The following is a 72089-nucleotide window of genomic DNA, read 5'->3' as shown; positions in this document are numbered from 1 at the left end:
AAAAAAAAATTGCTTGGTAAACATTTACATTACATGCATAAAACAAATTCTGTTGAACACAAATTGTTCAGTCAGACTGTTGTCAGTTCTGTCTAACATAAATCACTTTTTTAGTAATTGAACGGTAAAACACATATATGATTTTAGGGATATTTTACCTTTCCCATGTTGTTGGTTTAAATGAGTTCTAGTGAACTGTGTATTCAGGGCATGAGGAAAGGGAGCTTTATATACACAATTTATCTTCTGTAAGCAGAAGTATACTGACTTGTCGTTCTATGTGACTATTGTTCTTTTATGCTCACTGGCATTATTCCAAAGCATTGCTTAGAAGGCTAAAAAGCATTTTAACTAAACCTTTCACAACCACATGAATGGTCCCGATTAATGTGTTTCATGATCACTGCATTTTCCTTTAGATAATTTTAAAACCAAAACACATAGTCCTGACCTTGTCGCTTCTACCATTTTCCAGTACACACTGGTCACAATCCACTATAATCTAATTTCACATATAGAATACATGAAAATCTTGTTCATTTCTATTATCTGAGTAACAATATTTTGTCCTAAATTCCTAATATATGGGAGATGAGAAAATTATTTATTTACTTCTCACGGTACATTTGCATAATGTAATACTATTAATCATTGTCTGCATCATAATAATCATCAGTCAAAGTTTTATATTTCACTTTCAAATATTTTGCATTTCAGGGACATAGATATAGAACTTCTGCAATATAGGAGTGATGGAAATACCCTGTGGATTGTCTCTACATGTATTAATAATCTTGCTCCACCATTATATAAAATGTTTTGTATTAAGGATGTATATGTATATATATATATATATATATATATATATATACAATGTCATCTCTGGCATGGGTAGATTGCGTCTTCTTCATAGTAGCTTGTCACCTGATTAGATGCCCAATGGTTTTCAAATACTTAAGGTTTTTGTGATCTGTATAAATGGTTATTAGAATATGTGATCTCTCGAGTAAATGTCACCATTCAAAGAAAACCCCCTTCACGGCCAATAGATCTTTGGTTCCATTATAGTGGCATTTGCTGGTAGGAAGCATTTGGAGAAAAAGGCACAATTTCAGAGGATAATTTTGTCCCCTCTCTACCGGGATAGCTTGAAGAGGATTTTATAGGGGAAGGGAAGCCAGTGTAGGGAGAGGCAGAGAGGGGAGGCAGAAGAGGAGCGGCGTGAGAGGAAGATGAGTCTTGCAGCCGTGTTGAGTATAGAGCGGAGGGGGGAGAGATGAAAGTGGGGGAGGCCAGAGAGGAGAAGGTTGCAATAATCCAGGCGGGAGATGATGAGTGTGTGGATGATAGTTTTGGTGCCATCCTGAGAGAGGAAGGAACGGATGCGGGCCATGTTGCGGAGTTGGAAGTGACAGGACTGGGCAAGGGAATGAATGTGGGGGGCAAAAGAGAGAGAGGAGTCAAGGGTGACACCTAATAGAAACACATGCAAGCAAGGGAAGTTAATAGAAATAGATGGACATATAAGATGTAGGCAGAGATACAGACAGATAATGTATAAGCTTGCTGTGGAGTGTGTCCTGTATGCTCCAGGTAGACGAGATGTCATTACTTCTAGGTGTGTATGTGGTGTGGTCAAAAGAGGACTGTATTGCCTGCTTCAGCTGCTTCAGTGGCTTATACATCTTTACCCAGAATGCATTGCTTCAGGTGGGGGTTGTGACCTTTACTACACCCAAACAACTGGACATTGCCTGCAATGATGATTCACTGCTCTGTGTTTCTTAGCTGTAACTTCCTGTCTTGTCAGCACATGTTTTTCATTTGTTTGAAGCTAATTTACTGTGGAGCCACATATGAGAGACAATTTCTTTGTTTGAAACGCTCTGACTTTCAGCCAGTTCATATCTTAATCTGCTCATAAGTTTGGTGCAAGTAAACAGCAGTGGGATGCTAGTGGCCATTATCTGTGGCTCAAGCTCCGCCCACCGAGACTGCGTCATCAGCGACGATATAGAAGCTCCTTCACAATACCATTTATATGCATTTTTTGTTTTGTCTTCATTCATTGTCAGTATAATAACATAATTTTAACTTTCGACTGTGCTGATTCCATTAGGATAATTCCTATGGTGGGGTAATGGCTTCCTTAGCCAGGTACTTGAAGAACAATTAGGAGGTATTTTCCACTATTTATTTCTTTATATGCTGCACGACCCAGTTAGTGGTGTATGCATCATACTGTATGTGGGTAGAGAAGAGGGAGAATGAGGTTGTTAGTGGGAGGCTCTACCTATGCCTCTGATTAAGCTGATCACTGCCATTTCGTTGGCGTTGTACTGCTCACCATAGGTCTTTCCTAATATTCAGCACATGTTACCCTTATTCTGGCCCATGGGAATAAGTAAAGAAGTTAGCTCAGTTTTTTATATGATTTAATATGCAAATTTTTAAAAATACTTTTTTAAGTTTACTTGAAGAATACAATTCAGTAAGAAGAGGATAAAACTTTGCCATATCTAACCTTTGTAAAAAGATATGTTTGAATTACGGCATTGAATTACCAATGTCAGAAACACAAAATTATGACCCTCGGCACTAATGAAATGTAGCATTAAAATTTTAATCTGTACATTAATCATGAATGATACTTCTTATAGGGTGCTCTCTCTGCAGTATAAAAACATATACACAAACAGAATAAAAGGGAGAAATACTACTTGTGAGAGGCACACCTATCATTCTGAAATAAATTCAAAAACTGGAGATGGGAACATGGAAAATGATTTTGTCATATGTCACCCAAACAGCAGATCGAAGACACATATTAAAAATTTAATTTTATTTAACTTAATTAAAACTGAACTTAAAAGTGAAATATAAAGAGTAAAGTGTGTGAGATCAGTAGGGGAAGCAGAGCCAAAGATGTCTAAAGTCAATCGGTAGTTAAATCTCTTACATGTGTATCTCTAAATTAGAGATAACACTGATACATGCTGTTTTGCACATTACTGTGTTAAATATGTATGTATATATATATATATTTATATATATATATATATATATATATATATATATATATATATATAATGTGTGTGTTATTTGGAATGCATGATGTAAGCATACAGTAATCCATATATAAATAGATCATATCATGTTCTATTATAGAACAGTCTCTGATAGCTCTAACCATGTAAATTACAGCTAGGAATATTGTAGCTGTTCTAGAATATGAGCAATATTATCATCAATTAGCTCACTGTATCTTAGATCGCTTTTAGTTTCAGTTCTAGTTAGAGATGGGTGGACTCGGTTCCCTGAGATCCGAATTCATCCGAATTTACCCTATCTGAGTACCGAGCCGAGCAGGCTCAGTACTCTCCCACCCATTCAGACTCAAAATCAAGGCAAAACGTCATTGTGACGTATTCGTATTTCTGAGCTCGGTTCTCGTGAGATTTGAAAAGCATAAATACCAGCCTCCACAGCAATCCATCACCATTTGACAGAGGGACAGAGCAGGGTTAAGTCACAGGCTATATTAGCGCAGGGACAGAGCAATTAGTGTACACAAAACTGTTTCTATCCTAATCTCTACAATTACAATATTAATACCATTTGCAGTTATTAGAGGAGAATAGAGGAGGTTTTTATTTATTTTTTGGGCACACCAAGTGCTTTTGGGGTGTCTCATATTCCCCAGTGTTTTACACTAAATTTTTCTGGCTGTCAAAAAAAGTCATCTTTGTCAGGAATATCTATTTAATACAATATTTTTCAATACAAGTGATTTGGGATGTGCAATATCCCCCAGTGTTTTACACAAATTTTTCTGGCTGTCAAAAAAAGTAATATTTGTAAGCAATATCTATCTAATACAATATTTTTCACTACAATTGATTTGGTGTCATTAAAATGGATTCAAAGCAGTCCACATATGAGCAGAATCAGCAACCAGGTTCTGTCCCCACTCCAGATGGTAGTGTTCCCAGTACGTCATCTGGTAAAGGCGATGTAAAAGTACATAGTCTTTTTAAATCTGGGAAAAAAACACACACCCAAAAAAAATTGCCAACATGCCATTCTACACACACAGTGGCAAAGAAAGAATGAGGCCTTCGCCTTTCTCTATTAGTGGCAGATCCAAAAATGTTAACGAGCCTTCTTCTTGTACGGTCACTCGTGATCAAGCAAAACCAAGTAATTTTGAGTCTGAAAGTGGTGCACAACTACTGTTACGCGTCAAAGCCGAGCTGAAAGAAAATAGTAAGGCATTAGAGGATAATGTATGCTCTGAATCAGAAATGACAACAATCCCTGTGGAGAGTCCATCCAACAGTGGTAAGTCTAATCGTGAGCATTCTGTTAGTGTACCCATAAAGAAGGACCCTTTCAGCAGTTCTGCTGATGTGTGCCTGAACAGTCCGAGTGTAGCCGGTGATACACCAATTGAGGATGCCACTTTGGAATTAGAAGAGGATGAGGGGCAGATTTGTGTAGGCGATGAGGACGCTAATGAGGATGTTGATGAGGATGAGATTGTTTGTGTAAGTCCTGCACCAGTGGCAGCAGTTCTGGCAAGTGACAAGAAAAAGACCATTGTCATGCCTGGCCATAAAACAAAAAAATCCACTTCTTATGTGTGGAATTATTTCTACCCAAATCCAGACAACAATTGTATAGCCATTTGTAGTGTATGTCAAGCCACAATCAGTCGAGGGAAGGACCTTAACCATCTTGGAACCTCGTCTGTGTTATGCCATTTAACGAGAGTTCATGGCAAAGTGTTGGGAAAAGCTTAAAGTTCTTCCAAAAAAATTACAAGCACTCCATCATCAGCTAGGACCCTCCGGTCACCGACATCCCGATGGCTACAAAATACACCCACCACACCACCCATATCAATATCCTCAGTAGCGCTCGGAGTTAGCCCTGCATCCCACTTATTAAGGCTGAATGACTCATGCACTATAATTGATTCCTCTGAAGAAAGCGTTAGTCCCACTGCTGCTGCTGCTGTTTCTGCTGCTGGGGGTGAATCGTCGGCCCAGAGGAAGGCCAAGAAAAAGAGCAGAAATACATTTCAAGAATTAACTGTGAAACAATCATTTGCTAGGGGAAGCAAATATGACAGCAGTCACCCAGTCGCCAAGCGAATCACAGACACCATGGCTGCCATGTTAGTGTTAGATCTGCGTCCAATATCCACAATAAACACAGCTAGTTTTTCACAGTTAATTGAGGTTTTGTGTCTGCATTACAGAATTCCATCATGACACCATTTTTCCCGTAAAGCTATTCCACAACTGTACCAAAAAGTATGTACAAATGTAGAGATTGCGCTGAAAAATGCCATTCTGCCCACTGTCCACTTAACCACAGATATGTGGACAAGTGGAAGTGGGCAAACCAAAGACTATATGACTGTGACAGCCCACTGGGTTGGTCATTCACCTTCACCAGCAGGAACAGCACCAGCATGTACACCACTACGTAACATTTGTCAAAGGCAGGCAACTCTTTTGTATCACCGGCTTCACTAACAGGCATACAGCTGACAATTTGTTATGCAAACTAAGAGATGTGATTGATACATGGCTTATACCACTTGGACTCTCCCCAGGATATGTAATTTCTGATAATGCCAACAATATAGTGCGAGCATTACAGCTGAGTGATTTCCAGCACATTCCCTGTTTTGCTCACACCATCAACTTGGTGGTGCAGAGCTTCCTACGAAATAACCGCGAGGTGCAGGAGATGCTTTCGGTGGCCCGTAAAATTCAAGCGGCGATGAATTGATAGTCTGTGATGATGATGTTTACATTTATAAGGGTGAGGATGAAGCTCAAGATGATGATGATAACATGTATTTAAAACTTTCTATTTAAGTGTAGGGTGCAATCTACCCTCAAAGAGGAAAGGGATTTGGGGCATTTTCATATCATATACCGTCTTGAAAGGCTGCTGTTTTGGCAATTTCTCATTATGGGTAGGGTGTCATACACACACTGAGACCAAACTGGCTTTGTTTATTTCAATTAATATTGTAGAGTCTATAATGGATGATTTTTTTTTTATTTTCTACAAGTGGAGGGGGGCCTATAGAGACAGATACCAAACTGCCTTTGTCCATTTCTTTACATATTTAACTATAAGTGTAGGGTGTAATATACACCCAAAGATGATGGCTGCATTGCCAATATGCATAGATGGAGAGGAAGACAATCTGGTTTGTGTGTAGAATTAATGAAGGCCTACCTACCAGGAATTAAACTGTTTTTTTGATAATTTATTAGCTTTACAATTACATTACTTATCCAAGAAACAGGTGGAGCACTAAATTTGGTTATTTTATGCCAAAAACCTTGATTTTTCAACAAAATAGCAAAACTAAAAAAAAAAAAACACGCAATGGCGATTTTGCAAAACCAAAACCAAAACCAAAACACGGGGGTCAATGAGCATCTCTAGTTTTAGTTAAGTTATATAAAAGTACAATTTTAATATGTGTCTTTGATCTGCTGTTTGGGTGATATATGACAAAATCATTTTCAACTTTCCCGTCTCTTCGAGTTTATGACATTACTTGTTCGATGTATTTCAGAATAATAGGTGTGCCTCCCACAAGTGACTATGTCAAATAAACACAAAGCAAATTGAGCTAATGAATGTGCCACCTTCCTTACCCTGTCTTAATGGAACGTCTAGATGACAGACATGAGTTGGAATACACACACACACATATACTTTAGTAATATACAAATACATACTTAAACTAAAACTCTAGATTTCTTTCTTCAGCAAGACAAGGGTTAGTTGGAGAATTAGGCCAATGCAAGGACTAAAATAAATGGAGGCATAAATAAATAAAATCTAACAAGCAATGAATTCAAAATGTTTATTAAATGAAAAAACAGACTGAATTTCAGCTGTTTTAAAACATATGATGGACACGTCTGAAGGAACCAATTCTGGGGCCTGTGGCTCCCCAATCAGTGTATCTTTTGTATTCTCCAGGTCTCAGGTAAAACTGACGTCCCCTGTAGTTGGGCTCTTCATAGAACATCCAGTACCCATCTTGTATCTGAGCAGAGTGGATATCATTGTAACGGAATCTCTCATTTACATTTTGACAATCTTCACTGAATTCCATCATCTGACCCATGAAGTCATCTTTCTCATAGATCCTGACTCTGAATGAACCTTGGTGCTGCCATAATAATATTAAAAATGACAATTATATTAATTTATTAAATTTAATCCATTTCAGAATGTAATACACAGTAAAAGTATAATATAATTATAATGGATTTTTATTTTCCCACTTTATTCTAATTTCATGGCATTCATTAGGTGAGTTTTGTTCAAAAATTTACTAAATGTTAAACATTTTTGTTTTAAGAAACCTTACTAAATAAAAATGTCTGCTAGTTACCTGTGGGCTTAGGCGACAAGACCGAATGGAGTCATTGTAACCCATCCATTGCTGGAATTCAGGGTACTCTCCTTTATGGAGGAAGTACTGGTGTCCTCTGTAGTTGGGGTGTTCATACAGGATCCAGTTTCCACTGTCCACACGAATAGAGTTACAACGTCTAAAATATGAGGACATATCTGGACATTCAGAGTTGCACTCATAGGAGCGACCCTGGAAGTTCCTGTCCTCATAGAAAATTATCTGTGAAATCAAAATTAATTAAAAAAAAAAAAAATGGAAACATTTACATTACATGCATAAAAAAAATTCTGTAGAACACAAATTATGGAATCAGACTGTTGTTAGTTCTAAGATAAATCACTTTTTAGTAACTAAATGGGAAAACATGTATATGACATTAGGGATAATTTACCTTTCCCATGTTGTTGGTTTAAATGTGTTCTAGTGAACTGTGTATTCAGGGCATAAAGGAAGGGAGGTTTATATACACAATTTTTCTTCTGTAAGCAGAAGTATACTGACTTGTCGTTCTATGTGACTATTGTTCTTTTATGCTCACTGGCGTAATTCCAAAACATTGCTTAGAAGGCTAAAAAGCATTTTAACTAAACCCTTCACAACCACATGAATGGTCCCGATTATTGTTTTTCATGAACACTGCATTTTCCTTTAGGTAATTTTAAAACCAAAACACATACTCCTGACCTTGTTGCTTTGTCACAATCCACAAAAGCTTTTTTCACATATAAGATATATGAAACTCTGAATAATTTCTATAATTCGAGTAACAATTTTTTTTTACTAAATACCTAATATACAAGTACTGAGAAAATTACTTATTTCCATCTCATGGTGCATTTACATAATTTTATAATATTAATCATCATCTGCATCAAAATCATCTTCAGTCTAAGTTTTATATTTCACTTTCAGATATTTTGCATTTCAGTGACATAGACATAGAACTTCTGCAATGTAATATACTGTGGATTGTCTCTGCATGTATTAATATTATTGCTCCACCATTATATAACATGTTTTGTATTAAGGAAGTGTACATTTATCATGGGAACATTGCTACTCTTGTCTGAAACTTTGTGGAATCAATTGGTGCGAGGAATATCTGTGCTGGTAAAATGGGATCTTTAGAGATTGTGATGTTGATGTAGCTTCAAATTGTCTTGAAGCTTAAGCTAACTATGCAGAGAGACTAACTTGTTCTATCAGTGGCAATTTACTATCAACTAGCACTTTCATATACAGTATATGTGGCTTAAAATTCACCTGAGAAAATTGCATTAAAAGACAAATCACAGCTTGATAAATTTTGTCCTAGATGTTACTGGGTTTGACTAATATCCAGGGATCCAGGGATTGTTGTATTAATCACAGAAAAAATTATGTTGAAATAAGAAATAGATAAAATGCATATAGTAAATAATGTGATTGTGAGTCATATAGTTGTTTGAAATATTAATTATTTTAAAAGATTTGCGCTCTAAATTTGAGTACATTGTTGAAATTAAAGATATGTATCTTATCTGTCTTCAAAATAATGTAGAATTAAGAAAAATATCTATTTGGCAACATTTTATATATTGGTTTATTTTTATAAGCAATAAAGTTTAACCACATATTAGTTGCTGTGTAAATACGTGATCTTTTAAAAATGATTGAATATTATTATGATACTTATTCATAGGGTTATATACTGTGGGGGATTTATTTGGCATACAGCAGAGACTTTATAAGTCCTACTGTTTTAAAACTGCCGGAATGGTAGGGTACATAAATTAAATTTTTAATAACAGAAAGATACAAATGATACCGGAAAATTGTAAACTTATTAAGAGAGTTCATTTGTCATTGATACTGTCTATAGGCAATAGTATATTGTTAGTATAGCAAGTGGGAAACAAAAGAGAATTTAGTTAAATAAAAAACCCTGTATATATTGATTGAAACTTGTTTTGTGTGATGAAAATTGATGCTGTCATTTCTACTTACAGCATGGGTTATAAAATCACTCTGGTAGAGTGTTTCTACAAAGCATGTAGCCCTGGTTATGCTGGAAACTTTAGACAACATATTTCTCATGTACATGATATTCATCTAAACAAAAATGGACTGAGCAAAATTTTGAATTTGGAGCATCAGCTGAAGATGTGACAACTAGATGACCAGTGAGATGTATAAGGGACTGGAAATTCTTAGGAGACTTATGAGGTTCCAAAAATGATGACAGGGGACAGATGCCAGATATGTAGGGATACTGAAGCTTTGGTATATAGCAATGTTGATGTTATTAGTGTATTTTTAATTTATTCCCACTTGCATGATAAATGGTTTGAAATTGATTGGATAAAAATGGCTAAACAATACTGATCGTTTAACTAATGCTACAATGTGTCCATGTTGCTGTTTCGACAGACGGTACCTGCATCACCTAGTGGCCAGATTATAGATTCAATTCTGTGTTTTGCTTCCACTCTCAGTACTGAACTGTGGTCCTCTCCCTGAGTTTCTCCCTGTAACTGCACAGGGATCTTCAGTGTCCATACAATAGTACCACCAGGTCCCAGAACAGAGTGCAGAGGCAAGGTCCAAAGACAGAGACAGCTGTATAGACAGGGACAGGTGTACAGACATACTATAATTTCTGGTGTAAAGTGTTGAGGCAAGGTCCAAGTCAGATGCAGTCCCCGCAGTTCGCTTCCTGCTTGGGGACCGCCGCCTGTCTCTTTCTGCCGGAAGTGTCTTATTGCTTTCCAATGAGACGCAGCTCCTCTAGCCAACTTGTCTTCCAGGGCGCATGCGCCCTACGGTCCCCCTAGCGTCTCTGTTGCTAGGCTGTCAGTCGAGGGGGAATCCAATCAGTTTCTTCCTGCCTGCGACTATTTTTAACCATTAGGGTACCAGAGTATCAGGTCTCTTCTACTCCAGCACTTCCTCTATTTTCCTGTTCCTTTTGGTTCTGACCTGACTTGCTGTACTGCTCCTCCTGGATTGCTCCTGTTCCTGCTGATTCCTGATTTTGATCCTGCATTGTCTGACTTTGCTATTGGATTACGATTTGGCTCTATTCTGCTCTTTGGTTCGACCCTGTCCTGTCTCACTATCTGCCAGTTCTGATTTGGTTCTGCCCTCTTCGGCTGGTACTGACAGTGGTTCGTCTGACCATTCACCTACGCTTCACTGACGACTGTCTTGGAGAACCACGACCTACACGCCCCTAGCATCTAAGACCAAACATATTTGCGGGGGTCCCTGGCGAACACCAAGGGCACATTAGACTCTGCGACTCCAAGTTCAGTAGTGCTAACTCCGGCAAGTGTTACCATTTACATCCGGTCATGACAGTCCAAAGACAGGGATAACAAGCTGAGGACAGAGGCTGTCAGTAAACTGACATTTAGCCATAGTACTGGCTATGGTCAGGACTGGCAGAGATAAAACCAAGTTTGTGGAACAGTGTGAGGTCAAGGCTGAGACTAAGAACAATCCATAAAACATGCTAAATTTAGCTTAAATCGAAATCTGCTATTTTATGACTGCATGACTTTTGCAATGGGTTCAGAGTCTTTCTAGCAAACACAACTGATACTACATGCAAAACAGTATAGCTAAGTTAGACAGCTAATTTATAGTATTGCAATGTAAAAGTGTTAATTAATAATAGCATGATTTGTTAATGTGGTAATCAGTCGGATGTCATGTTAATGCTTGCTACATCTGTACCATTATTTAAAAACACTGTATGCTTCACACATTTTTATATTATGGGGATGAGATATATAATGAAGAACACTTGTAAATAATGTTTTAAGAAAATAAATTCAACATCTGACTGCAACGATAAATGGACTTTTCTGAGTGTATGCTAAATCATTAATGACAAATGAACATACTGAATAAATGTAATCTGATGAGTTAACAGCTGCTGGGGTGGATAAAATAACTAAGTACAAACCCTTTTATCACATCCTTGTGTATGAATTTGGTTAAAGCTTCCAACACTGGAAGTCTATCACTGAGACATGAACTTATTCTGCTACCATAAGATTAGTAGAAAGGTAGAGCTGACACTTCTTAACTGCATTAGACATGTCAGCTATGTGCAAGGTGATGGGACCAGGATTAGATTAATAATGGGCTACAGCTCCAGGCTACCTCTCACGTATAGTCCCAGGGGTGCATCAGGACCCCAATAAGGTCCGCATCCTGGTAGCTGCCCCTTCCCAGGGACCAGTTACTTTTTATGTGCCACACAGGGCTGATCTGCCCATCTTCCTTCCATCCTGCTGAATCCTTGGCTTATCTGCACCAACTGATCTATTGTGTACCGACCCGGCTTGTCAGTTAACCCTTCTCCTGCTGAATCCCTGGCTTATCTACATCAACTGATCTACTGTGTACCGACCCGGCTTATCAATTAACCCTTCTCCTGCTGAGTCCCTGGCTTATCTGTATCAACTGATCTACTGTGTACCGACCTGGCTTGTCAATTAACCCTTCTCCTGCTGAATCCCTGGCTTATCTGCACCAACTGATCTACTGTATACCGACCCGGCTTGTCAGTTAACCCTTCTCCTGCTGAATCCCTGGTTTATCTGCACCAACTGATCTACTGTGTACCGACCCGGCTTGTCAGTTAACCCTTCTCCTGCTGAATCCCTGGTTTATCTGCATCAACTGACCTACTGTGTACCGACTCGGCTTGTCAGTTAACCCTTCTCCTGCTGAATCCCTGGTTTATCTGCATCAACTGATCTACTGTGTACCGACCCGGCTTTTCAGTTAACCCTTCTCCTGCTGAATCCCTGGCTTATCTACATCAACTGACCTACTGTGTACCTACCCGGCTTGTCAATTAACCCTTCTCCTGCTGAGTCCCTGGCTTACCTGTATCAACTGATCTACTGTGTACCGACCCGGCTTGTCAATTAACCCTTCTCCTGCTGAATCCCTGGCTTATCTGCACCAACTGATCTATTGTGTACCGACCCGGCTTGTCAGTTAACCCTTCTCCTGCTGAATCCCTGGCTTATCTACATCAACTGATCTACTGTGTACCGACCCGGCTTGTCAATTAACCCTTCTCCTGCTGAGTCCCTGGCTTATCTGTATCAACTGATCTACTGTGTACCGACCCGGCTTGTCAATTAACCCTTCTCCTGCTGAATCCCTGGCTTATCTGCACCAACTGATCTACTGTGTACCGACCCGGCTTCTCAATTAACCCTTCTCCTGGTGAATCCCTGGCTTATCTGCATCAACTGATCTACTGTGTACCGACCCGGCTTGTCAGTTAACCCTTCTTCTGCTGAATCCCTGGCTTATCTGCACCAACTGATCTACTGTGTACCGACCCGGCTTGTCAATTAACCCTTCTCCTGCTGAATCCCTGGCTTATCTGCATCAACTGATCTACTGTGTACCGACCCGGCTTGTCAATTAACCCTTCTCCTGCTGAATCCCTGGCTTATCTGCACCAACTGATCTACTGTGTACCGACCCGGCTTGTCAATTAACCCTTCTCCTGCTGAATCCCTGGCTTATCTGCAGCAACTGATCAACTGTGTACCGACCCGGCTTGTCAGTTAACCCTTCTCCTGCTGAATCCCTGGCTTAACTGCATCAACTGCATATAAAACATTATTTTATATGCCATTATTTTGTTTTTCCTGATTGTACATTTACAAGTTTCTACTTTTTACCTGTTATTATTCTACTATTTATATGCCTTTATCTTGTTTTTCCTGATTTTATATTTACCAGCAACTAGTTTTACCTGTTATTATTCTTGCCTATTTCCATTGTCCTTATTACCTCTCCTTCTATTATTCTTTGCCTTCCATGCCCTAATTGGTTATTGTCCTCCATCTTGCTATTGTCTCCCTGCTTATTCTTACCTGTTATCCGCTGTCCTTATTATCTTACTGTTCTGCTATCATTCTTACCTGTCTTCATTGTCCTTATTATCTCACTGTACTGTTGTTCCATGCCCTCCACGCCCTAATTCGTTATTATCTTCCACCTTTTCATTGTCTTCCTGCCTTTGTTCTTACCTGTTTTTCACTGTCCCCACTATCTCACTGTTCTGTTACTCTCTCTCCCTACTATGCCTCCCCGCTCTTACTCCATACCCATACTCTCCCCCCGCCCTACCTCTCCCGTTCCTCCCCGCCATCCCCCGCGCGCTGCTCATCTTGCTAACCTCATCCCCATTTCCCCCCTCTCCTCTCCCCCTTTCTTCTGTGCCCTCTGGAATGCCAGATCCGTCCGCAACAAGCTGACTGCTATCCACGACCTCTTTCTATCCAACTCCTTTAACCTTCTTGCCGTTACTGAAACCTGGCTCTCCGATTCTGATACTACTTCCCCCGCTGCCCTCTCCTATGGTGGCCTCTCCTTCACCCACTCCGCCAGGCCTGGTGCCCGCCCTGGCGGTGGAGTTGGCCTCCTCCTCTCCTCCACCTGTACTTTTCGTGTCATTCCCCCTGAACCCTCCCTCTCCTTCTCCTCTTTTGAAGCTCACTCCATCCGCCTCTTCTACCCCATCCATCTCCGCGTCACTGTCATCTACCGCCCCCCTGGCCCCACCTCCCTCTTCCTTGACAACTTTGCTAGCTGGCTTCCTCACTACCTCTCCTCCGATCTCCCCTCGATCATTCTCGGTGACTTTAATATCCCCATCGACAACCCCACCTACCCTGCTTCCAGCAAACTGCTCACCCTCTCTTCCTCCCTTGGTCTCACCCAATGGACCTCCTCCTCTACCCACTGCCTTGGTCACTCCCTTGATCTTGTCTTCTCCTACCTATGTAATCTCTCCGACTTCTCCATCTCTCCCTTTCCTCTATCCGACCACCATCTCCTCTCCTTCTCTCTCTCCTCTTCTCCTGCTCCCCTCCCCCTGCCCAAACCTACTCTGTCCATACGCAACCTCGATGCTCTTGACCCTGCCTCTCTGTCCTCCTCTCTCGATACCCTCCTTTCTCCCCTTTCCTCCCAGGCCTGCCCCAACCAGGCGGTCTCCCTCTACAATCACACCCTCACCTCCGCTCTGGACGCGGTTGCCCCTGCCCACTCCGTCCACCCCCGCTGCTCCAAACCCCAACCCTGGCACTCCAAATTTACCCGCTTCCTCCAAAAATGCTCCCGTTCTGCCGAACGTCACTGGAGAAAATCCCGCTCCCTGGCTGACTTCCTCCACTTTAAATTCATCCTTTCATCCTACAGCTCTGCCCTCTCACTCGCTAAACAATCTTTCTTTAAATCCCTCATCTCTTCCCAGTCCTCTAACCCCCGCCGCCTCTTTGCCACCTTTAGCACTCTCCTGGCCCCCTCCCCTCCCCCCACCCCCTCCTCCCTGACTGCCTTTGATTTCGCCTCCTTCTTCTCCTCTAAAATCGAGGCCATCCGACTTGAAATCTCCTCCTCCACTCTCTCTTCCACCCCTCCCACTCTTCTGTCCTCCCCCCCCAACCACCTTCCCCTCCACTCCTTCCGTCCCACCACCGGCGAGGAAGTCCACTCTCTCATTTTATCATCCCCCCCCACTACCTGCCCCCTGGATCCCATCCCCTCCCACCTTCTTCGCTCCCTTTCCCCCACCACCTGCTCCCACCTCGCTCACCTCTTTAATCTCTCCCTCTCCACTGGCATCTTCCCCTCCTCCTTCAAACATGCTCTCGTATCCCCCATTCTTAAGAAACCTAATCTCGACTCCACTTCTCTCTCGAACTATCGCCCCATATCTCTTCTCCCATTTGCCTCCAAAATTCTTGAGAGGCTCGTCTGCAGCCGTCTCACCTCCTACCTTTCTGAATACTCCCTCCTTGATCCTCTCCAGTCTGGTTTCCGCCCCCTCCACTCCACTGAAACTGCCCTGGCTAAAGTCACCAATGACCTCCTCTCTGCAAAAGCCAGGGGCCACTTCTCCCTTCTCATCCTCCTTGACCTCTCTGCAGCCTTTGACACCGTTGACCACCCCCTCCTCCTTCACACCCTCCAGTCTTTCGGCCTCTCCGGCCCAGTCCTGTCCTGGTTCACCTCTTACCTTACTCACCGTTCCTTCTCTGTCACCACCTCTGGGTCTCTCTCCCCCCCATCCACCCTTCCAGTCGGGGTCCCTCAGGGCTCTGTTCTGGGACCCTTACTCTTCTCTCTATACACCTCCTCCCTGGGTGAACTCATCAGCTCCTTCGGCTTCAGCTACCACCTTTACGCTGACGACACTCAACTATACCTCTCCTCTCCTGATCTCTCTCCCTCCCTCCTCTCTAGGGTGTCCGCCTGCCTCTCTGCCATCTCCTCCTGGATGTCCTCTCGATTCCTCAAACTTAACCTTGCCAAAACTGAGCTCATAGTTTTTCCTCCCTCTCATACCCCATCCCCTTCTGACCTCTCCATCACTGTCGACAACACCTCTATCTCCCCTGTCCCCCAACTTCGCTGCCTTGGTGTCATCCTCGACTCCTCTCTCTCCTTTGGCCCCCACATCCTCTCTCTTGCTAAATCCTGCCGCTTCCAGCTGCGCAACATCGCTCGCATCCGGCCCTTCCTCTCCCAAGATGCCACCAAATGCCTTATCCACTCTCTGATCATCTCCCGCCTGGACTACTGCAACCTCCTCCTCACTGGCCTCCCCCACTCTCATCTCGATCCCCTTCGATCCGTCCTTAACGCTGCAGCTAGGCTTATTTTCCTCTCTCGCCGCTCCTCTTTTGTCTCCCCCCTCTACCTAGCCCTTCACTGGCTCCCATTCCCCTTCAGAATCCTCTTTAAGCTCCTCACACTCACCTACAAGGCCCTCGCCAACTCCACTGCACCCTACATCTCCACCCTCCTCTCTATTCATGCTCCATCCCGCCCTCTCCGTTCTGCCTCTGACCGTCGCCTCTCTTCCCCCCTTATAACCTCCTCCCACGCGCGTATCCAAGACTTCGCCCGCGCTGCCCCCCTCCACTGGAACAAGCTCCCTCCCTCCATCAGAACTTCCCCTAATCTATCCAGCTTCAAACGGGCCCTAAAAACCCACCTTTTTCTTAAAGCCTTTCTGTCTCCCACTTAACTTCCTACCTTATCTTCTGCCTCTGTCCCCCTACTCTCCCTCTCTCCCCTGCGTCTCTCTGTCTGTCCACCCCTCCCCTTAGATTGTACGCTCCTCTGAGCAGGGCCATCTCTCCTCCTGTTTCCACCACTTCTAACTCTGCTCTCCAGCTACTTAGCCCTCCTCCTCAAAGGTCCTCCACCCCACATCCACTTTCGCTCCCTCCTCCCCCCTGGGGGTCTCCCTGTCTTCCACGCCCCCCTTCTTGGGCCCCGTCATTTTCGGATCCTCCCTCCCCCTTCCCCGCCCTCTCTAGCTGTGCATTGAGCGTACTGAGTTGCTGTGTTTACTGTACTGTGCTGTCTCCCATTGTATTGTGATTTTGTTTGTCTCTGTACGGCGCTGCGGATGCCTTGTAGCGCCTTATAAATAAATATTAATAATAATAATAATAAATCCTGGCTCCCTGGACCAGCAGCTGATAATAAGCATCATACTTGGTTGTTTCTCAGAGACCGGTGCTCACTGTGCCTTTTGCTGTAAGCAGAAAATTAGCATGAGAATCGTGCCCTGGGGACAGTGTGGTCAGTGCATGTCTTTTGAGTGCAAACAGCATTTTATGTATAATATTTTGGTTTATCAGATCTGTGCCCATCGATCTTATGTTCTGTTTTGTGGGATTGCTTCTTTTGAGACTTACAAGCAACCTCTGTGGAAAAGTGTCAGTAAGCAGTGTAAGTACATTAGGAAGCCTAATTAAATGGGTAGGGTAAGTTAATCCGTCACTGTGAACCCCGACAAGATTTAAAACAACAGAGGAATCACGATTTCTATAATTCCTACACTACTGAAATGATTACTTACCAAATGTCAGACCTGCATTTTCTTCGGCTTTTCAAATCGCCATCCAGTGTGTAATCCGATTGGCCTAAACAGGTACACTATCAAATGGCGTGTTTTACTGTGGAGAAACTGAAAATGACGGTTTTAAAGTGGAAATACCCGGACCCCACACCTTTATAATGTAATACAGGCGTAGGATAAAAAATTTAATATGTTAATTCGAGTACCATCTTGTCACGAGCCGCGGCGGTGCTCACAGCCGCCGCGGCTCGCTTCCTACCTGCTCCAGTGTCCCGGCCGTCACCATGACGACCGGGACGTCACTTCCCCTTCCTACCCTAAGGCAACGGCCGGACGCCTGTTACATAGCGCTGCGTCCCGGCGCTGTTGGAAGCCGGGCGCATGCGCAAAAGTGGACACAGCCTGTGGGCTAATTAGGGGACTAGTTACAGGCATTAGCCTGCATCTGGGTGCACCTATCAGGGATTAGTCCTGATTGGTCTGGTGCTATGTTCTCATTAGTCTGCAGGGGTGCATGTAAGTTTTGATTGGGCCAACTATGTATTTAAGGCAATGAGGTCTGCTGCCTCATTGCCGGTTATAGCGTTCTGTCCTCAGTCCTGCTGCCTGCTTGTGCTATCCATTTAGGTTCCTGTTACCTTAGATTTGACCACCCGTGTTTGACCCCTGCTTGTTATTGGACCTTTGACCCTTCTCTTCTGACCTTGACCTTTTGCCTGGAATTCGGATTTCGCTTCTCTGCCTGTGAGTTTGACCCTTTTGCTTGCCCTTGGATATTGCTTCTGTGCCTGTGACCTTTGGACCTTGGATTTCTCTTATACTACAGTCCACCAATCACTCCACTTCTGGGAAACTCCTTTAAGTCAGTATACGCTACTCGACCCTCAGTCGGCCCGCAGCCCAGTCTGTCCCCACCACTAGGGGCTCCAGCGAACACCTGGCCTTCTGAGTAGTTCCCGAGTTTCACTGTACTGACTTGGGAGTTCCTAACACATCTTTTGTTCTTAAAGACATTCAGTCTAATATCTCCCAATTTATTTGGTCGAAAAGATATCCGAGAGTCTGGCAAAATGTCCTATATCGTCACTCTATGGATGGCTGTTTGGGCCTCCCCTGTTTACATAAATATTACTTATCAGCCCATCTCACTCAAGCTGTTCTAGCTCATGCTAACCCTCAAACTAGAATTTGGATAGATATAGAAGCTGATCTCCTTCAGATGTTTTTGCCTTGCTCATTATTTTGGTTAGACTCCAAACACCAGACCCCCTTCATAGCCTCATGCATAGCATAGCAATATGCTTCTCCCTGTCATTGTGGAAATACTGCACTCAAATTTTCAAACTTATCTATAATCCAAAGAGGGTGTTCCCCCTCTGTAACAAAATCTCTCATTCCCCCTTGAACTCAACCTTAAGACTTTTTGCACACTGGGCAAAACATAATTTTAAATTCCTCCCTGACACTGTACCGATGGGCCTTTTCCCCGACTTCCCTGAGCTTCGTGATCGTCTCAATTTGCCTCCCTCAGCTTTCCTCAATTTCTTCAAATTCGTCAACGCGTTCCCTGCTGCCCTTCCCCACTAGAAACTTTCTGCTTACTTAGGTCTTCCTCCAAGGGCCTCGTTTCCACCTTCTATTCCATTTTAATGCACCATAACTTACATGATAAAGATTCACACGAGCTACACAATGCGCGGAGAACATGGATGAGACTCTCGAACTCGATGAATGGAAAGCTATCAGAGAATCAGTAACTAAGTTTTCAATATGCTCCGGAATAAAAAAAAAAAATTGTACAAATTACTATTCCATTGGTATTTAGTCCCCTCCTTGACTGAAGACTGTTTTATCCGAACTCATCTGACTTTTACTGGCGAGGTTGCGGTCAAAGTGTCACTCTGTCCCGCGTTTGGTGGAACTGCCCCAAAATTATCCCCTTTTGGCGTGCAATAGCTGACCTAATTTGTAAAATTACGCAACTCCAAATCCCATTTCATATATCCTATTTTCTCCTCCCGTGTCTGCCTCCTGGAGTCCAGAGAGTTATATGGAAACTCCACCCCACATCCTCACAGCTGCTAGATGTTTAATTGCCCGGAATTGGAAACAAACAACAAACAGAAATCCCTACTATCTCAACTTTGATCAACAATATTTGACAGATCAACAAATTGGAACATATTACCAGTATAATTAATGATCGTTCCAATCAATTTGTATCAACTTGGTGTTCCCTTGGTAACTATTTTGCTTCTTGTTTTCTATGTCTCTCAATCTTATTGTTTTTTGAATGCTTTGAGAGTTTGTATTCCTCTACAATACTAAGCTTTTTCTACTTCCCCATCTTCTCTTATCTGCCCCTTACTAACACACCCTACTTTCCATCTCTTTTCCAGCTGTCCCCCCTCTTGTCTTTTCCCTGAAACATTTTGCTTCACAGACATCGATCTCGAATAAATTTTAATTTTTATCCACATGGTTCTGTTATTCATTGATATTATGTCATATTATAAGATAAAAAAAAATGTATTTCACGTTATTTACTTGTTTTTGTTTTTTTTTGCAAAATTCTTACAAGGTTAGTTTGCCATCTTTTGCAAATATTATCTGCCTTTGTTTTCTCAAGTGTCATTTTAGAAGAGACAGCATGTAGGGTGGAGGTTAGCTGCGGTACTCTGTTGATAAAATAGCATTCAGGGTGAACCAAGAACATAGAAAAGCAATAGAATTATTTTATTATGGTAGATCAGTCCTGTAGAGAATAGTCAGCTTCAAATGGTTGCACACCTCAAAAATAGCTATATATTCTAATATTATCTAATTTTCAATACTTTATATTTTGGAGGGGTCATTCAGTGAAATCTATATTTAAAGAAGACTGTTAGTGAGGGTCAGCAAGCAGCACCACACCCCCAAAAAAAGCTATTTATTCTAATCTTTTATATTTTTCAATACTTGTATATTTTGGAAGGGTCATTCAGTGAAATCTATATTTACAGAAGGCAGTTAGTGAGGGTCAGCACGCAGCTAGACCCCCCAAAAAAGGCTATATATTCTAATATTTTCTATTTTTGAATACTTGTCCATTTTTAAAGGGTCATTCAGTGAAATCTATATTTACATAAAGGGAATTTGTAAGGGTCAGCACGCAGCAGCACACCCCAAAAAAAGCTATATATTCTAATCTATTTTATATTTTAATACTTCTATATTTTGAAAAACTCATTCAGCTAAATCTATATTGAAAAAAGGCTGTTTGTGTGTGAGGGGCAGCATCAGATGCACACACCAAAAAAGTAAACAGGGTCTTCCTGTTTTTGACTCAACGTACAACGCCGCACAACGCCGATTAAATATAAAACTTGCTTGTTAAAAGCATATTGTGGAACAGTGTTCTAAGAATTATAAGATATAATTCATTCTTTTCCCTATCTCATTGGGCGTTCCTCTGGTGTGGTGGCAGGCATATACAAGTAGCTACAATCTATTCAAGTAGCATTACTCCTCTTGGTAACCATGGATCACTGTACAGATAAGGAGCAGCCCACTACCAGTACTTGCGGTAGTAATAATGTTATGACCTCTACTAGTATAAAAGGTAATGTGAGAAGAAAGTTGACGAAAGCATCCTCAAAATCCATGCACTATTTGTCAAATTCAATCTCTTAGAACCCAACAGCTCTTGATGTAAGGATGAGAATTAAGAGGGAATTATCTGATGAAGGCGGTGATTTATTAAAAAAAAGGAAAGTAACTAACATTCCATATAACACTTTTTGCTAGTAGGAGTCCTGCTACTGCTGGTACTGGTATACACACTAAATTGGCAATACCAAAGAAAGTGCACACTGCAGTCGTGAATTTTCCTTAACTTCACATTCACCACTTTGTCGCTCAGAGTGTACGTCTGATACTGACACCTCCAAAACAGGCAAGTCAGTGCCTGAGGATAACACAGAGGCTGAAGAATAACTTGAGCATTTACAGAATCCTGAGTAGAGTCTAAACAGGGTAACCATGAATGCTACATGTGAGTCTGAGGTTTCAGATTCAGACACTGTAATAACAGAGCAGCCTCAACTATTTGAAAATATGAGGATGGGTATTAGTATTAGTAGTATAAGTCTTGATGACGATTTACCCATAGAAAGTGCAAATGTGCAAGAGGTTGAGGGGGATATTTTTGGATCTGAAAGTGAATGTGTTTTACATGGCTGATATAATGAGGAGGAGGATGATGATTGTGTTGAAGTAAGGCAGCCACCAGCGTTATCACAGCAGTTGCCCATGATAAGTGCATTATCATGCCAGAGCATAAGACTAAAAAAAAACATCTTGTGTTTGGAAATAATTTTATCCAAACCCAGAAAACATTTGTCAAGGCATCTTTAGCCTTTGTCAGACCAAAATAAGTAGAGGTGGGGACATTGAACATCTAGGCACCTCCTCCCTGTTACATCATTTTCAGCGAGTTCATCCAAGTGGACAATAATCCTTTTGCCTAGGCTTGAACAAAGGACTAGTCTGCAAGATAAGGAAACCATGCTGGCAGACATTTTAACTACTTGCAAATAGAATATATACAAGTTTAAATATGACTGACAAATATGGGGAACCAGAAGGCTAGAAAAAGTACATGTTTTTATAGTCCACATGTGAGAAACGAGGTGCAGACTGGTTGAGGTGATATTAATACCTCGTTTCACCACAATGGGTACTAGTGAACAATAGTTGGGCAGAGTGGATAACAATTAGTGAACAGCAGTATTGCATTGTGGATGGATATAAGTGAGCAGTAGTCATGCATTATTGACTTATATTGGTAATGATAAACATGAATTGTCCAGGGTTTCTAACACTCCATCATAGCATGCTGGGAAAGAATAAACTTGCCATGCGGAAAATAAAATGCTTACTGTGCACAATATGGTAAAATGTAAACATTTTGCAGACCCAATTATACATTATATTACACAGCCCTATTCTCACTACATACATTTTCAAAATGCCCAGTATATACATGTCTATGATCAGTGTACACTTCCCCACTGTTCAGTACATGCATATTCATAATCACCATAAATATTCCCAAAAACCTGTTCTGTTATTGATTATTGATTATAATGGTACAATTGTCTCACAAAGTGAAACAATTAGCCGACATTAGATATAAAAAATACTACCTGTAACTAATGACACCTCAGGTTGCATCCTGGTAATATCTGGCAATGAATCCCGAATTTTGAGCAAATATATATATATATATATAATATCTTTGAAAAAACATAATCACTAAGTGATTCTATATCGAATCTCAATGTGTGTGTCTCATAGTGGCACCACTGTGCGAATTAGCGTGTCTGGTATTGGTTGTGTTAGGGATATAAGCTATGGATTGGCATTGCCCTTTAGACTTAATGAAACCTCAGTTTCGACAAATGATGCTTCACAACTGCACATTTCTTGAGCTACTTTTCTATTGAAAAGAGTAGAGTACATTTGATCTTACAACTGACTAAGGATAAGAGTGTAATTGCTGTTTTCAGATACTTGTGACATTACTCCCACTACTTGGGTGGGGTGGAAATACAGACATGATTTTTCCTATATGGGGCATTGTGTTGTACATGATGCTTTCTGTATTGTATGGTGGTCACTAGGATGTTCTCTGTATTGTATATCACCAGTATGCTCTCTGTATTGTTTAACAGTTACAACGATGCTCTCTGCATTGTATATCTTTTATAAATTTAACCTCATTTATCAAACTCCCATTGTCCCATAGATTGTAAGCTTGCGAGCAGGGCCTTCTCACCTCTTTGTCTGTTTTGCCCAGTTTGTTTAATAGTTTACTATGTTTGTCCCTAACTCTAAAGCGCTACGGAATATGTTGGCGTTATATAAATAAATGATGATGATGATGATATATCACTAGGATGTTCTTTGTATTGTATATCTATCCATAGTACTGGGCAAATTATTATAAATAGATGTATAATATCTGTTTTGTTTTACTTACAATACATCCATGTTGTTACCCCTTGAGAAGTCAATGTTCTGTCTCCTGTAAAAATTGACATCATTTACTTCTCACTAATTTGACTGATACAATTTTTACATACAGTCTATATTAATTGATATAATTTATATGCATATTCTCTTTTGTCATCATTCATTGTCAGTAAAATAATATCATTTTGACTTTCAACTGTGCTGATTCCATCATAATAGTTGCAAAAAAGTTGTACACCGCACCAATCAAGGTCAACCGCCCCCCAAAAACAATTTGTAACAATACTCCACCTCAAATAGGTGATGGGAGGGGGGTGCATCCTGACATAAATATGTCTCACTGAGAGTGAGAGGAGAAAAAAAATGTGTAAATATAGGCCACCCCATGACTGATACTTCTCAATTATATAAAATATTATTGCTTTATTGCTTTGTGATATGCATAAAAAATTCCTGCAACTAATGTGTGGAAATCTAAATGGACACATTAACTCCTTGTAATATGTCATGCTAGTAAACTTTTGCTACTGTTTATTAGGATACAGCAATCGCAATACAGGGTAAATCAAATCATTAATTCACATGTGACCAAATCAGTGAATAACATTAGTGCCCATAAGGGTTATACTACAATGCTTGGCCGCTGTCTGGATATAACAACATGGAGATTATGTAATCATTGCCAAATAACTGCAACTTAAATGCAAAAATTCAAGTGGGAGGTCATAATCTCCTATAAGATATAATATTCTTGACAATCTTTGCTAATATTCACTAGGACATAGCAATATTTATCTAGGCTAAACTAAGTAATACGACTTTACCCATACTAATGAAACGCTGCAAATTTCTATTATGTTTAGAATAAATATATACAACACACATGGGTGACAATAATTTTTTATTGAATAATTAAGCATTGTGGCACAACCTATGTAAAAAAGTAGGAGGAGCTTCAACCAAACTAAGAACATCATTGAGGTAGCAAAGTGGCTGGCAGCCAATAACTGCTATTTTAACAGGTATTATAGTTTAAATCATGGACAATTAATTCTTTAATTTCTATTTTTATATTTCGCTAGTAAACATCCCATTAGTAGAAATTTTAAAAGGAATTTATAAATGTATATCAATAAAGCAATTATGCATATTTTATATAATTGAGAATTTTCAGTCATGAAGTATCCTATATATTCACATTTTATTTCCATCAGGATAGTCCCAATTGTGAGGGACTGGAATCCTCAGTCAGGAGCTTAAACAACAATTGGGAGGTATTTTCCACTATTTAATTCTTTACATGCTGCGCGACCCAGTTAGTGGTTTATGCCTCATACAGTATGTGGGTAGAGGAGAGATATACTGAGGTTGTTGGAGGGAAACTCTACCTATGCCTCAGATGATGCTGGTCACCCCCGATTATTGGCATACTGCTGCTCACCATAGGTCTTTAATAATATCCTGCACATGTTGCTTCTCTTCTGGTCCTGGGGTAGAAATGTGGAAGATAGCTCAGTTTTTTATATGATTTAATATGTGAATTTTCAAAAGGGCTTTTTTAAGACTATTTGAAGAACAAAAATTCAGAATGAAGAGGATACAACTTTCTAACCTTTGTGTTAGATATGTGTTTGAATTAGTGCATTAAATCACCAATGCCATGTACATACAAAGTATATTCAACTAATGAATATGCCACCTTCCATACCCTGTCCTAATGGAAAGTCTAGATGACAGACATGAGATTATATCACAGACACATATACAATACTATTATATAAATACATACTTATACTAACTTTGTACATTTCTATCTTCAGCAAAACGATGGTTAGTTGGAGAAATAGGCCAATGCAAGGGCTAAAATAAATAAAGACATAAATAAATAAAATATAACAAACAGGGAATTCAAAATGTTTTATTGAATGAAAAAAACAAGAATTTTTTTCTGCTGTTTTAATACATATGATGGACACGTCTGAAGGAACCAATTCTGGGGCTTGTGGCTCCCCAATCAGTGTATCTTCTGTATTCTCCAGGTCTCAGATAAAACTGACGTCCCCTGTAGTTGGGCTCTTCATAGAACATCCAGTACCCATCTTGTATATGAGCAGAGTGGATATCATTGTAACGGAATCTCTCATTGACATTATGACAATCTTCATTGAATTCCATCATCTGACCTCTGAAGTCATCTTTCTCATAGATCCTGACTCTGAATGAACCTTGGTGCTGCCATAATAATATTAAAAATGACAATTATATTATGTTTTAAATGTAATCCATTTCAGAAGATAATACACAGTAAATATATAACACAATTGTAAGTTTCCTTAATTTTCACACTTTGGGGTATATTAACTAAACTGCGGGTTTGAAAAAGTGGAGATGTTGCCTATGGCAACCAATCAGATTCTAGCTGTCATTTTGTAGAATGCAGCAAATAAATGAAAGCTAGAATCTGATTGGTTGCCATAGGCAACATATCCACTTTTTCAAACCCGCCGTTTAGTAAATCTAGCCTTTTGTCTTTTTAAGCACCAAGTCAATTAGTTTTGTTCAACAATTTATTAAATGTTAACATGTCGTATTTTAAGAGACCTTACTAAATAAAAATGATTACCAGTTACCTGTGGGCTTAGGCGGCAAGACCGAATGGAGTCATTGTAACCCATCCATTGCTGGAATTCAGGGTACTCTCCTCTATGGAGGAAGTACTGGTGTCCTCTGTAGTTGGGGTGTTCATACAGGATCCAGTTTCCACTGTCCACACGAATGGAGTTACAGCGTCTAAAATATGAGGACATGTCTGGACACTCAGAGTTGCACTCATAGGAGCGACCCTGGAAGTTCCTGTCCTCGTAGAAAATGATCTGTAAAAAAAACAAATAGTAATATTCTTTTTAAAAATTGGAAATATTTACATTGCATTAATAAAACAATCCTGTAGAACACAAATTCTAAAATCAGACTGTTGTCAGTTCTGTCTAAGATAAATCACTTTTAGTAATTGAATGGAAAACATGTATATGACATTAGGGATATTTTACCTTTCCCATGTTGTTGGTTTAAATGTGTTCTAGTGAACTGTGTATTCAGGGCATGAGGAATGGGAGCTTTATATACACAATTTTTCTTCTGTAAGCAGAAGTATACTGACTTGTCGTTCTATGTGACTATTGTTCTTTTATGTTCGCTGGCATTATTCCAAAGCATTGCTTAGAATGCTAAAAACATTTAAGTTAAACCTTTCACAACCACATGAATGATCCTGATTGTTGTATTTCATGAACACTGCATTTTCATTTAGGTCATTTTAAAACCAAGACACATACTCCTAATCTTGTAGCTTCTACCATTTTCCAGTACACACTGGTCACAATCCACAATAAGCCATTTTCACATATAGGATATATGAAAATGTGGATCATTTCTATAATTCGAGTGACAATATTTATAACTAAAATATTTTATATACGGGAGCTTAGAAATGTACTCATTTCCATCACATGGTACATTTACATAGCTTAATAATATTAATCATCGTCTGCATCACATTCATCATTAAAGTTTTATATTTCACTTCCAGATATTTTTCATTTCAGTGACATAGACATAGAACTTTTGCAATGTAGGAATGATGTTAATATCCTGTGGTTTAACTCTTTATGTATTAGTAATATAGCTCCACCATTATATAAAATGTATTGTATTTAGAATGTGGAGTTGAGTCATGCGGGGTATGGGGACATTGCCACTCTGGTGCGAAATATTGTGGAATCAATTGGGGCGAAGAATGTCTGTGCTGGTAAAATGGGATCTTGAGAGGATTGTGATGTTGAAGTAGCTCCAAATTGTCTTGAATCCTTTCCATTTTTAGAGCCAGGTCGGTAGGTAACATGGAAGTTGAAGCGAGCAAAGAACAATGCCCATTAAGCTTGTCACCGTAATAAACGCCACGTGGTCTGTATATATGGTCATCAGAATGTGTGATTCTTGAGTAAATGGCGCCATTTGCAGAAAATCATCTTGATGGCTAATAGTTCTCTGGCTCCAATACTATAGTGGTATTTATTGGTAGGAAGCAATTTGAAAAAAAAGGCACAATTTCGGAAGATAATTTTGTACCCCCTCTGCTGCTATAGGACAGCTCCCATAGTCGCATCAGATGCATCAACCTTCAAGATCCAGTTGTAGGAGGATTACATGGTGTTTAAAGTTTTGATACCAGGTTCTAAACGCAGTTTTCCATTCATCACCCACTTTAACTTACTTGACCAGATTAAATGCCGCTCTGTGGTTGAGTTTAGTAAATATGGTGGCTGTGAGTACTCTTTCTAGTGAACCGTGGGATTGGAGAAACACAATATTAGTTGTGTATATTTATTTTATTTAGTGCTATATAGTCAACACAAAGCTGAAGATCTTTTTTCTTAACAAAGAATATAGGAGCTCCTGCCGGAGAGATGGAATACCGAATAAAACCTTTTTTAAGATTTTCATTCAGATATTGTTTTAGGACTTTCAATTATGGTTCTCATAGAGTGAAGATTTGTCATACAGATATTTATGTGCCAGGTAACAAAAAATGTATATACTTAAGACGGTGCTTGTATGCATTTCCCTTATGGAAACCATTGGACTAAAGTGATTGGCACTTCCACAAAACAAGCTTAATTTATTTACATGCTGTCAGCACCTCTCTTTTTTGTCTATAAGACCCGAACTGCCAATATTTTATAGGTTCTTGCACTTTTGCCCATGTGCATGCTGCCACTTATAGTGCTACAAATTTGTGCTGTAAATGGTATCCCTATCTGGAAATATTAAGTGTTAAAACTTTAGAGAACAATTCTTATTGCCCCATTGGTAATGGAATAGTAGGCAACTATAATATAATAAAATAAAATAAAAAAATGCTTACATATAATCATAAATTAAGTTTCGGCCACTAATTTATTCATAAAATAACATGGCCCCTGTATGAAATTAATGATATTTTTTGCCTACCTAATCAAAAATTCATGTTTACCCTCAAAATTAAAACTTGTATTGTGCCTTTTGTTATGTTATTATTAGCCAGCAGTGGAAAGCTGTTTGCTAATCATGCCTATCAAAAGCAGTGTGTTGATTCTGGTAATTGTCACAGCAATCTTGGGCGAGTTTGCAAAATCTCACCTTCATACATATGACAAATGTATTGTTAGAATAACCAAAAGTAGGGATTTGTAGAGTGTCGATTTTGGGTATATAACTTTACTCGTGATTTACTATCAACTCGTACTTTCATACATTATCGGTTTCAAACTCACCCAAGAAAATCTCTGAAAAAAGACAAATCACAGCTTGATACATTTTGTCCTAGATGTTACTGGATTTTACTCATATCAAAGGATTGTTGTTTTAATCAATAAGACATTATGATTGACTCAAGAAATAGATAAAAATAGCTGAAGTACCCGGCAATGCTTTTTATAAGTTATCTTTCTGATTTTCTTACAGTATAGATTATTTTGTCAAATTAACTCCACCTAGCTATTTCAATTTTTAGTCTTATCATTATCTATATCATCTTCTTTTCTATTATCTTTATGTTTATTACTGGCTGAAGTATATGACGTTGCAAGGGTTTAAATATTCAAGCTATTAACTTAAAAATGATTTGGATTTAACTGTCAACATTTTAAAACTAATTAGCAGCTTAGAAGCTCTCCCAACACACCCATTAGGTAGCTGCCCAGTGTCTTGTTTGTTTTTATAATAAATGTCATCCAAATCCATCCAGAACAGGCTCTCTGGGTCAAAGTTTTGGCCAATAGAAAGTCGACAGGGACCTCAATCCTCTGGTATGTATCCTATGATCCAATTTATTTTACCAGTCTGTGAAGTTTTCATTCATATTCATCCAAAAGAAGGCTCAGAGCAGGCTCCCCGGGTCAAAGTTCTGCCCAGCGTGCACCAACGTGCATTCCGACGGGGACTCTAACCCACTTGAATTATTACTTGTTGTGACCCTTGGCTTTGATTTGGACTCTGCTGAATTGCCTGTTTCAATGACCTTTTGGACTTGTTTCCTGTACATTCCTGTTTGCCGCCAGTCCTGACCCATCTGTCCCTGACTATCCTGTCTGCTACGGACCCTTGACCCTGGCCTGTCTACTGACTACTTGCTAGCATCCAGATTAGCTCCTCCTACCTATCCGCTGTGGTGTTGCTCATAAACTTGCACTACACATTGTTAAGACCTGGGGGCATCCAAGTACCTGTGAGTGCCACTAGTTCTACGGGAAAAGCGGCTGCTATAGGTGAAAACCACTACCGCTAGTTCTGTAACTTTATGACAAGGCTGCCAGCATAGCAAAAACAAACAAACCAACTTCATTCAGTGGAATGCTCAGTACAGGCTCCCAGGGTCAAAGCTCTGCCTGCCCAGCGTACACCAATGGGAGGTCTGACTGGGACCTCAACCACCTGTTATGTCTTCTGGGCTCCAATGCTACCAGTCTGTGAAGTTTTTATTCCAAATCCACCCAGTGGAAGCTCAGAACAGGCTCCCCGGAACAATGTTATGCCAAGCATACACCAATGGGAAGTTGGGCAGGGTCCTTAACCTTCTTAAAACCTGGCCAGGATCCAAATGTAGTGTCTCACATTGGTTTCATCCCAATCAGTGCAGGGGTGACCGAATGCATAACCAGACAGACAAACAAACCAAATCAATCTAATAGAAGACCTAGAACAGGCTCCCTGGGTCAAAGTTCTGGCCAACATATACCAAGGGGTGGTTCAACTGGCATTCTAACCCCCTTAAAACCTGCCCAGGATCCAAATGGACCACATCACGGTGGATTCATTCCAATCGGTGAAGGGGTGTCCAAATGCAATCAAACCAAACCCATCCAGTGGGGGGCCCAGAACATTCTGCTGAGGTCAATGCTCTGGCAACATACACCAACGGGAGGTCCGACTGAGACCTACACACCCTAGTATGTCTTCTGGGATCCAATGTTAAAAGTCTTTTGAAATTTTTGTCCAAATCTATCCAGTGAAGGGCTCAGATCAGGCTCCATGGGTTAATGCTCTGGCCAGTCTTCACCAGCAGTAGGTCCTTCCAGTTCCCTATACCCATTAAAATCTGTAAAGGATCCACCTTGCATTGGTTTCATCAAAATCAGTGCAGAGGCGTCGAAGATAATAACCTACAAACAAACAATCAAACTTCTTCTTTTACATATATAGATATAGATGTTTTCAAAATCCATTCAGTAGAAGGCTCAGAACAAGCTCCCCGGGTTAAAGTTCTGCATAATGTACACCAACTGGAGGTCCAACATGGACCCTAACCCTCTTAAAACCTGTCAAGGATCCAACTGGGCCACCTCCCATTTGTTTCTTTCTGACCAGTGAAGGAGTGTTGAAGATAATTGCCAACAAAGAAACAAACAAATTTCTTATTTTATATATAAAAATGTTTTCCAAATCTTTTTCGTGCAACAACCTCCCTTGGTCAAAGTTCTTGCCAGCGAGAGGTCTGACCAGGATCTCAACCCCCTAGCATGTATTTTGAGATCCAATATTACCAGTCTGTGAAGATATGATCCAAGTCGGACCAGGACCCTAACCTCCCCTAAAACCTGGCCAGGATCCAAATAGACTGGCTCGCAATGATTTCATGCCAATCGGTGCAGAGGTGTCAGAATGCATAACCGGACAAACAAACCAAATCCATTCAGTGGAAGGCTCAGTACAGACTCCCAAGGTCAAAACTCTGCCCAGTATATACCAATGGGAGGTCTGACTAGGACCTCAATCCCCTGCTATGTCTTCTGGGATCCAATTTTAACATTCCTTGAACTTTTCATCCAAATACATCCAGTGGAAGCTCAGAACAGGTTCTCTGGGTTAACGTTCTGCCCAGAGTACACCTGCGAAAGGTCTGACAGTGACTTTAATTCCCTGACAACCTGGCCAGAGTTCAACTGGACTACCTTGTATTAGTTTCATTCCAATTGGTGTAGGGGAGTCCCAATGCATAACTGGACAAACAAACAAACCAAATCCATCTAGGAGAAAGCCTAGAATAGGCTCCCTGGGTAAAAGTTCTGGCCAACATATACCAACTAGGAGGTTCGACTGGGAGCCCAACCCCCTTAACACCTGCCCAGGTTCCAAATGGACCACCTCGCATTGGTTTCATCCCATCGGTGCAGGGAAGTCTGACTGAAAGCAGGACAGAATCAAAACAAATCAAATCAATCCAGTAGAAGGCCCAGAACAGGCTTCCCGGTTCAAGTTCTGGCCAGTGTACACCAACAGAATATCTGACTGGTACCGCAACCTCCTGGTATATCTTTTGGGATCCAATGATACCAGTTAGTGAAGTTTTTGTTCAAATCCATTCAGTGGAAGGTTTTGAACAGGCTCTCCGGGACAAAGTTCTGAAGAGCGTACACCACCGGGAGGTCTAACTGGTACCTAAATCTGCCCAGGATCCAACTGGACCAATTCACATTGGTTTCATCCCAATCTGTGCAATGGTGTCAGAATGTAAACAAACCAAATCCATCCAGTGGAGGGCCCAGAACAAGTTCCCTGGGTCAAAGATCTGTAAATAATAATGGTGATCCTAAGTTGTTTTAAATTCTAATTATTTTAAAGAAAAATGCATTCTAAATTTGAGGAAACTGTTGAAATTAGAGATATAAATTTTATCTGTCTTCAAAATAATGTAACATTAAGAAAAAAATCTGTTTGGTAATAATTTATATTTTAGTTTATTTTTTTTTTAAAGCAAAACAGTTTAATCACTTAATAGTTGCTGTGGAAATATGTGATCTTTTAAAAAGGATTAAATATTATTATGATACTTATTCATAAAGTAGGTTTTGTACCATGTTTGATTTTTGGTAGGAATACAGCAGAGATTTTATATGTCCTACCATTCTTAAACTGCCGGAATGGTAGGGTACATAAATTAAATATTTATTAACAGAAATATAAAAATGATACTGGAAAATTATATACTAATTGAGAGAGTTTATTTGTCATTTGTAATGACTATAGGTAGAATTGTATTGTTAGCTGCGAGCAGGGCCTTTTCACCTCTTTTACTATTTTACCCAGTTTGTTTATTACTGTGTTGTCCCTAATTGTAAAGCACTATCGAATTTGCTGGCGATATATAAATGAATGATGATGATGATAGTTCAGCAAGTGGAAAACAAAAAAGAATTTAGTTAAATTAAAAAAAACTCTATAGATTGATTAAAATGTGTTTTGTGTGATGAGAATTGATGCTGTCATTTCTTCTTACAGTATGGGTTGGAAAACTACTTGCAGACATCAACTTCTGGTAGAGTGTTTCAACAAATCATGTAACCCTGGTTATGCCGGAAACTTTGGACAGCATATTTCTCATATACCTGATATTCATCTTTTTGGAAAATCTGAAGAAAAATGGACTGAGCAGGATTTTGAACTTGGAACATCAGCTTATGATGCATCAACTAGTTGACGAGTGAGATGTATCAGGGAATGGAATTCATGTCATTAGGATGTTCTTTGTATTGTATGTCTATTATACATTTTATCTGTTATTATCTGTTTTGTTTTACTTACTATACATCCATGTTGTTTCCCCTTGAGGAGCCAATATTCTGTCTCCTGTAAATATTGACATCATTTACTTCTCACTAATTTGACTGATACAATTTTTACATATAGTCGCTTGACTAGATTAATTGATATAATTTATATGCAGTCTCCTGTCTATATTGATTGATAACTATATATGCATTTTCTCTTTTGTCATTATTCATTGTCAGTAAAATAACATCATAATGACTTTCAACTGTGCTGTATCCATCAGGATTGTTGCAAAAAAGTTGTACACCGCACCAAATATGTTTTACTAAGAGTGACAGTAGAAAAGAAAAGGTGTAAATATAGGTCACCCTATGACTAATAATTCTCAAATATATAAAATATGCATAATTGCTTTACTGCTTTATTGCTTTGTGCTATACATTAAAAAATATTGCAAATAATGTGAAGATATCTAAATGGACACATTAACTCCTTGTAATATGTCATCCTAGTAAACTTTTGCTAGTGCTTATTTGGACACAGCAATCGCAATACAGGATAAATTAAATCATTAATTCACATTTGACCAAATCAGTGAAGAACATTAGTGGCCATAAGGGTTATACTAAAACTATTGGCTGCTGTCTGGATACAAGAACATGGAGATTATGTAATCATTACCAAATACCTGCAACTTAAATACAAAATTTCAAGTGGGAGGTCATAATCTCCTATAAGATATAATATTCTTGAAAATCTTTGCTAATATTCACTAGGACATAGCAATCTTTATCTAGGCTAAACTAAGTACTACGACTTTACCCATACTAATGAAATGCTGAAAAATTATATTATGTTTAGAATAAATATATACAAAATACGTGGGTGACAATAATTTTTTATTGAATAATTAAGCATTGTGCCACAACCAATGTAAAAAAGTAGGAGGACCTTCAACCAAAATAGGAACATCATTGAGGTAGCAACGAGGCTGGTAGCCACTGGCTGTTATTTTAACAGGTGTTATAGTTTAAATCATGGAGAATTAATTCTTTAATTTCTCTTTTTATATTTCGCTAGTAAACATCCCTGTATATAGCAATTTTAAAAGGATTTTTTTCATGTATATCTATAAAGCAATTATGTATATTTTATATAACTGATATTTTTCAGTCATGAAGTATCCTAAATATACACATTTTCTTACCATCAAGATAGTCCCAATAATGGGGGACTGGACTCCTCAGTCAGGAGCTTAAACAACAATTGGGAGGTATTTTCCACTATTTATTTCTTTACATGCTGTGCGACCCAGTTAGTGGTGTATGCATCATACAGTTAGTGGACAGAGGAGATGGATATTGAGGTTGTTTGAGGGAAGCTCTACCTTTGCCTCTGATGATGCTGGTCACCCCTATCATTGGCATGATGCTGCTCACCATAGGTCTTTAATAATATCCTGCACATGTTGCTTCTCTTCTGGTCCTGGGGTAGAAATGTGGAAGATAGCTCAGTTTTTTATATGATTTAATATGTGAATTTTCAAAAGGGCTTTTTTAAGACTATTTGAAGAACAAAAATTCAGAATGAAGAGGATACAACTTTGCCATTTCTAACCGTTGTGTTAGATATGTGTTTGAATTAGTGCATTAAATCACCAATGTCATGTACATACTAAGTATATTGAACTAATAAATGTGCCACCTTCCATACCCTGTATTAATGGAAAGTCCAGATGACAAACATGAGATTATATCACAGACACATATACTATACTAATATATAAATACATGCTTATACTAACTTTGTACATTTTTATCTTCAGCAAGACAAGGGTTAGTTGGAGAAAAAGGCCGATGCAAGGGCTAAAATAAAAAAAGATATAAATAAATAAAATATAACAAACAGGGAATTCAAAATGTTTTATTTAATGAAAAAAACAGACATTTTTTCTGCTGTTTTAATACATATGATGGACACGTCTGAAGGAACCAATTCTGGGGCCTGTGGCTCCCCAGTCAGTGTATCTTCTGTATTCTCCAGGTCTCAGATAAAACTGACGTCCCCTGTAGTTGGGCTCTTCATAGAACATCCAGTACCCATCTTGTATGTGAGCAGAGTGGATATCATGGTAACGGAATCTCTCATTGACATTATGACAATCTTCATTGAATTCCATCATCTGACCTCTGAAGTCTTCTTTCTCATAGATCCTGACTCTGAATGAACCTTGGTGCTGTCGTAATAATATTAAACATAACAATTATAATAATTTTTAAATGTAATCCAGTTCAGAGAATAATACACAGTAAATATATAACACAATTGTAAGTTTCCTTAATTTTCAAACTTTTTCTACTTTTTAAGCACTAAGTCAATTAGTTTTGTTCAACAATTTATTAAATGTTAACATGTTGTATTTTAAGAGACCTTACAAAATAAAAATTTCTGCTAGTTACCTGTGGGCTTAGGCGGCAAGACCGAATGGAGTCATTGTAACCCATCCATTGCTGGAATTCAGGGTACTCGCCTCTATGAAGGAAGTACTGGTGTCCTCTGTAGTTGGGGTGTTCATACAGGATCCAGTTTCCACTGTCCACACAAATGGAGTTACAGCGTCTAAAATATGAGGACATATCTGGACATTCAGAGTTGCACTCATAGGAGCGACCCTGGAAGTTCCTGTCCTCGTAGAAAATGATCTGTGAAAAAAACAAATATTAATATTTTTTTTAAAAAATTGGAAATATTTACATTACATCAATAAAACAAATTCTGTAGAACACAAATTCTAAAATAAGACTGTTGTCAGTTCTGTCTAAGATAAATCACTAGGGATTTACCTTTCCCATGTTGTTGGTTTAATTGTGTTCTAGTGAACTGTGTATTTAGGGCATGAGGAAAGGGAGGTTTATATACACAATTTTTCTTCTGTAAGCAGAAGTATACTGACTTGTCGTTCTATGTGACTATTGTTCTTTTATGCTCACTGGCATTATTCCAAAGCATTGCTTGGAATACTAAAAAGCATTTAACCTAAACCTTTCACAACCACATGAATGGTCCCGATTGTTGTGTTTCATGTACACTGCATTTTCATTTAGGTATATTTCAAACCAAGACACATACTCCTGATCTTGTAGCTTCTACCATTTTCCAGTACACAGTGGTCACAATCCCCAATAAGCCATTTTCACATTTTGGATATATGAAAATGTGGATCATTTCTATTATTCGAGTAACAATATTTATAACTAAATGATCTAATATACGGGAGCTTAGAAATGTACTCATTTCCATCTAATGGTACATTTACATAGCTTAATAATATTAATTTTCATCTGCATCACAATCATCACCTGTCAAAGTTTTATATTTCACTTCCAGATATTTTTCATTTCCGTAACATAGACATAGAACTTCTTTGATGTAGGATTCATGTATTCTGTGGATTATCTCTTTATGTATTAGTAATATTGCTCCACCATTATATAAAATGTAATGTATTTAGAACGTGGAGTTTTGTCATGCCGGGTGTGGGGACATTGCCACTCTTGTGCGAAACATTGAGGAATCAATTGGGGGCGAGGAATGTCTGTGTTGGTTAAATGGGATCTTTAGAGGATTGTAATGTTGAAGTAGCTCCAAAATTTCATGAAGCCTTTCCATTTTTATAACTAGGTCGGTAGATAGCATGGAAGTTGAAGCAAGCAAAGAACAATACCCATTTTCCTTGTCAGTGCCATATAGCTTGTCTAGCGCCATTTGCAAAAAAACAACTTAATGGCTAATAGTTCTTTGGCTCCAATGCTATAGTGGCATTTGCTGGTAGGAAGCAATTTGGACAAAAAGGCACAAATTCGTAGGATCATTTTGTTCCCCCCCTGCTGCTATAGGACAGCTCCCTTAGTCGCATCAGAGGCATCAACCTTCAAGAACCAGTTGTAGCAGGATGGATGCTGCAGTGAAAGCATATTTAGTTTAAGGAAAGTCGCCTGAGCAGCTGAGGTCCATTGAAACAAAGTGTTCTTATGTGTTATAATGGTCATGGGATCCACAAAGATTGCAAAAGTTTAGTTTGAACTGTCTGTAGAATTTGGCCTTATTATTGTTGGGTATGGGCGATTATCAATAGCGTTTGTTTTAACTGGAACCATTTGAATACCTTAAAGGGCTATTGCATGTCCTAGAAGTCTATTGATTCCTTCCCACGTGCACTTTCTAGTTCAATGTATAGATGATGTTGCCGAACGTTCTCAATTGCTACCTGTGGGACTGTAAACCTTCAGAGAATGTCAAGATTTATTACAAACAGACAACCAAAAATTGATTCAGCATATTGTTAAATACATAATTGATAAAATTTTAGAAAGTGTTTGAAGCATTTGAAAGTTGAAAAAGCATTACATGGTGTTCAAAGTGTTGGTAACAGGTTCTAAACGCAGTCTTCCATTCATCACCCACTCTTACTTACTTGACCAGATTAAATGTCGCTCTGAGGTTGAGTTTAGTAAATTTGGTACCTGTGAGTACTCTTTCTAGTAACTCGGGGATTAGAGAAACAGAATATTAGTTGTGTATTTTTATTTTATTTAGTGCTGTATAGTCAATACAATCTTAAGATATATAAGACATAAGATCTTTTTTCTTAACAAAGAATATAGGAGCTCCTGCAGGGCAGATGGAATATCAAATAAAACTTTTTTAAGATTTTCATCCAGATATTATTTTAGGACTTTCAATTATGGTTCTGATAGAGTGAAGATTTGTCATACAGATATTTGTGTGCCAGGTAACAAAATAATTATATACTTAAGGCGTAGCTGATATGCATTACCCTTGTGGAAACCATTGGACTAAAGTGATTGGCACTTCCACAAAACAAGATTAAATTATTTACATGCTGTCAGCACCTCTCTTTTTTGTAGATAAGACCCAAAATGCCAATATTGTATAGGTTCTTGCACTTTTGCCCATGTGCATGGTTCCACTTGTAGTGCTACAAATTTGTGCTTTAAATTCTTATTGCCCCATTGGTAATTGAATAGTAGGCCACTATAATATAATAGAATAAAATAAAAAAGTGCTTACATATAATCATTAATTAAGTTTGAGCCAATAATTTATTCAGAAAATAATATGGCCCCCGTAAGCTAATTTGGATTTGGATGACATTTAATATGTTTTTACCTGCCTAATCAAAAAATCATGATTAAAACTTGTAATGTGCCTTCTGTTATGTTATTATTAGCCAACAGTGGAAAGCTGTTTGCTAATATATCCAAAGCAGCTTGTTCATTCTGGAAATGTTCACAGCAATCTTGGGCGAGTTTGCAAAATCGCAGCTTCATACATATGACAAATGTATTGTTAGAATGACCAAAAGTAAGGATGGCGATTTGTACAGTGTCGTTTTTGGGTATATAAACTTACTCGTGATTTACTATAAACTCGTACTTTCATACATCGTCTGCTTAAAAATCACCCAAGAAAATCTCTGAAAAAATACAAATCACAGCTTGATACATTTTGTCCGAGATGTTGCTGTAATTACTCATATCTAGGGATCGTTGTTTTAATCATTGAGACATTATGATTGACTCAAGAAATAGATGAAGCTGAAGTACCTGGCTCTGCTTTTTGTTAGTTATCCTTCCGATTTTCTTACAGTACAGATTATATTGCCAAATGAACTACACCTTGCTAATTTTATTTTTTGACTTATCCTTATCTATATCATCTTCTTTTCTATTATCTTTATGTTTATTACTGGCTGAATACGGCATAGCAAGGGTTTAAATCTTCAAGACATTAAGTTAACAATGAGTTGGATGTAATTGTCAACATTCTAATTAGCAGTTTATAAGCTCTTCCAACACACCCATTAGGTATCCGCCCAGTGTCTTGTTTGTTTTTATATTAAATGTCATCCAAATCATTCCAGAACAGGCTCTATGGGTCAAAGTTTTGACCAACGGAAGGTCGACTGGGACCTCAATCCCCTGGTATGTATCCTGGCATCCAATTTTACAAGTCTGTGAAGTTTTCGTTCAAATCCATCCAGTAGAAGGCTCAGAACAGGATCTTCGGGTAAAAGTTCAGCCCAGCGTACACCAACGGCGGTCCGACTGGGACACTAACACCCTTAAAACCTGGCCAGGATCCATATGGACTGCCTCTTGTTGGTTTCATCCCAATCGGTGCAGGGTCTGTCCAAATGCATAACTGGGAAAAACTGTCACAAGCTAAGTAGATCGTAGCTCGCCTCCCCTGTGTCTCGGCTGTCATAGTAACAGCTGGGACATCACTAGGCACCGGCCGGGATGCTCTCAGTACAAGCAACTAGTGCTCAGCTTCCTCGGGCGGTAGGAGGAGAGCTGAGCTAATTAATTAGGTGGCCCACGGTGGCTAAGTATTACAGTACCACCCCCGCTACTTGATTGGTGTTCTTCTGTATTTCAGGAAGAGAGGGCTTAGATTGCCTGCCAGTTATATTTTCTGAACCCCTAGTTGCTAACCTGCTCCCTGTTCCTGAGCTCTCTGTAGCTGTTTGGATTTATTACTTGTTGTGACCCTTGGCTTGGATTTGGACTCTTCAGAATTTCTTGTTGCCCTGACCTTTTGGACTTGTTTCCTGGACATTCCTGTTTGCCGCCAGTTCTGACCCATCTGTCCCTGACTATTCTGTCTGCTACTTGCCTTTGGCCCTGGCATATCTACTGACTACTCGCTATTATTCGGATTAGCTCCTCCTACCTATTCACTGTCGTGTTGCTCATAAACTTGCACTACACAGAGTTAAGACCTGGGGGCATCCAAGTAACTGTGAGTGCATCTAGTTCTACGAGAAAGGCGGCTGCAATAGTTGAAGACCTCTACCGCTAGTTCTGTAAGTTATGACAAGGTCGCCAGCATAACAATAACAAACAAACAAAATCCATCCAGTGGAATGCTCAATACAGGCTCCCAGGTTCAAAACTCTGCCCAGCATATACCAACTGGAAGTCTGACTGGGACCTCAATTCCCTGCTATGTGTTCTGGGATCCAATGTTACCAGTTCTTGAAGTTTTCATCCAAATACATCCAGTGGAATCTCTGAACAGGTTCTCTGGGTCAACGGTCTGCCCAGAGTACACCTGCGGAAGATCCGACAGTGACTTTAACTCCCTGAAATTCTGGCCAGAGATCAACTGGACTACCTTGCATTAGTTTCAGTCCAATTGGTGTAGGGGAGTCCCAATGCATAACTGGACAAACAAACAAACAAACCAAATCCATCTAGGAGAAGGCCTAGAATAGGCTCCCTGGGTAAAAGTTCTGGTCCAACATATACCAAATGGGAGGTTGGACTGGGAGCCCAACCCCCTTAACACCTGCCCAGGTTCCAAATGGAATGGCGGTCCATTTGGTGCAGGGGAGTCTGAATGAAAGCCGGACAGACAAACAAATCAAATCTATCCAGTAGAAGGCCCAGAACAGGCTCCCCGGTTCAAAGTTCTGGCCAGTGTACTCCAACAGGATATCTGACTGGGACCGTAACCTCCTGGTATATCTTTTGGGATCCAATGATACCAGATAGTGAAGTTTTGGTTCAAATCCATTCAGGGGAAGTTTCTGAACAGGCTCTCCGGGACAAAGTTCTGAAGAGCGTACACCACCGGGAGGTCTAACTGGTACCCTAATCCCCTTAAAATCTGCCCAGGATCCAACTGGACCACTTCACATTGGTTTCATCCCAATCTGTGCAGTGGTGCCCAGAACAAGTTCCCCGGGTCAAAGATCTGTGAATAATAATGGTGATCCTAAGTTGTTTTAAATACTAATTATTTTAAAGAAAAATGCATTCTAAATTTGAGGAAACTGTTGAAATTAAAGATATAAATCTTATCTGTCTTCAAAATAATGTAACATTAAGAAAAAAATCTGTTTGGTAATAATTAATATTTTAGTTTATTCTTTTTTAAAAGCAAAACTGTTTAATCACTTAATAGTTGCTGTGGAAATATGTGATCTTTTAAAAAGGATTAAATATTATTATGATACTTATTCATAAAGTAGGTTTTGTACCATGTTTGATTTTTGGTAGGAATACAGCAGAGATTTTATATGTCCTACCATTCTTAAACTGCCGGAATGGTAGGGTACATAAATTAAATATTTATTAACAGAAATATAAAAATGATACTGGAAAATTATATACTAATTGAGAGAGTTTATTTGTCATTTGTAATGACTATAGGTAGAATTGTATTGTTAGCTGCGAGCAGGGCCTTTTCACCTCTTTTACTATTTTACCCAGTTTGTTTATTACTGTGTTGTCCCTAATTGTAAAGCACTATCGAATTTGCTGGCGATATATAAATAAATGATGATGATAATAGTTCAGCAAGTGGAAAACAAAAAAGAATTTAGTTAAATTAAAAAAAACTCTATAGATTGATTAAAATGTGTTTTGTGTGATGAGAATTGATGCTGTCATTTCTTCTTACAGTATGGGTTGGAAAACTACTTGCAGACATCAACTTCTGGTAGAGTGTTTCAACAAATCATGTAACCCTGGTTATGCCGGAAACTTTGGACAGCATATTTCTCATATACCTGATATTCATCTTTTTGGAAAATCTGAAGAAAAATGGACTGAGCAGGATTTTGAACTTGGAACATCAGCTTATGATGCATCAACTAGTTGACGAGTGAGATGTATCAGGGAATGGAATTCATGTCATTAGGATGTTCTTTGTATTGTATGTCTATTATACATTTTATCTGTTATTATCTGTTTTGTTTTACTTACTATACATCCATGTTGTTTCCCCTTGAGGAGCCAATATTCTGTCTCCTGTAAATATTGACATCATTTACTTCTCACTAATTTGACTGATACAATTTTTACATATAGTCGCTTGACTAGATTAATTGATATAATTTATATGCAGTCTCCTGTCTATATTGATTGATAACTATATATGCATTTTCTCTTTTGTCATTATTCATTGTCAGTAAAATAACATCATAATGACTTTCAACTGTGCTGTATCCATCAGGATTGTTGCAAAAAAGTTGTACACCGCACCAAATATGTTTCACTAAGAGTGACAGTAGAAAAGAAAAGGTGTAAATATAGGTCACCCTATGACTAATAATTCTCAAATATATAAAATATGCATAATTGCTTTACTGCTTTATTGCTTTGTGCTATACATTAAAAAATATTGCAAATAATGTGAAGATATCTAAATGGACACATTAACTCCTTGTAATATGTCATCCTAGTAAACTTTTGCTAGTGCTTATTTGGACACAGCAATCGCAATACAGGATAAATTAAATCATTAATTCACATTTGACCAAATCAGTGAAGAACATTAGTGGCCATAAGGGTTATACTAAAACGATTGGCTGCTGTCTGGATACCAGAACATGGAGATTATGTAATCATTACCAAATACCTGCAACTTAAATACAAAATTTCAAGTGGGAGGTCATAATCTCCTATAAGATATAATATCCTTGAAAATCTTTGCTAATATTCACTAGGACATAGCAATCTTTATCTAGGCTAAACTAAGTACTACGACTTTACCCATACTAATGAAATGCTGAAAAATTATATTATGTTTAGAATAAATATATACAAAATACGTGGGTGACAATAATTTTTTATTGAATAATTAAGCATTGTGCCACAACCAATGTAAAAAAGTAGGAGGACCTTCAACCAAAATAGGAACATCATTGAGGTAGCAATGAGGCTGGTAGCCACTGGCTGTTATTTTAACAGGTGTTATAGTTTAAATCATGGAGAATTAATTCTTTAATTTCTCTTTTTATATTTCGCTAGTAAACATCCCTGTATATAGCAATTTTAAAAGGATTTTTTTCATGTATATCTATAAAGCAATTATGTATATTTTATATAACTGATATTTTTCAGTCATGAAGTATCCTAAATATACACATTTTCTTACCATCGAGATAGTCCCAATATTGGGGGACTGGACTCCTCAGTCAGGAGCTTAAACAACAATTGGGAGGTATTTTCCACTATTTATTTCTTTACATGCTGTGCGACCCAGTTAGTGGTATATGCATCATACAGTTAGTGGACAGAGGAGATGGATATTGAGGTTGTTTGAGGGAAGCTCTACCTTTGCCTCTGATGATGCTGGTCACCCCTATCATTGGCATGATGCTGCTCACCATAGGTCTTTAATAATATCCTGCACATGTTGCTTCTCTTATGGCCCTGGGGTAGAAATGTGGAAGATAGCTCAGTTTTTTATATGATTTAATATGTGAATTTTCAAAAGGGCTTTTTTAAGACTATTTGAAGAACAAAAATTCAGAATAAAGAGGATACAACTTTGCCATTTCTAACCGTTGTGTTAGATATGTGTTTGAATTAGTGCATTAAATCACCAATGTCATGTACATACAAAGTATATTGAACTAATGAATGTGCCACCTTCCATACCCTGTATTAATGGAAAGTCCAGATGACAGACATGAGATTATATCACAGACACATATACTATACTAATATATAAATACATGCTTATACTAACTTTGTACATTTTTATCTTCAGCAAGACAAGGGTTAGTTGGAGAAAAAGGCAGATGCAAGGGCTAAAATAAATAAAGACATAAATAAATAAAATATAACAAACAGGGAATTCAAAATGTTTTATTGAATGAAAAAAACAAGAATTTTTTTCTGCTGTTTTAATACATATGATGGACACGTCTGAAGGAACCAATTCTGGGGCCTGTGGCTCCCCAATCAGTGTATCTTCTGTATTCTCCAGGTCTCAGATAAAACTGACGTCCCCTGTAGTTGGGCTCTTCATAGAACATCCAGTACCCATCTTGTATGTGAGCAGAGTGGATATCATGGTAACGAAATCTCTCATTGACATTATGACAATCTTCATTGAATTCCATCATCTGACCTCTGAAGTCATCTTTCTCATAGATCCTGACTCTGAATGAACCTTGGTGCTGTCGTAATAATATTAAACATAACAATTATAATAATTTTTAAATGTAATCCATTTCAGAGAATAATACACAGTAAATATATAACACAATTGTAAGTTTCCTTAATTTTCAAACTTTTTCTACTTTTTAAGCACTAAGTCAATTAGTTTTGTTCAACAATTTATTAAATGTTAACATGTTGTATTTTAAGAGACCTTACAAAATAAAAATTTCTGCTAGTTACCTGTGGGCTTAGGCGGCAAGACCGAATGGAGTCATTGTAACCCATCCATTGCTGGAATTCAGGGTACTCGCCTCTATGAAGGAAGTACTGGTGTCCTCTGTAGTTGGGGTGTTCATACAGGATCCAGTTTCCACTGTCCACACGAATGGAGTTACAGCGTCTAAAATATGAGGACATATCTGGACATTCAGAGTTGCACTCATAGGAGCGACCCTGGAAGTTCCTGTCCTCGTAGAAAATGATCTGTGAAAAAAACAAATATTAATATTTTTTTTTAAAAATTGGAAATATTTACATTACATCAATAAAACAAATTCTGTAGAACACAAATTCTAAAATAAGACTGTTGTCAGTTCTGTCTAAGATAAATCACTAGGGATTTACCTTTCCCATGTTGTTGGTTTAATTGTGTTCTAGTGAACTGTGTATTTAGGGCATGAGGAAAGGGAGGTTTATATACACAATTTTTCTTCTGTAAGCAGAAGTATACTGACTTGTCGTTCTATGTGACTATTGTTCTTTTATGCTCACTGGCATTATTCCAAAGCATTGCTTGGAATACTAAAAAGCATTTAACCTAAACCTTTCACAACCACATGAATGGTCCCGATTGTTGTGTTTCATGTACACTGCATTTTCATTTAGGTATATTTCAAACCAAGACACATACTCCTGATCTTGTAGCTTCTACCATTTTCCAGTACACAGTGGTCACAATCCCCAATAAGCCATTTTCACATTTTGGATATATGAAAATGTGGATCATTTCTATAATTCGAGTAACAATATTTATAACTAAATGATCTAATATATGGGAGCTTAGAAATGTACTCATTTCCATCTAATGGTACATTTACATAGCTTAATAATATTAATTTTCATCTGCATCAAAATCATCACCTGTCAAAGTTTTATATTTCACTTCCAGATATTTTTCATTTACGTAACATAGACATAGAACTTCTTTGATGTAGGATTCATGTATTCTGTGGATTATCTCTTTATGTATTAGTAATATTGCTCCACCATTATATAAAATGTAATGTATTTAGAACGTGGAGTTTTGTCATGCCGGGTGTGGGGACATTGCCACTCTTGTGCGAAACATTGAGGAATCAATTGGGGGCGAGGAATGTCTGTGTTGGTTAAATGGGATCTTTAGAGGATTGTAATGTTGAAGTAGCTCCAAAATTTCATGAAGCCTTTCCATTTTTATAACTAGGTCGGTAGATAGCATGGAAGTTGAAGCAAGCAAAGAACAATACCCATTTTCCTTGTCAGTGCCATATAGCTTGTCTAGCGCCATTTGCAAAAAAACAACTTAATGGCTAATAGTTCTTTGGCTCCAATGCTATAGTGGCATTTGCTGGTAGGAAGCAATTTGGACAAAAAGGCAGAAATTCGTAGGATCATTTTGTTCCCCCCCTGCTGCTATAGGACAGCTCCCTTAGTCGCATCAGAGGCATCAACCTTCAAGAACCAGTTGTAGCAGGATGGATGCTGCAGTGAAAGCATATTTAGTTTAAGGAAAGTCGCCTGAGCAGCTGAGGTCCATTGAAACAAAGTGTTCTTATGTGTTATAATGGTCATGGGATCCACAAAGATTGCAAAAGTTTAGTTTGAACTGTCTGTAGAATTTGGCCTTATTATTGTTGGGTATGGGCGATTATCAATAGCGTTTGTTTTAACTGGAACCATTTGAATACCTTAAAGGGCTATTGCATGTCCTAGAAGTCTATTGATTCCTTCCCACGTGCACTTTCTAGTTCAATGTATAGATGATGTTGCCGAACGTTCTCAATTGCTACCTGTGGGACTGTAAACCTTCAGAGAATGTCAAGATTTATTACAAACAGACAACCAAAAATTGATTCAGCATATTGTTGAATACATAATTGATAAAATTTTAGAAAGTGTTTGAAGCATTTGAAAGTTGAAAAAGCATTACATGGTGTTCAAAGTGTTGGTAACAGGTTCTAAACGCAGTCTTCCATTCATCACCCACTCTTACTTACTTGACCAGATTAAATGTCGCTCTGAGGTTGAGTTTAGTAAATTTGGTACCTGTGAGTACTCTTTCTAGTAACTCGGGGATTAGAGAAACAGAATATTAGTTGTGTATTTTTATTTTATTTAGTGCTGTATAGTCAATACAATCTTAAGATATATAAGACATAAGATCTTTTTTCTTAACAAAGAATATAGGAGCTCCTGCAGGGCAGATGGAATATCAAATAAAACTTTTTTAAGATTTTCATCCAGATATTATTTTAGGACTTTCAATTATGGTTCTGATAGAGTGAAGATTTGTCATACAGATATTTGTGTGTCAGGTAACAAAATAATTATATACTTAAGGCGTAGCTGATATGCATTACCCTTGTGGAAACCATTGGACTAAAGTGATTGGCACTTCCACAAAACAAGATTAAATTATTTACATGCTGTCAGCACCTCTCTTTTTTGTAGATAAGACCGAAACTGCCAATATTGTATAGGTTCTTGCACTTTTGCCCATGTGCATGGTTCCACTTGTAGTGCTACAAATTTGTGCTTTAAATTCTTATTGCCCCATTGGTAATTGAATAGTAGGCCACTATAATATAATAGAATAAAATAAAAAAGTGCTTACATATAATCATTAATTAAGTTTGAGCCAATAATTTATTCAGAAAATAATATGGCCCCCGTAAGCTAATTTGGATTTGGATGACATTTAATATGTTTTTACCTGCCTAATCAAAAAATCATGATTAAAACTTGTATTGTGCCTTCTGTTATGTTATTATTAGCCAACAGTGGAAAGCTGTTTGCTAATATATCCAAAGCAGCTTGTTCATTCTGGAAATGTTCACAGCAATCTTGGGCGAGTTTGCAAAATCGCAGCTTCATACATATGACAAATGTATTGTTAGAATGACCAAAAGTAAGGATGGCGATTTGTACAGTGTCGTTTTTGGGTATATAAACTTACTCGTGATTTACTATAAACTCGTACTTTCATACATCGTCTGCTTAAAAATCACCCAAGAAAATCTCTGAAAAAACACAAATCACAGCTTGATACATTTTGTCCTAGATGTTGCTGTAATTACTCATATCTAGGGATCGTTGTTTTAATCATTGAGACATTATGATTGACTCAAGAAATAGATGAAGCTGAAGTACCTGGCTCTGCTTTTTGTTAGTTATCCTTCCGATTTTCCTACAGTACAGATTATATTGCCAAATGAACTACACCTTGCTAATTTTATTTTTTGACTTATCCTTATCTATATCATCTTCTTTTCTATTATCTTTATGTTTATTACTGGCTGAATACGGCATAGCAAGGGTTTAAATCTTCAAGACATTAAGTTAACAATGAGTTGGATGTAATTGTCAACATTCTAATTAGCAGTTTATAAGCTCTTCCAACACACCCATTAGGTATCCGCCCAGTGTCTTGTTTGTTTTTATATTAAATGTCATCCAAATCATTCCAGAACAGGCTCTATGGGTCAAAGTTTTGACCAACGGAAGGTTGACTGGGACCTCAATCCCCTGGTATGTATCCTGGCATCCAATTTTACAAGTCTGTGAAGTTTTCGTTCAAATCCATCCAGTAGAAGGCTCAGAATAGGATCTTCGGGTAAAAGTTCAGCCCAGCGTACACCAACGGCGGTCCGACTGGGACACTAACACCCTTAAAACCTGGCCAGGATCCATATGGACTGCCTCTTGTTGGTTTCATCCCAATCGGTGCAGGGTCTGTCCAAATGCATAACTGGGAAAAACTGTCACAAGCTAAGTAGATCGCAGCTCGCCTCCCCTGTGTCTCGGCTGTCATAGTAACAGCTGGGACGTCACTAGGCACCGGCCGGGATGCTCTCAGTACAAGCAACTAGTGCTCAGCTTCCTCGGGCGGTAGGAGGAGGGCTGAGCTAATTAATTAGGTGGCCCACGGTGGCTAATTATTACAGTACCACCCCCGCTACTTGATTGGTGTTCTTCTGTATTTCAGGAAGAGAGGGCTTAGATTGCCTGCCAGTTATATTTTCTGAACCCCTAGTTGCTAACCTGCTCCCTGTTCCTGAGCTCTCTGTAGCTGTTTGGATTTATTACTTGTTGTGACCCTTGGCTTGGATTTGGACTCTTCAGAATTTCTTGTTGCCCTGACCTTTTGGACTTGTTTCCTGGACATTCCTGTTTGCCGCCAGTTCTGACCCATCTGTCCCTGACTATTCTGTCTGCTACTTGCCTTTGGCCCTGGCATATCTACTGACTACTCGCTATTATTCGGATTAGCTCCTCCTACCTATTCACTGTCGTGTTGCTCATAAACTTGCACTACACAGAGTTAAGACCTGGGGGCATCCAAGTACCTGTGAGTGCATCTAATTCTACGGGAAAGGCGGCTGCAATAGTTGAAGACCTCTACCGCTAGTTCTGTAAGTTATGACAAGGTCGCCAGCATAACAATAACAAACAAACAAAATCCATCCAGTGGAATGCTCAGTACAGGCTCCCAGGTTCAAAACTCTGCCCAGCATATACCAACTGGAGGTCTGACTGGGACCTCAATTCCCTGCTATGTGTTCTGGGATCCAATGTTACCAGTTCTTGAAGTTTCCATCCAAATACATCCAGTGGAATCTCTGAACAGGTTCTCTGGGTCAACGGTCTGCCCAGAGTACACCTGAGGAAGATCCGACAGTGACTTTAACTCCCTGAAATCCTGGCCAGAGATCAACTGGACTACCTTGCATTAGTTTCAGTCCAATTGGTGTAGGGGAGTCCCAATGCATAACTGGACAAACAAACAAACAAACCAAATCCATCTAGGAGAAGGCCTAGAATAGGCTCCCTGGGTAAAAGTTCTGGTCCAACATATACCAAATGGGAGGTTCGACTGGGAGCCCAACCCCCTTAACACCTGCCCAGGTTCCAAATGGAATGGCGGTCCATTAGGTGCAGGGGAGTCTGAATGAAAGCCGGACAGACAAACAAATCAAATCTATCCAGTAGAAGGCCCAGAACAGGCTCCCCGGTTCAAAGTTCTGGCCAGTGTACTCCAACAGGATATCTGACTGGGACCGTAACCTCCTGGTATATCTTTTGGGATCCAATGATACCAGATAGTGAAGTTTTGGTTCAAATCCATTCAGGGGAAGTTTCTGAACAGGCACTCCGGGACAAAGTTCTGAAGAGCGTACACCACCGGGAGGTCTAACTGGTACCCTAATCCCTTTAAAATCTGCCCAGGATCCAACTGGACCACTTCACATTGGTTTCATCCCAATCTGTGCAGTGGTGCCCAGAACAAGTTCCCTGGGTCAAAGATCTGTGAATAATAATGGTGATCCTAAGTTGTTTTAAATACTAATTATTTTAAAGAAAAATGCATTCTAAATTTGAGGAAACTGTTGAAATTAAAGATATAAATCTTATCTGTCTTCAAAATAATGTAACATTAAGAAAAAAATCTGTTTGGTAATAATTAATATTTTAGTTTATTCTTTTTTAAAAGCAAAACAGTTTAATCACTTAATAGTTGCTGTGGAAATATGTGATCTTTTAAAAAGGATTAAATATTATTATGATACTTATTCATAAAGTAGGTTTTGTACCATGTTTGATTTTTGGTAGGAATACAGCAGAGATTTTATATGTCTTACCATTCTTAAACTGCCGGAATGGTAGGGTACATAAATTAAATATTTATTAACAGAAATATAAAAATGATACTGGAAAATTATATACTAATTGAGAGAGTTTATTTGTCATTTGTAATGACTATAGGTAGAATTGTATTGTTAGCTGCGAGCAGGGCCTTTTCACCTCTTTTACTATTTTACCCAGTTTGTTTATTACTGTGTTGTCCCTAATTGTAAAGCACTATCGAATTTGCTGGCGATATATAAATAAATGATGATGATGATAGTTCAGCAAGTGGAAAACAAAAAAGAATTTAGTTAAATTAAAAAAAACTCTATAGATTGATTAAAATGTGTTTTGTGTGATGAGAATTGATGCTGTCATTTCTTCTTACAGCATGGGTTGGAAAATTACTTGCAGACATCAACTTCTGGTAGAGTGTTTCTACAAAGCATGTAACCCTGGTTATGCCGGAAACTTTGGACAGCATATTTTTCATATACCTGAAATTCATCTTTTTGGAACATCTGAACAAAAATGGACTGAGCAGGATTTTGAACTTGTAATATCAGTTGATGATGTATCAACTAGATGATGGGTGAGATGTATCAGGGAATGGAATTCACGTCATGTTGCAGGGCCGTAACGAGGGTGGTGCTGTCGCCCAGGGCGCAAAGCCAAGTGGGCGCAGCAGCCGCCCGCTACCTGCCTTCATACTTTCAGCCCTTAAGTTCCGCTTAAGGGCTGAAGAAGAGAGAGAGGGAGAAATTAAGTAACCAGAGTTTGATGCTTCACTCCTGAACTTAAATGCAAAAATTCAAGAGTGAGGTCATAATCTCCTATAAGATATAATATTCTTGAAATTTTTTGCTAATATTCACTAGGACATAGCAATCATTATCTAAGCTAACTTAAGTACTACGACTTTAACCATACTTAAGAAACACTGCAAATTTCTATTATGTTTAGAATAAATATATACAACACACATGGGGGACAATAATTTTTTATTGAATAATTAAGCATTGCGGCACAACCTATTTAAAAATGTCGTCATCCAAACTAAGAACATCATTGAGGTAGCAACGTGGCTGGCAGTCACTAGCTGCTATTTTAACAGGTGCTATAGTTTAATCATGGACAATTAATTCTTAGATTTCTCTTTTTATAATTCGCTACTAAACATCCAGTAAATAGCAATTTTAAGAGGATTTTTTTAATGTATATCAATAAAGCAATTAAGCATATTTTATATCATTGAGAATTTTCAGTCTTAAAGTACCTTATATATGCAAATTTTCCTTCCATCAGGATAGTCCCAATTGTGGGGGACTGGACCCATCAGTCCACAATTGGAAGGTATTTTCCGCTATTTATTTCTTTACTTGCTGTGCAACCCAGTTAGTGGTGTATGTATTATACAGTATGTGGGTAGAGGAGAAGGATATTCAGGTGTTTAAGGGAAGTTCTACCTATGCCTCTGATGTTGCTGGTCACCCCCTATCATTGGCATGATGCTGCTCACCATAGGTCTTTAATAATATCCTGCACATGTTGCTCTTATTCTGGCCCTGGGCTAGAAGTGTAAAAGTTAGCTCAGATTTAAATATGATTTAATATGTGAACTTTCTAAAGGGCTTTTTGTTAAGGCTACTTGAAGAATGAAATTCAGAAAAAGTGGATAAAACTTTGTTTTGCAATTCTTAACCATTGTGTTAGATGTGTGTTTGAATTAGGGCATTGAATCACCAATGTCAGGTTCATACAAAGTATATTGAGCTAATGAATATGCCATCTTCCTTACCCTGTCCTAATGGAAAGTCTAGATACACAGAAATGAGATTATATCACAGACAGATATACTATACTAATATATAAATGCATGCTTATACTAACATTGCACATTTCTATCTTTAGCAACACAAGGGTTAGTTGGAGAAATAGGCCGATGCAAGGGCTAAAATAAATAAAAACATAAATAAATAAAATATAACAAACGGAATTCAAAATGTTTTATTGAATTAAAAAAACAGACATTTTTTCTGCTGTTTTAATACATATGATGGACACGTCTGAAGGAACCAATTCTGGGGCCTGTGGCGCCCCAATCAGTGTATCTTCTGTATTCTCCAGGTCTCAGGTAAAACTGACGTCCCCTGTAGTTGGGCTCTTCATAGAACATCCAGTACCCATCTTGTATCTGAGCAGAGTGGATATCATTGTAACGGAATCTCTCATTGACATTATGACAATCTTCAGTGAATTCCATCATCTGACCTCTGAAGTCTTCTTTCTCATAGATCCTGACTCTGAATGAACCTTGGTGCTGCCATAATTATTATAATAAAAATGACAATTATATTAATTTTTAAATGTAATCCATTTCAGAAAATAATGCACAGTAAATATATAACACAATTATAAGTGAACTTAATTTTCACACTTTGTCTACTTTTTAAGCACCAAATCAATTAGTTTTGTTCAACAATTTATTAAGTGTTAACATGTCGTTTTTTAAGAGACCTTATGAAATAAAAATGGCTGCTAGTTACCTGTGGGCTTAGACGACAAGACCGAATGGAGTCATTGTAACCCATCCATTGCTGGAATTCAGGGTATTCACCTCTATGGAGGAAGTACTGGTGTCCTCTGTAGTTGGGGTGTTCATACAGGATCCAGTTTCCACTGTCCACACGAATGGAGTTACAGCGTCTAAAATATGAGGACATGTCTGGACATTCAGAGTTGCACTCATAGGAACGACCCTGGAAGTTCCTGTCCTCATAGAAAATGATCTGTGATAAAAACAAATATTATTTTTTTTTTTTAAAAATTGGAAACATTTACATTACATGCATAAAACAAACTCTGTAGAACACAAATTATAAAATCAGACTGTTGTCAGTTCTGTCTAAGATAAATAACTTATTGTAATTGAATGGGAAAATATGTATATGACATTAGGGATATTTTACCTTTCCCATGTTGTTGGTTTAAATGTGTTCTAGTGAACTGTGCATTCAGGGCATGAGGAAAGGGAGGTTTATATACACAATTTTTCTTCTGTAAGCAGAAGTATACTGACTTGTCATTCTATGTGACTATTGTTCTTTTATGCTCGCTGGCATTATTCCAAAGCATTGCTTAGAATGCTAAAAACCATTTAACCTAAACCTTTCACAACCACATGAATGGTCCCGTTTGTTGTGTTTCACGAACACTGCATTTTCATTTATAGAATTTTAAAACCAAAACACATAGTTCTGATCTTGTAGCTTCTACCACTTTCTTGTACACACTGGTCACAATCCTCAATAAGCCATTTTCACATATAGGATATATGAAAATGTGGATCATTTTTATAATTTGAGAAACAATGTTTATAACTAAAATATCTGATTTAGGGGAGCTTAGAAATGTACTCATTTCCATCTCATGATACATTTACATAGCTTAATAAAATTAATCATCGTCTGCATCACAATCACTGTCAGTTAAAGTTTTGTATTTCACTTCCAGATATTTTTCATTTCAGTGACATAGACATAGAACTTCTGCAATGTAGGAGTAATGATAATATCCTGTGGATTGTCTCTGTATGTATTAGTAACATAGCTCCACCATTATATAAAATGTATTGTATTTAGAACGTGGAATTTTGTCATGCGGGGTGTGGGGACATTGCCACTCTTGTGCGAAACATTGTGGAATCAATTGGGGCGAGGAATGTCTGTGCTGGTAAAATGGGATCTTTAGAGGATTGTGATGTTTAAGTGGCTCCAAATTGTCTTGAAGTTTTTCCATTTTTACAACAGGTCAGTAGGTAACATGGAAGCTGAAGTGAGCAAAGAGCAATGCCCATTTAGCTTGTCACCAGATTAAACGCCACGTGGTCTTCAAATACTCAGGGTTTGTGTGATCTTTATATATGGTCAGAATGTGTGATCCTTGAGTAAATGACGCCACTTGCAGAAAACCAACTTGATGGCTAGTAATTCTTTGGCTCCAATACTATAGTGGCAGTTGCTGGTAGGAAGCAATTTGAAAAAAAAGGCACAATTTCGGAAGATCATTTTGTCCCCCCTCTGCGGCTATAGGACAGCTCCCATAGTTGCATCAGATGCATCAACCTTTAAGATCTAGTTGTAGCAGGATGGATGCTGCAGTGAAAGCATATTTAGTTTAACAAAGCCTCCTGAGCAGCTGAGGTTCATTTACAATAAGTGTTCTTATGTGTTATAATGGTTAATGGATTCACAAAGATTGGAAAAGTTTAGTTTGAACTGTCTGTAGAATTTGGCCTTCCTATTGTTGGGTATGAGCTATTATTAATAGCCTTGGTTTTAACTGGAACCATTTCAATACCTTAATAGGTTATTAAATGTCCTAGAAGTCAATTGATTCCTTCCCAAAGACACTTTTCTAGTTCAATATATAGATGTTGTTGCCGAAAGTTCTCGAATACTAACTGGACGTGTCTCCTGTGGGACTGTAAACCTTCAAAGAATATCAAGATTTAATCAAAACGGACAACTACAAATTGATTTAGCAAATTGTTGAATACATAATTGATAAAGTTTTGGAAAAAGTTTGAAGCATTGAAAAGATGCATGGCCATCTTTTCGATTGGGCAGCTGCCCGGGGGCCCCACGTGCATGGGGGCCCCATAGGCAGGGCTCTTAATGAGAATAAATAATCCTGCAAAAGAAATAAACCTGCAAAAAATCCTTCAAGGGTCACTGAGCAAGTACATCTATCTATCTCTATCTCTATATATCTATATCTATATCTGTATCTGTATACATCTATATATCTATATCTATATCTATATCTATATCTATATCTAGGGGCCCCGGTGCACTGCTTTGCTCGGGGGCCCATATTGTTGTTAAGATGGCCCTGAAAAGATAAAAAACCATTACATGGTATTCAAAGTGTTGATACCATGTTCTAAAAGCACTCTTCCTTACTTGACCAATTTAAATGACGCTCTGAGGTTGAGTTTAGTAAATATGGTAGCTGTGAGAACTCTTTCTAGTAACTCTGGGATTAGAGGAACAGAATATTAGTTGTGTTTAGTAATTTTTTTTAGTGCTGTATAGTCAATACAAAGCTGAAGATCTTTTTTCTTAATAAAGAATATAGGAGCTCCTGCAGCGGAGGTGGAATACCAAATATAACCTTTTTTAAGATTTTCATGCAGATATTGTTTTAGGACTATCATTTATGGTTCTGATATCGTAAAGATTTGTCATAAGGATATTTGTGTGCCAGGTAACAAAATAATTATACACTTAAGGCGTAGCTTGTACGCATTACCCATTGGAGTGAAGTGATTGGCACTTCCACAAAACAAGCCGTGGACTGGCAGGTGGCTATAACATACATTTGCAAATGTGTGCAACTAAGACTGCATTTTTATCTACAGTAAAATGGCAGGTCTTTTGCTGGCTATAGCAGTGTGCTGGGGGATCTTTCTGTGTGTTTGTTCCTTTTAGGATAACCCCACCCTTTTAAGTACCTGCTATGAGCCTATAAATTGATTGAGCAACTTCCACTTCTGCATTATTTAAATGCTGTCAGAACCTCTCTTTATTGTACAATATTTTATAGATTCTTGCACTTTTGCCCATGTGTATGCTGCCACTTGTTGTGCTACAAATTTGTGTTTTAAATGGTGTCACTATCTGGAAATATTAATTGTTGCCACATTAGAGAAGAATTCTTATTGCTCCACTGGTAATGGAATAGTAGGCAACTATAATATAATACAATAAACTTAAAAAGTGCTTACATATAATCATAAATTAAGTTTGGGCCACTAATTTATTCATAATATAACATGGCCCCAGTAATCAAATTAACGATTTTTTTTACCTGCCTAATATAAAAATCATCAAAGGCTCTTGACGAGCCGAAACGCGTTGGGTGATGGGATATGTGTGACGTCAGATGCTGCTGATACTGAACAGCGGGGATTTCCTTCCATTATCGGACTCTGGTGTATTTCTGCTGTGGAACGGTGATCGTTAGTGTGAGCTTCCCGGGAATTTGCTCAACTTTGAACATGCTTCTAACCAACCTGAGGACGGTAAGGGTCCATCTATTCCCCAATGTCAGGATCCGCCTGACGCTGCCGCTATTTTGGTTTTAATTTGGTTGTATCGTTTTTTGTAATAAATGTTTTATATATATGGCTTTACACTATGAAGTTCTTTTTCTCTTCTGGGATCTTTTTATGAACGAGTGGGAATACATGTTGGAGGATCTTTTTATGGAAGGAGCGATATTCATATTATAGGCTTGTGGTCATACACCTTTAGGTGAGTGTGTACCCCTGCTTTAACCCTCTAATCCATATGGTGATCCAGTCTTGTTATTCTATACACGGAGATTATAAGGGTGTTTTTTGTCCCTTTGACTCCTGTTTACATTTTTTGTACTATGTCTTGTCCTCTTTTTTCTCTTGTATGTCTGACCTATGAGGATTGATGAAGCTCTGTGGTTTATCAGAAGACTCATTTGTTATTTGGATATTAGGACTTTTTGAACTTTTTTTGAACTTTTGGACTTTATTGTATCTCCTGACTGGCGCCTGCCTGCAATTATCTGGTTCTATAAAAATCATGATTACCCTCAAAATTAAAACTTGTATTGTGCCTTTCGTTATGTTATTATTAACCAACAGTGGAAGGCTGTTTGCTAATCTCACCTATCCAAAGCAGCGTGTTGATTCTGGAAATTTTCACAGCAATGTTGGGCGAGTTTGCAAAATCACAGCTTCATACATATGACAAATGTAATGTTAGAAAGACCAAAAGTAAAGATGGCGATTTGCATAGTGTCAATTTTGGGTATATAACTTTACTTGTGAATTACTCATGATTTTACTCGTGGGCAGCACGGTGGCTTAGTGGTTAGCACTTCTGCTTTACAGCACTGGGGTTATGAGTTCAATTCCCAACCATGGCCTTATCTGTGAGGTGTTTGTATGTTCTCCCCGTGTTTGTGTGGGTTTCCTCCAGGTGCTCCGGTTTCCTCCCACACTCCAAAAACATACTGGTAGGTTAATTGGCTGCTAACAAATTAACCCTAGTCTGTGTGTCTGTCTGTGTGGGTGTGTTAGGGAATGTAGACTGTAAGCCCCAATGGGGCAGGGACTGATTTAAGAGAGTTCTCTGTACAGCGCTGCGGAAGTAGTGGCGCTATATAAATAAATGGTGATGATGATGATGATTTACTATCAACTCAGACTTTCATACATCGGCAGCTTCAAACTCACCCAAGAAAATCTCTGAAAAAAGATGCATTTTGTCTTAGATGTTACTGGATTTTACTCATATCTAGGGATTGTTGTTTTAATCATAGAGACATTTTGATTGACTCAAGAAATAGATAAAACTAGCTGAAGTATCCGATGCTGCTTTTTTTAAGTTATCCTTCTATTTTCTTACAGTACAAATTATATTGCCAAATGAACTCCACCTTGCTATTTCTTTTTTTTGTCTTATCCTTACCTATATCATCTTCTTCTCTATTATCTTTATGTTTATTACTGGCTGAAATATACGGCGTTGCAAGGGTTTACATTTTCAAGTTATTAAGTTAACAATGAGTTGGATGCAACTGTCAACATTTTAAAACTAATTAGCAGCTTAGAAGCTCTTCCAATACACCCATTAGGAGCTGTCCAGTGTCCTGTTTGTTTTTATATTAAATGTCATCCAAATCCATCCAGAGCACGCTCTCCGGGTCAAAGTTTTACCTAACGGAGGGTCAACTGGGACCTCAATCCCTGGTATGTTTCCTGGGATCCAATTTTACCAGCATGTTAAGTTTTCATTCAAATCCATCCAGTAGAATGCTCAGAACAGGCTCCCCGGGTCAAAGTTCTGGCCAGCGTACACCAACGGCGGTCAGACTGGGACCCTAACCCCCTGAAAACCTGGCCAGGATCCAAATGGACTGCCTCTCATTGGTTTTTAATCCCAATCAGTGCAGGGGTTGTCCGAATGAATAATCGGAAAAAACTGTCAAGAGCCGCAGAGATCGTGACTCGCCTCCCTTGTGTCCCGGCTGTCATAGTAACAGCTGGGACGTCACTAGGCACAGACCAGGATGCTCTCAGCACAAACGCAGCGCAACGGCAATTACATTGCTGGGCGCATGCGGAAATACTAGCAATTAGTGCTCAGCCTCCTCGGGCGGTAGGAGGAGGGCTGAGCTAATTAATTAGGTGGCCAATGGTAGCTAATTATTACAGTACCACTCCTGCTCCTTGATTGGTGTCCTTCTGTATTTTAGGTAGGGAGGGCTTAGCCTCCCTGCCAGTTATAGTTTCTGGACCCCTATTTACTAACCTGCTCCCTGTTTCTGAGCTCTCTGTTGCTGTTAGGATTAATTACTTGTTGTGACCATTGGCTTGGATTTGTACTCTGTTGAACTTCCAGTTGCCCTGACCTTTTGGACTTGTTTCCTGGACATTCCTGTTTGCCTCCAGCCCTGACCCATCTGTCCTTGACTATCCTGTCTGCTACGGACCCTTGACCCTGGCCTGTCTACTGAATACTCGCTATCATCCGGATTAGCTCCTCCTACCTATCCGCTGTGGTGTTGCTGATAAACTTGCACTACACAGAGTTAAGACCTGGGGGCATCCAAGTACCTGTTAGTGTATCTATCTCTACGGGAAAAGCGGCTGCTATAGGTGAAGACCTCTACCGCTAGTTCTGTAAGTTTATGACCATGCCGCGAGCATAACAAAAAAACCAAACCAAATCCATAGAGTGGAAGGCTCAGTACAGGCTCCCAGGGTCAAAGCTCTGCCCAGCATACACCAATGGGAGGTCTGACTGGGACCTCAACCCCCTGCTATGTCTTCTGGGATCCAATGTTACCAGTCTGTGAAGTTTTTTTCCAAATCCATCCATTGGAAGCTCAAAACAGGCTCCCCGGATAATTGTGCTGCCAAGTGTACACCAACGGGAAGTTGGGCCGAGTTCCTAACCCTCTTAAAACCAGGCCAGGATCCAAATGGACCTCGTCACTTTGGATTCATTCTAATCGGTGCAGGGGTGTCCAAATGCAAACAAACCAAATCCATCCAGTGAGGGGCCCACAACATTCTGCTGAGATCAATGTTCTGGCAACATACACCAACGAAAGGTCAGACTGAGACCTACACACCCTTGTATGTCTTCTGGGATCCAATATTAAAAGTATTTTGAAATTCTTGTCCAAATCCATCCAGTGGAGGTCTCAGAACAGGCTCTGTGGTTTAATGTTTTGGCCAGTGTTTACCAGAAGTAGGTCCTTCCAGTTCTCTATACCCATTAAAATCTGGCAGGGATCCATCTGGACCACCTCACATTGGTTTCATCCGAATCCGTGCAAAGGTGTCGAAGATATTCGCCTACAAACAAACAAGCAAACTTCTTCTTTTACATTTATTGATATAGATGTTTTCCAAATCCATTCAGTAGAAGGTTAAGAAAAAGCTCCCTGAGTCAAAGTTCTGCATAGTGTTCACCAACTGGAGGTCCAACATGGAACCTAACCCCATTAAAACCTGGCAAGGATTCTACTGGACCACCTCACATTGGTTTCTTACTTATCAGTGAAGGAGTGTTCAAGATATTCGCCAACAAAGAAACAAACTTCTTATTTCATATATATAAATGTTTTCCAATTCTATTTAGTGGAAGGCATAGAACAGCCTCCCTAGGTCGAAGTTCTTGCCAGAATACACCAACGGGAAGTCTTACCGGGACCTCAACCCCCTAGTATGTATTTTGGGATCCAATGTTACCAGTCTGTGAAGATATCATCCAAATCAATCCAGTGGAAGCCTAAGAACAGGCTCCCCGGGTCAAAATTCTGCCCAGCGTACACTAATTGGAGGTCGGGCCAGCACCCTAACCTCCACTAAAACCTGGCCAGGATCCAAATAGACTGCCTTGCAAAGGTTTCATCCAATTAATGCAGGGGTGTCAGAATGCATAACCGGACAAACAAACAAACCAAATCCATCCAGTGGAAAGCTCAGTACAGGCTCCCAGGGTCAAAGCTCTGCCCAGCGTATTCTAACGGGAGGTTTGACTAGGACCTCATACACCTGCTATGTCTTCTAGGATCCAATGTTACCAGTCCTTGAAATTTTCAGTCAAATACATCCAGTGGAAGCTCAGAACAGGCTCCCTGGGTCACCGCTCTGCCTAGAGTACACCAGCGGAAGGTCCGACCGTGACTTTAACCCCCTTAAAACCTGGCCAGGATTCAACTGGACCACTTTGCATTTGTTTCAGTTAAATTGGTATAGGGGAGTCCCAATGCATAACTGGACAAACAAACAAACCAAATCCATCTAGTAGAAGGCCTAGAACAGGCTCCCTGGGTAACAGTTATGGCCAACATATACCAACTGAGAGGTCCAACTGGAAGCCCAACCCCCTTATAACCTGCCCAGGATCCAAATGGACCATCTCGCGTTGGTTTCATCCCATAGGTGCAGGGGAGTGCCAATGAATAACCGGACAGACAAACAAATCAAATCTATCCAGTGGAAGGCCCAGAACAGGCTCCATGGGTCAAAGTTCTGGCCAGTATACACCACCAGGATATCTGACTGGGACCTCAACCTCCTGGTATATCTTTTGGGATCCAATGATACCAGTTAGTGAAGTCTTCGTCCAAATCCATCCAGTGGAAGGTTCTGAACAGGCCTTTCAGTACAAAGTTCTGCAGAGCGTACACGAATGGGAGGTCTAACTGGTACTCTAATCCCCTTAAAATCTTCTCAGGATCCAACTGGACCACTTCGCATTGGTTTCATCCCAATCTGTGCAGTGGTGTCCGAATGCAAAAAAAACCAAATCCATCCATTGGAGGACCCAGAACAGGTTCCCTGGCTCCAAGATCTGGCCAGCATCCACCAATGGGAGATCCTACTGAGACCTTCACCCCCTAGTATATCTTCAGGGATCCAATATTAAAAGTCTTTTGAGATTTTCGTCCAAATTTATCCAGTGGAATGCTCAGAACAGGCTCCACGTGTCAAATTTCTGTCCAGCGCACACCAATTGGAGGTCCGCCTGCATCCCTAAATGCCTTAAAATCTGACCGGTATCCCACTGGACCACCTTGCATTGGTTTCATCCGAATCGGTGCAGGAGTGTCGAACACTTTCACCTAGAACCAAGCAAACGTACAAACTTCTTTTATTTATATAGATATAGATTTATGTTCTCATTGCAACAATGAAGACCATATAATGAATTATGTGATTGTGAGTAATAATGGTGTTTCTAAGTTGTTTTAAAAATTAATTATTTTAAAGAAAAGTGCATTCTAAATTTAAAGAAACTGTTGAAATTAAATATATAAATCTTTTCTGTCTTCAAAATAATGCAAAATTAAGAAAAAAATCTGTTTGGTAATATTTTATATTTTGGTTTATTGTTTTTAAAAGCAATACAGTTTAATCACATACAGTATTAGTTGCAGTGTAAATATGTAATCTTTAAAAATGATTAAATATTGTTATGATATTTATTCATAGGGTAGGTTTTGTACCATGGGTGATTTATTAGGAATACAGCAGAGATTTTATGTGTCCTACCATTTTAAACTGTTGGAATGGTAGAGTACAAAATTAAATATTTAATAACAGAAAGATAAAAATAATACTGGAAAATTGTATACTAATTGAGAGAGTTCATTTGTCATTTGTAATGACTATAGGCAGTACTGTATTGTTAGTTGCAAGCAGTGACTTGTGACTGTGTTGTCCCCAATTGTAAAGCACTATGGAATTTGCTGGCGTTATATAAATAAATGATGATGATGATGATAGTAAAGCAAGTGGGAAACAAAAGAAAATTTTGTTAAATTATAAAAACTGTACAGATTGATTAAAACGTGTTTTTTGTGATAAGAATTGATGATGTCATTTCTTCTTACAGCATGGGTTGGAAAATCACTAGCAGACATTAACTTCTGGTAGAGTGTTTCTTCAAAGCATGTAACCCTGGATATGCCGGAAACTTTGGACAGCGTATTGCTCATATACCTGATATTCATCTTTTTGGAACACCTAAACAAAAATGGACTGAGCAGAATTTTTGAATTTGGAGCATCAGCTGATAATGCATCAACGAGATGGCGAGTTACATGTATCAGTGAATGGAAATTCTTAAGAGACTTATGAGGTTCCAAAAATGATGACCGGGGACAGATGCCAAATATGTAGGGAAACTGATGCCTTGGTATATAGCAATGTTGATGTTATTAGTGTATTTATTTTTTCCTAATTACATAAATGGTTTGAAATTAATTGGCTAAAAATGGCTAAACAATACTGATAGTTTAACTAATGTTACAATATTAGGAGTGTGCCTGTTCCTACAGAAGGAACCTGCATCACCTAGTGGCCAGATTATAGATTCACTTCTGTGTCTTGCTTCCACTCTCAGTACTGAACTCTGGTTCTCTACTTGAATATCTCCCTGTAACTGCCCCGGGATCCTCAGTGCCCTACAATAGTACCACCAGGTCCCGGTTCAGAGTGCAGAGGCAAGATCCAAAGACAGGGATAACAAGTTGAGGGCAGAGGAGAGCAGTAAACTGAGATGGAGTCATTAGTATTAGCTATGGTCAAGGCTGGAAGAAAGGTGGGACATGGGAGCCCTAGAATCTGTATGGCCGAGAGACGAGATACTATGCACCTGTGGTTGCCGTGGAAGTCCTGTATAGCTGGGAAGCCCCTAGAATCATGATGACCGAGAGGTGAAATGTTCTGCAACTGCGGATGCCATGAAAATTCTGTGGAACTGGAAAACCCCTTAGGATGTAAGCTCGTATGAGCAGGGCCCCTCTCCCCTCCTGTCTCCACACCTGTTCTTCCGCTCCGTCTTTACAGTATTTGCCTGCCTGGAGTTTCTGAAGTTCTGGTACTTGTGTTTATTGTTCTGTATTGTTTTACCCTGTACAGTGTACTGTTTGTGCCGTGGACGGCGCTGCGGAAACCTTGTGGCGCCTAACAAATAAACGATAATAATAATATTAATAATAATAGAATCAGAATGAACGAGAGGTGAGATGTTCTGCATCTGCGGTTGTCGTGGAAGTCCTGTGGAGCTGGGAAGCCCCTAGAATCAGAATGAACGAGAGGTGAGATATTCTGCAACTAGTCTGTAGTGGGGTGAAGTGTCAGAGCGTCAAGTGCAGACTAATAGCGACATCTTCCGGCATACAGTCAGGAAACAGTGAAGATGAATGCAAGAATAACACAGAACCGGATATTGCAAACTAGCATAGAGAAACTGGAGCCAACTCCTGGCAGCGACTGCTCAATAGGAGAGACCTGAAGATCTAGCATCATTTGCCTGCAGGAGGTGCCTTTTATAGTAGTGCAGGCCATCTGATTGGCCAGACAGTTTGAATGGTGAAGAGGATGGGTCCGTGCATGTTCAAAACCCGGCAAAATGGTGACCAAACAGGAGAGCTGCGGTGTCCATCCAAAGAGATGCCGCCGGCGATGACCAAATAAGTGACGGTGGGGGTGCCAGTCTGTGATCAGCAGGTCTGAGTCGTGACACTTGATGTGAATTTTCCCAAAGCTTCTAACACTGGAAATCTATCACTGAGACATGATTGACACTTATGTGCACTGTCCCTTAATGTACATACTCTGCTACCATAAGAGTAGTAGATAGGTAGCACTGACAATTCTTATCTGCATTAGACAGCTATGTGCAAGGTGATGGGACCAGGATCAGATTAATAATGAGCTACAGCTACAGGTTACCTCTCACAAATAGGCCCAAGGGTGCATCAGGGCCCCGATCAGGTCCACCTTCTGGTGGGTGTCCCTTTCAAGAGACAATTTATTATGTGTCTGATCAATCCCCGATCCTGGCTCCCTGGAACAGCAAAGTTTCTTTAGTAAGGTTGATTCTCAGAGACCGGTGCTCACTGTGCCCTATGCTGTAAGCAGCAGATCAGGGTGAGAATTGTGCCCTGAGGACAGTGAGTTCAGTGTATGTCATTTGAGTGCAAACAGCATTTCATGTGTAACATTTTGGTATATAAGAATCAGCTCTGTGCCTGTTGGTGTCATGTTCTACTTTTTAGGATTGTCTCTTTTGAAACTTACAATCTACCACTGTAGAAAGGTATCAGTGAACAGTGTAAGTATATTAGTGAGCCTCTGGAAACATTGGGTGGATGTTAGTAAGGATTAAAAATGCTTTGTCTGGCTATTGGTGAGCAAGTAAATGAGCATTGTGTATGTATATTTTTGATTAATAATTGTGCAATGTGTGTGAGCCTTAGCAATCAGATGGTGTATTGCTATTAGCCACCAGTAGAAGTATATTGTGTATAAATACTAATTAATAATAAACATTTATTGCAGATGGGTACAGTGAACAGTATAGAAATAAAATAGATAGGGGACAGACCGTGCTTCCCATATAGTGTAAATGCAGCCTCTAGGTAATAAAGTGGTAAGGGGAGGGATCCTACCCCTAAATGGAGTAACAAAAGGGAAGAATTGCCTGGCACGAAAATAACAGAAGGTGTAATTCAGTACAAAAAACATTTATTAATAATATACATAAGATCCAATGCTGGTCCGAACCAGCAGAAAAAAATGATCTAGAGCAGTGGTTCCCAAACTGTGCACCTAGGCTCCCTGGGGTGCCTTGGAGATCTCACAGGGGTGCCTTAGCCAGGGCCAGTGGTAAGCAAGGCGGGGGACTACTTGGTAATTATTTTGGCTTAAGGGTGCCTTGAAAAATTTTTGGAGACCCTAAGGGTGCCTTGAACTGAAATAGTTTGGAATCCACTGATCTAGAGGATAGTTCACAGTCCCAATAAGGAAAGGGAAAAAATGCTAATAAAAATGTAAAAGGGGTATGTATGAGTGAAAAACACACAGTCAGCAGAAAAAGGATTAAATAATCCAAAATATAGGAAAAATACCAAACAAAGAAAAAAGGGGAGGTATCCAAAGAGTCCAATAGGAATGTCCAGAACTGCAGAAAACATAGTCCAATAAACACAGAAAAAAAACAGAAAAAAGGGATTCTGGAAGGTGGGGCGCATGCGCGAATACTTCCAGGACGCATAGGACCCAACACAGGTACCTGTCTTCATTTCTTACATCCAGCTGGATATTAGAGGACGGAGTAGACGTACTCCTTCTCCTCCCCCACGCTATCGGACTCGGACTCTGCAGTTGCTGCTTGATATCAGCACTACCTACAACAGTGAGTGACTTTGCCTCTCTTTTTTACCTTTTTTCTGTTTTTTTCTGGAGAAAAACATAGATCAAAAGTGGCAATGTTTACACTCCTTTGCAATCGTGAGCAGTCCAGCACATGTGTCCAGTAAACATCTCCCTCTACCTCACTACCGCTTACCCTACCTCTCAATGTCTCAGTGAAGTCAGGAGATGATATGTCCAGGTTGTTCCTCCGGAGCTTTACAGCGCACATGTCTCCTGTATGTTTCCGACGATGTTAGTGCAGCTTCTCTCGGCGGTGGTTCCTGTTACTATGATGTGCTGGATAGGTCAAAAAGATGCAGTCAGTTCAGCGCATTTCATCCACTGGGAACTTTGTAAAGAATACTGCTGCATTATTAGAAGGGCTTTTTATTCATTCCTCTTAATTGTTTAATTGCTTGATTGAAATAACTATTAAACTTGTGGAGATAAAATTCAAATGGTAATGTTGTCAGATATCTGACACAAACCACTGAAAAATGAAATATATAGTTATAAAAAAGAGGAAAAAAGGTAAAAAAGATAAAAAAGAGAAATATAAAAAAGAGAAATATAAAAAAAGAGAAATATATTTAAGTAAAAAACTCAGAGTATCAACATACAGACCTCAAACTAAACAGTAAATTCTATCCATCATTTGTGAAAGGCTCCTGTATAGACACATTCCAGAAGCTGGTAGAAAAGGATGTGGAATTACTACCAGATAAAATAAAGTCTAAACAAAATCTGTCACAGGGCGAAAGGCTAGCCATGGAACAACTTAAAAAGAACACAAGTATAATGCCACAACACCAGGGTTGGAACCATAGTTCTCTAGATACCTGGCAATCTAGGTTAACATGTGACACAGGTAAGGAGGCAAGAAAGAGATAATTACCCCTTTATTTAAAAAAGTGTACACACTAAGTAAAATACAACAGTGCTCAAGAAAAAGGAAATGTGTTCCCTCATCAAATATAACAGAAAATTATTTCAGAAAATCATCACTGCAAGTAAAAAATCCCAAGCAGGTTACCTCCCAGCACAGAATTGTAGCAGGCACAAATTTTCAGTTGTTAAATTCACAGACGACAATCCAAGTGGGCCAGGGGTTCTGAGCCATAAGGTGGGTCCATGAATCTTGATTATCACAGCCACTCGGCCATCTGTCCACCAGCTTAGTGTGACCTTGGGTATTAGTCTCCCTACTGGTGTAAGCTCACCAACTCCCTAGAATCTGCGTGTGTCTCCCGTTGGAGTAGTACCAGAATTAAGCTTAGAGGTTCAATGTCTGATCTGTCTGAAGAAGTTCCTGCTTCCAGCAATCCTTTCTGGCACTGATAGCATGTGGTTACTGTATATTAACACAAGTCCTTTCTCTTCGAAGATTCTCCAACAACAACCCCCTGCCTTCTGGGAGTCCCTTTTTGTCTCTTCCCCAAAGTCACCCGGTCCTTGTCTCTTCCCTAAATTAACCTCCCTGGCCATGGTCCCTTTTTATTGGTTGTGTGTAGAGTCTAGGTTGTACCAGCGGTGGAGGTAGAACATGACATTGGTCATAGCAGGTGTCAACCACCTGCTGTTTCTGTTCCATCCAGTCTCAGTTGGGGAGGTACTGGAACACTGGAAAGTAAAGAAGCAGAATCTACATCCTGATTGTAGATAGAGTCCTGACCCTCCTGTTTTTAAACCCTCCCACTCTATTTTCTATGTCACTGGGTCCAAAGCTGTTTCACACATCCTGTGAGCTGCCTCCCCCCTCCCTCTCTGGAATCCACAATAATACTGGATCTGGCCACCAGGTGGCATTTAATAGCTGAGTAGGATGCTGTTGTTCAATTGGTGCACTGAGTGACAGTCCGGGCTGACCCGATTTTCTCACTGTGATGCTCAGTCTTCTCTCATATATCTATCCCTAGTGTGAGCAGAATATTATGCAGAGATGTATAATACCTGGTTTGTCTTACTTACAATACATGCATGTTGTTTCTGCTTGAGGATGTAATTTGCAGTCAGTGGCGGGCTGGGCCGTGGGGCAGGGGGGCATGAGCCCCCCGGGCCGGTCATCCATGTTACATTTTGGGCCGCCTAGTCAGTAGGGGGGCGCCCGTCTGCCCGTAACTACTATACTAACTATTGAAAGAGAGCCGGGGCATCGGCTCTCTCTCACTGCAGCGTCCTGACGTGAAAAAAGAAGTCAGGACGCTGCAGTGAGAGAGAGCCGATGCGCCGGCTCTTTTTCAATAGTTAGTATAGTAGTTTAGGGGCGGCCCAGAACACAGGAGCTGCTTTGACGTGAGGAGCCAGCTTGGATGCAGGAAGAAGGAGGAGAAAAAAACTCTAGAGAGCTCAGGTAAGTAAATTACAGTGGGATGGTGAGAAGGGGAAGGGGGAGCTGATGAAAAGGGAGAGCTCATGAGAAAGGGGAGCTAGAGACTTGAGGGGTCTGTTGAGAAGGGAGGGCTGATGAAAAGGGGGGCTGATGAGAAGGGGTGGCTGGATACTAGACGGGTCTGATGAGAAGACGGGGCTGATGAGAAGGGGGGGTTGGAGACTAGAGGGGGTTGATGAGAAGGGGGGCTGATGAGAAAGGGGGACTGGAGACTAGAAGGGGCTGATGAGAAGACAAGGCTGATGAGAAGGGGGGCAGGAGACAAGAAGGGGCTGATGAGAAGAGGAGGCTGGAGATTTCAGAGGGCAGGAAGGTGGAGAGAAGGGAGGATTTTTTTATAGTATGATACATACTATAAAGACATAAGTAATATAAAAAATAAATCAGTAAAATTATAATTTGCAAAAATAATCTCTATTAAAAGTTGTAACCTGTAATTTGATTGTGGGGCTGGTGGGGAAATAGACATGTGTATTACATGGGAATGTTAATAATTTAATGTCGGGGATAGTGAGGGGTTAAATCGGTCTGTTTGTTAAATGTAGAGGTTATCAATTTAATGTCTGGGCTGATGGGGGGGGTTATGTTTGTTTATTAAATGGGAATGTTATTAAATGTTATTAATTTATTATGTTGGATTGATTGGGGAGAAGGAGGTTTTTAATTTAATGTTGGCTGGTTAGGGGGAAGAAGGCGTAATTATTAAACATGGGTTAATTTGTTGTCGGGGCTATATGGAGGAAAATAGACATTACACTTAAATGTTATTAATTTAATTCTGGAGCTGATTGGGTGGAAGTAGGCCTGTTTATTAAACAGAAAAAGCTACTAATTTAATGTCTGCCTGTTTGAGGGGAGGGTGGCCTAGATTCTTCACTCACTGCTCAACTTTTCAAAAGGTGAATAATAACTATCTCTTATCCAAACAGGACCCCAACATTCCAGGATCCAGCTAAGCAGCAACGGAGCATAAGACCAGCAAGCAGAAGACACCGGTGATGCGTAACCACTGAAAGGAAGCATCAAATCCCACAAAGGTATGTTGTGGAGGGAGAGAACCTAGTGATCCAGTGGCAAACTCGGTGTAGGAGACTATGCAGTCCGTGCATAGTCAGCAGCATCATGTAATACTTTATATGGCCGTGTCATCCATTGACAGATTATTGTACTACAAGCTGTATATTCTGTCAATGGGTGATGCGGCTGAATCCATCAATATGTGATGGCCACTTATGCGCGGACTGCATAGACTGCCTACACCTTGTTTCTCAAATGACAGTGTACAGTGCTACTCCCCTAGACTACAGGAGCCTTGCAGCAACAAATGACTGTATGAGTGTGATTGCCACAGTATTGATATTCCCAGGGTGTCAGAATATAATCCATTATAATCAGACAGGTATGTGAAAAAGGGAAGGAACATAAACAATAAATAACATAGAATATAAAGGGAGGTTTGTTTTTTGTTGCATTATTTATTTTCATTATTTAAGATTAACATTTATAATAATAAAAGTACCGCTGGATTAAGCAACACTAAAATAACCTCTTTTTTATATTGATAAATATATATTATAGTGAAAACAACCCTTTTAGGATAGGCCGCTACTTATGGGCCAGTGCTGTGTGCTTGCACCCCGGGCTGAAGTCTGCCAGCCCTCCCCTGTTTGCAGTCTCCTGTAAATATTGACATAATTTACTTCATTTGATTGATACCATTTTTATATGCAGTCTCCTGTCTATATTGATTAATACCATTTACATGCATTTTCTCTTTTGTTGTCATTCATTGTCAGTAAAATAACATAATTTTAACTTTTAACTATGCTGATTCCATCGGGATATTCCCGATTGTGTGGGACTGGTTTCCTCAGCCAGGAACTTGAAGAACAATTAGGAGATTTTATTCCTCTATTTACTTTCTTTACACGCAGTGCTACCCAGTTAGTGGTGCATGCATCATCATCATCATCATTATCTTTTTATTTATATGCATCATATGGGTAGAGGAGAGTGAAATTGAGGTTGATGGAGGGAAGCTCTACCCATACTCTCCATGATGCTGGTCACTGCTATTCCAGTGGCATGGTGCTGCTCATCATAGGTCTTTAAAAATATTCAACACATGTTGCTCTTATTCTGGCCTGGAGTAGACAGCATACTGCAGATATTTATATATGTATAAAAATGTAGAAGTGAGCGCAGTTTTTTATATGATTTAATATGTAAATTTTCATCAAGACTTTTTTAAGTTTACTTGAAGAATGACACTCAGTAATAAGAGAAGGAAACGTTGCCATCTTTACCTTTGAAAAGATATGTGTTTGAATTAGGGCATTGAATTACCAATGTCAGGTACATACAAAGTAAATTGAGATAATGAATGTGCCACCTTCCTTACCCTGTCCTAGTAAAAAATCTAGATTGCAGACATGAGATTACATCACAGACACATATACTATACTAATATACAGATTCACACTTACACTAAAATTGTACATTTTTTTCTTCAGCAAGAAAAGGGTTAGTTAGAGAAATAGGCTGATGCATAAATAAAGGCATAAATAAATATAAAAAAAGTTATTCAAAATGTTTTATTGAATGAAATAACAGACTGACTTTTCAGCTGTTTTAATACATATGATGGACACGTCTGAAGGAACCAATTCTAGGGCTTTGGGCTCCCCAATCAGTGTATCTTCTGTATTCTCCAGGTCTTAGATAAAACTGATGTCCCCTGTAGTTGGGCTCTTCATAGAACATCCAGTACCCATCTTGTATCTGAGCAGAGTGGATATCATGGTAACGGAATCTCTCATTGACATTATGACAATCGTCAGTGAATTCCATCATCTGACCTCTGAAGTCTTCTTTCTCATAGATCCTGGCTCTGAATGATCCTTGGTGCTGCCATAATAATATTATAAATGACAATTATAATTTTTTTTGAAATGTAATCCATTTTGGAATATAATACACCGTAAATATAGAACACAACTATATTTGAATTTAATTCTTAAACTTTGTCTATTTTTAAGCCATAAATTGGATGAGTTTTGTTCAACAAATTATTATATGTTGTTATTAAGAGACCTTACTAAATAAAAATGGCTGCTAGTTACCTGTGGGCTTAGACGACAAGACCGAATGGAGTCATTGTAACCCATCCACTGCTGGAATTCAGGGTACTCGCCTCTATGGAGGAAGTACTGGTGTCCTCTGTAGTTAGGTTGTTCATACAGGATCCAGTTTCCACTGTCCACACGAATGGAATTACAGCGTCTAAAATATGAGGACATGTCTGGACATTCAGAGTTGCACTCATAGGAGCGACCTTGGAAGTTCCTGTCCTCGTAGAAAACAATCTGTGGGGGGAAAAAATTGCAATATTTTAATATTATTTTTTGAAAACATTTACATTACATGCATACAGCAAATTCTGTAGAACACAAATTGTTCAGTAAGACTGTCACTTTTTAATAATTGAATGTAAAACATGTATATGATATTAGTAATTTTTTACCTTTCCCATGTTGTTGGTTTAGATGAGTTCTAGTGAACTGTGTATTCAGGGCATGAGGAAAGGGAGGTTTATATACACAATATTTCTTCTGTAAGCAGAAGAAAACTGACTTGTCGTTCTATGTGACTATTGTTCTTTTTTGCTCACTGGCATTATTAAAAAGCATTGCTTAGAAGGCTAAAAAGCATTTAACCTTAACCTTTCACAACCTCGTGAATGGTCCCGATTATTGTGTTTCATGAACAGAGCATTTTCATTTAAAGAGATAATTTTAAACTAAAACACATTGTCATGATCTTGTTGCTTCTACCATTTTCCAGTACAAACTGGTCACAATCCATGATAAGCTATTTTAACCTTTAGGACATATAAAAATCTGTATCATTGGGATGATTAGAGTAATAATCTTTTTTTGCTAAATACATAAAATTTGAGAATATTATTTTTTTCCATCTCATGGTACATTTACATAATTTAATAATATTAGTCATCATCACATCATAATCATCAGTGGTGAAAGTTTTATATTTGACTTTCAGATATTTTGCATTTTAGTGACATAGACATAGAACTTCTGCAATGTAGGAGTGATGTTAATACCCTGTAGATTGTCTCTGTATATGTTAAAAATACAGCTGCAACATTATATAATATTTACTGTATTAAGAGTGTGGACATTTGTCATCTCTGGCGTGTGGACATTGCAACTCTTGTGTGAAGCATTGGGAAACAAATTGGTGCGAGAAATGTCTGGGCTGGTAAAATAGTATCTTTGGAGGATTGTGATGGTGAAGTAGCTCCAAATTATCTTGACGCCTTTCCATTTTTAGAACCAGGTCGGTAGGTAACATGGAAGTTGAAGCGATCAAAGAACAATGCCCATTTAGCTTGTCACCAGATTAAACGCCACGTGGTCTTCAAATACTATGTGTGATCTTTATATATGGTTATCCGCATGTGTGATCCTTGAGTAAATAGCGCCATTTGCAGAAAACCAACTTGATGGTCAATAGTTCTTTGGCTCCATTACTATAGTGGCATTTGCTGGTAGTAAGCATTTGGATAAATAGTCACAATTTCAAAGGATCCT

General features: G+C 39.2%; 7 protein-coding genes across 7 annotated transcripts in view; all 7 read right to left on the bottom strand.

The window, feature by feature from the left end:
- Positions 1 to 167, bottom strand: part of LOC142103962 (gamma-crystallin-3-like) — a 936-nt gene extending 769 nt beyond the window's left edge. Inside the window, exon 1 of the mRNA XM_075188371.1 lies at positions 159 to 167. Coding sequence (XP_075044472.1) covers positions 159 to 167 — 9 coding nt within the window. The remainder of the gene's footprint in view (positions 1 to 158) is intronic.
- Positions 168 to 6937: 6770 nt separating this feature from the next.
- Positions 6938 to 7690, bottom strand: LOC142103957 (gamma-crystallin-3-like; the record flags this gene model as incomplete). The annotated part of the gene is made up of 2 exons (XM_075188363.1): positions 6938 to 7213; positions 7439 to 7690. Coding segments are annotated over 2 exons (528 nt in total), but the record flags the coding sequence as incomplete, so codon positions are not given.
- Positions 7691 to 25331: 17641 nt separating this feature from the next.
- LOC142103946 (gamma-crystallin-3-like) lies at positions 25332 to 26434 on the bottom strand. Its single transcript, XM_075188354.1, has 3 exons — positions 26426 to 26434; positions 26006 to 26248; positions 25332 to 25607 (listed from the first exon to the last, which is right to left on the bottom strand). The coding sequence occupies exons 1-3, from the start codon at positions 26432 to 26434 to the stop codon at positions 25332 to 25334; spliced, it is 528 nt and encodes a 175-aa protein (XP_075044455.1).
- Positions 26435 to 34920: 8486 nt separating this feature from the next.
- On the bottom strand, positions 34921 to 35812 carry LOC142143967 (gamma-crystallin-3-like). Its single transcript, XM_075202693.1, has 3 exons — positions 35804 to 35812; positions 35420 to 35662; positions 34921 to 35196 (listed from the first exon to the last, which is right to left on the bottom strand). The coding sequence occupies exons 1-3, from the start codon at positions 35810 to 35812 to the stop codon at positions 34921 to 34923; spliced, it is 528 nt and encodes a 175-aa protein (XP_075058794.1).
- A 7871-nt stretch (positions 35813 to 43683) lies between these two features.
- On the bottom strand, positions 43684 to 44575 carry LOC142143290 (gamma-crystallin-3-like). Its single transcript, XM_075201417.1, has 3 exons — positions 44567 to 44575; positions 44183 to 44425; positions 43684 to 43959 (listed from the first exon to the last, which is right to left on the bottom strand). Exons 1-3 carry the CDS (start codon positions 44573 to 44575, stop codon positions 43684 to 43686), a joined length of 528 nt encoding a protein of 175 aa, XP_075057518.1.
- A 7294-nt stretch (positions 44576 to 51869) lies between these two features.
- Positions 51870 to 52588, bottom strand: LOC142103937 (gamma-crystallin 1-like). Its single transcript, XM_075188342.1, has 2 exons — positions 52372 to 52588; positions 51870 to 52145 (listed from the first exon to the last, which is right to left on the bottom strand). The coding sequence occupies exons 1-2, from the start codon at positions 52546 to 52548 to the stop codon at positions 51870 to 51872; spliced, it is 453 nt and encodes a 150-aa protein (XP_075044443.1). The 5' UTR covers positions 52549 to 52588.
- A 17519-nt stretch (positions 52589 to 70107) lies between these two features.
- On the bottom strand, positions 70108 to 71008 carry LOC142103931 (gamma-crystallin-3-like). Its single transcript, XM_075188330.1, has 3 exons — positions 71000 to 71008; positions 70599 to 70841; positions 70108 to 70383 (listed from the first exon to the last, which is right to left on the bottom strand). Exons 1-3 carry the CDS (start codon positions 71006 to 71008, stop codon positions 70108 to 70110), a joined length of 528 nt encoding a protein of 175 aa, XP_075044431.1.
- Between the last annotated feature and the right edge of the window lie 1081 nt (positions 71009 to 72089).

Source organism: Mixophyes fleayi, chromosome 1 (genome assembly GCF_038048845.1).
Source record: "Mixophyes fleayi isolate aMixFle1 chromosome 1, aMixFle1.hap1, whole genome shotgun sequence".
NCBI classification, from domain to species: Eukaryota; Metazoa; Chordata; class Amphibia; order Anura; family Limnodynastidae; genus Mixophyes; species Mixophyes fleayi.
This window is presented reverse-complemented; position numbering and strand designations above follow the sequence as displayed.

Bases quoted from the DNA above. Each gene is read 5' to 3' on its own strand.
- LOC142103946 (XM_075188354.1), bottom strand. The intron at 25,608-26,005 runs GTAACTGGTAAT...TTATTATGGCAG, and splicing joins CTTGCCGCCTAAGCCCACAG to CACCAAGGTTCATTCAGAGT.
- LOC142143967 (XM_075202693.1), bottom strand. The intron at 35,197-35,419 runs GTAACTAGCAGA...TTATTACGACAG, and splicing joins CTTGCCGCCTAAGCCCACAG to CACCAAGGTTCATTCAGAGT.
- LOC142143290 (XM_075201417.1), bottom strand. The intron at 43,960-44,182 runs GTAACTAGCAGA...TTATTACGACAG, and splicing joins CTTGCCGCCTAAGCCCACAG to CACCAAGGTTCATTCAGAGT.
- LOC142103937 (XM_075188342.1), bottom strand. From the start codon at position 52,548: ATGTCCTCATATTTTAGACGCTGTAACTCCATTCGTGTGGACAGTGGA. The intron at 52,146-52,371 runs GTAACTAGCAGC...TAATTATGGCAG, and splicing joins CTTGTCGTCTAAGCCCACAG to CACCAAGGTTCATTCAGAGT.
- LOC142103931 (XM_075188330.1), bottom strand. The intron at 70,384-70,598 runs GTAACTAGCAGC...TTATTATGGCAG, and splicing joins CTTGTCGTCTAAGCCCACAG to CACCAAGGATCATTCAGAGC.